General features: G+C 37.6%; 7 protein-coding genes and 1 long non-coding RNA gene across 9 annotated transcripts; 6 read left to right on the top strand and 2 right to left on the bottom strand.

The window, feature by feature from the left end:
* The first annotated feature begins 18082 nt into the window (after nucleotides 1-18082).
* On the top strand, nucleotides 18083-19071 carry LOC104239374 (uncharacterized). Its single transcript, XR_011404352.1, has 2 exons — nucleotides 18083-18208; nucleotides 18832-19071. It is a non-coding gene; the product is annotated as an uncharacterized lncRNA (long non-coding RNA).
* Nucleotides 19072-19673: 602 nt separating this feature from the next.
* LOC138868185 (uncharacterized) lies at nucleotides 19674-30228 on the top strand. Its single transcript, XM_070163365.1, has 3 exons — nucleotides 19674-20506; nucleotides 29925-30059; nucleotides 30180-30228. The coding sequence occupies exons 1-3, from the start codon at nucleotides 19674-19676 to the stop codon at nucleotides 30226-30228; spliced, it is 1017 nt and encodes a 338-aa protein (XP_070019466.1).
* Nucleotides 30229-34757: 4529 nt separating this feature from the next.
* On the top strand, nucleotides 34758-35321 carry LOC138882737 (uncharacterized). The gene has a single exon (XM_070163364.1). The coding sequence runs from the start codon at nucleotides 34758-34760 to the stop codon at nucleotides 35319-35321; it is 564 nt and encodes a 187-aa protein (XP_070019465.1).
* Nucleotides 35322-36928: 1607 nt separating this feature from the next.
* LOC138882736 (uncharacterized) lies at nucleotides 36929-39463 on the top strand. The gene has a single exon (XM_070163363.1). It carries the CDS (start codon nucleotides 36929-36931, stop codon nucleotides 39461-39463), a length of 2535 nt encoding a protein of 844 aa, XP_070019464.1.
* Nucleotides 39464-42144: 2681 nt separating this feature from the next.
* Nucleotides 42145-43116, top strand: LOC138882735 (uncharacterized). Its single transcript, XM_070163362.1, has 2 exons — nucleotides 42145-42433; nucleotides 42656-43116. The coding sequence occupies exons 1-2, from the start codon at nucleotides 42145-42147 to the stop codon at nucleotides 43114-43116; spliced, it is 750 nt and encodes a 249-aa protein (XP_070019463.1).
* Nucleotides 43117-54026: 10910 nt separating this feature from the next.
* Nucleotides 54027-54698, top strand: LOC104229118 (uncharacterized). The gene has a single exon (XM_009781699.1). The coding sequence runs from the start codon at nucleotides 54027-54029 to the stop codon at nucleotides 54696-54698; it is 672 nt and encodes a 223-aa protein (XP_009780001.1).
* Nucleotides 54699-59253: 4555 nt separating this feature from the next.
* Nucleotides 59254-63083, bottom strand: LOC104229117 (serine/arginine-rich splicing factor RSZ22A). Of its 2 annotated transcripts, none has more exons than XM_009781697.2 (6): nucleotides 63000-63083; nucleotides 61391-61493; nucleotides 60534-60622; nucleotides 60073-60298; nucleotides 59881-59991; nucleotides 59254-59548 (listed from the first exon to the last, which is right to left on the bottom strand). In XM_009781697.2, the coding sequence occupies exons 1-6, from the start codon at nucleotides 63028-63030 to the stop codon at nucleotides 59512-59514; spliced, it is 597 nt and encodes a 198-aa protein (XP_009779999.1). In that variant the 5' UTR covers nucleotides 63031-63083; the 3' UTR covers nucleotides 59254-59511. The 2 variants fall into 2 exon arrangements, with proteins under 2 accessions (XP_009779999.1, XP_009780000.1); XM_009781698.2 differs by lacking the exon at nucleotides 63000-63083 and adding an exon at nucleotides 62238-62334.
* A 3519-nt stretch (nucleotides 63084-66602) lies between these two features.
* Nucleotides 66603-68165, bottom strand: LOC104229116 (probable sarcosine oxidase). The gene has a single exon (XM_009781696.2). The coding sequence runs from the start codon at nucleotides 68055-68057 to the stop codon at nucleotides 66828-66830; it is 1230 nt and encodes a 409-aa protein (XP_009779998.1). The 5' UTR covers nucleotides 68058-68165; the 3' UTR covers nucleotides 66603-66827.
* Between the last annotated feature and the right edge of the window lie 3501 nt (nucleotides 68166-71666).

The raw sequence follows: 71666 nt of genomic DNA, 5'->3' as shown, positions 1-71666 counted from the left end.
TGGCTCTCTCGAATCTGACCTAAACTTTTGGGATTCTCCAAATAGTGATCTTTTCATTGCTCTGAAGGACAATCCCGTTGCTCATGGAAGGGTAGTCTACCTTGACGACATAGAAGCCCTAAATTGCAAGGTCAAAAGCCTCTTTGTTCATCAAGGGTGGGTTAAGTTCCTCTCTATTCCTCCGCCTAAGGTATATGAACCCCTGGTAAAGAGGTTTTATGCTAATCTCCATTCTAGTAAGCCTCACAGGTTGTAATCCTTAGTGTTAGGTAAGCGAATTATTCTTGATTGTGCCCTGTTTGATTCGCTTTTTCAGTGTTGATGTTCTGGTTTTCCTATGCTTTTCAAAAACACCTGGCCTGATGACTTTGAAATTTCTTTTGACCAAGCCAAACAGTGTATTGCTGAGTGTCCCTCTGACTCCCTTCCCAACCAGTTAGGTCTCAGTGATGTTAGTTTCGAAACTCGAGTTTTGGCCCACATTGTAGTAACTACTTTGCTTCCCACACTGGCTCCTTTTCAACCTTCTCTCAAAAAGACACTTTCTTAGTATACTGCCTTGTGACCAAACTCAAAATCAAGTTGTCCTCCTGGGTTATTAATTTCATGATTGACAGTGCTGAAGATCCCACCAGTCTACCCTATGGCGTGACAATCACTCACATTCTGGAAGCCCATCAAATTTCCCTGTCCAACTATCCCTTCATCACTGTTTCGAAGTCTTATAATTCTAGAGCCTTTGCTAGTATGAGATATGTGAGTGTGAAGAGCTCCTGGGTTAAGAAGCACGAAGGTGAAGCAAAGCATGCTCCTATAGAGCCTAAACCTAATCCCTATGTACCTCATCCCAGCCCTGGTGATCCTGATCTTGGTGACAAGCTTCGTGCTATTGACTCTCAATTCTCTGAAATAAAAAATCTTCTCACAGCCACTCAGTCTACTGTTGGCGACATTCATGCCATCTCCAAGGAAACAGGGTCTGATGTGTCCAAGATTAGAGTTGTTGTTCTCAGAGTTAGGGAGAATGTTGTCAAAGCCTTCACGGAAATTCATGACAGGTTGGATGGAGTGAGAATTTCAGCCAATGCTAGCTTTGAACAATTGAAGGAGGCCATCTGCAACACCCTTACTTATTTTCTGCACCGTTAATGTAGTTGTTTAAGATAATATTTTTTTGTTGTGCTATTTTTCGGTTGTTTTCCCAGCCATTGGATAATTTTTTTTTTTTTGGACTATAACTCTACTGTTTGATGCTATATATTCTATTTAGTTCTTGGTTTGTTCCCTCTTTGCTGATGCCAAAAAGGGGGAGAAGAGTATATGTTGTATGTGTACAAGTATAGTTGACCGTGGCAAAAGTACCGTCCTTTATGGTAGGAGTCAACTCTAACCATGGACTAGTCAACTGCATGAACTAAGGGGGATTACCATGGACTAGTGAATTGCATACATTGAAGGGGAGTAAAACACAAGGAAATCAACTAATGTTTACACCTATATATTATTTTGTCATCATAAAAAAGGGGGAGATTGTTAGATCTAGTTTTAATGATGCAAATAATATATCTGTACAGGAAATCAATTACAGAAGAACAAGGAATCAAAGAGCTACTACAAGATCGCTGAAGTCAATCTTGATGCTTAAGGAAAGAAATCAATCAGCAAAGATTACGAATCAATCATAAAATCTGGATGCCTAAGGAAAGAAATCTATTAGCAAATCAGTCAGCAAAGATTACGGACAGCTGCGATGGAAAGAATCAAGCAAGCCTAAACTTAAGGCATTAATCAAGGCCAACACATTCAAATCCGAAAGATCAAAGATTCTGTGAAGAGTTGCTGAGCGACTAATTTCGGAAGGACCAACAATCAAGGAATAAACCTTCATCATAAACAACTGTTGAAGGAAAGCTATCAAAGAAGAGAAATGACAAGCAATCTTAATCTTGGAAAGAATAAATCTCTTTCCAAGGATCAAATCTCTTGGATTGTCAAGCATCATCAACAAATGATCTTCACCAAAGTATTTATACCCAGCTTCAAGCTTTAGACAAACATACTTTGATCGAACCAAAAAACCCTCTCTTTGTTCTACTGCAAACAAACATTGTAGTTCTCTAAGACCTGTTGTGTAACAAGTCAAAGAAAAAAGGAGAGTACAACACTGGTGAGGTATTGTATCAAAAGAGACGAGTGTTATAGGAACTGAGTTATCAAGTCATTTCCATTGTACTTGGAGAAACGCATTTACTAAAGAGAACTCCCTTGCAACTCAAGATGACTGGACTAGGATTCACATTGAATCCGAACCAGTATAAAATTCCGGTGTCTTTAATTGCTACATTTACTTTCTGTGTTTTACTTTCTGCTATTATAATTGTTAGGTCATACATCTAGTCGACTAATTGACAAACTAGTCAACTAATAAAAGATTAAGTTTAAAAATATACAATTCCCCCCCCCCCCCCCCGTGTACTTTCAAAAGTCACTCAAGTTATTATACCTGCTATTAATATTAATATTCCTCCTAATTTAATTGATCAAGTGAAACCCCAACATAATACTACAACAACAACAAGCGGAGTTAAACCGCAGCATAATGCGTCTGCAAATCCCGCTTCAATTGCGAGCAAAGTTGATAATGCTTCAGGAAATTCACAAACTGTATCATGTGATGAACTCAAAGGCTTATTCCATGATGTACGTATATCAATATTTTTAATTTCTTTTCTTGGAATTAGTTACTATAATGAAGCTAGCGTTTGGACATAAATTGGGTTAAATCTTAAAAAAAAAAAGTTTTTGAAGTTTTGTTGACAAATAGTTTGGACATACATTTTACTTGAAAAGAATAAAAGTTCTGTGAATGGAAGAAAAAACTCACCCAAAAATTGGTCAACTTGGAAATTTTTCTTCAAAATATTTTTAATTATTTTTGTTGTTGAGAAAAAGTAAAAAAAAAAAAAAAGCCGTTGGTTTCAGTTGTATTGAAAAATAGTTTTTGATAGTTGAAGTTGTGTTTAAACATGCATTTTACTTAAAAAAAGTTAAAGTTTTGTTAGTGGAAGAAAACATTTCACCAAGCCAGTTTTTAGAACTTAAAAAAAAAAATCTTCAATTTTTTTTTTAAAAACTGATCAAATTCCATGAACAAAATTATGTTTTTAAAAAAAAAAGAAAAAAAAACTATGTTTTCAGTAAATTCTTGGTTAGAATAGTCCTTTCATCTTCCAACTAATAATTAAGGAGCCAAAACTCTCAAGACTTTTGTACAAGCTTGTCTTCTGTCTTCAATATCTTACTGTAATTTCAACTCACTTTCTAATAAATAGTCTAGGGCTAACCCTGATCTGTTTTTAAACAAGGTGAGTACCCAATGAGGACTCTTTTGTTCCAACAATTTTGAATTTGAAAACTAAAATTCCTGTTATAGTTATAATATTTCATTTTAATAATATGGTTAGTTATTTGAGAGAAAAAAACTTTATAAACATAAGAGAAAGAGAGAACTGTATCAAGATTTAGGGACCAGAATACATCACTTCAGGTTTACCATACAGTCCTGGGTATGGGTATGGAAAAATCTTTGGTAGCGTGCGGTTCCCCCCAAATAGGGTCCTACTCGCCGCTAATCCGGATATAATCGAGTTCCAACGCGGATACCGGACACCGGGTGGGAAACCAAAAAGGTTTACCATACATATTTGCTTTCTAGTTTTGAATGCTAGCTTTAATCAAATTTCACAAAGTTCAGAATCTTATTGTCACTATTTAACATACACAGAAGGGGAACTTTGGAGCAACGGTTTTGTTGTTTTCGTATAACCTATATATCAAAGGTTCAAGTCGTGAAACCAGCCACTGATGCTTGCATATTAGAGTAAGCTACGTACCCCTTGAGGTGCGGCCCTTCCCCGAATTCAAAGTAATCTATCGGAAAGAAGTCCAGCAGTCCAAAAGCAACTCATGATTTATTGATTAATGTTTATGATTTTCAGTAGTTTAATTACCCGCTAAGGTTTTTATATTATTGTCACGCTTTCAATTCTCTTATACTTTAGGATGTTCCAAAGTTATATAGTAATATAGTTTATGTATTTTTGTTTGCTTAATGCATACATATGATATTACCCCATAAACTTGACCAATAAAGAAAGCGCTTTAAACATTTAAATTTTTGTAGGTGTCCTAATACACCGTAAAAATGTATGAGTTTCAGTTATACACATCGTGTGGAAAAAAATTACATAATTAGATCACCTTTACCTTTTATTTGGTAATTCAAACTGGTAATCTTTTTATTTTTAAAATTATGAATTTCGCATCTAAGAAGACTTATAGCCTGTTTGGCCAAGCTTTTTTTTGGCCAAAAATGCTTGTTTTGGCTAAAAACACTTTTAGCAAAAAATTGAGGTGTTTGACCAAGCTTTTGGAAGGGAAAATGTGCTTTTGAGGAGAAGCAGAAACAATTTTGGAGAAGCAGAAAAAAGTAGCTTCTCTCCAAAAGCAATTTTCTAAGAAGTACTTTTGAGAAAAATATATTTAGAAACAGTTTTCAAAAGCTTGGTCAAACACTAATTACTGTTCAAAATTGTTTTTCAAATTAATTAGCCAAATACAAACTATTTCTCACCAAAAGCACTTTTTAAAAAGTATTTTTGAGAAAAACACTTCTCAAAATAAGGTGATTTTAGATGCTTGGCCAAACGGACTATTATAAATATAGTGTAAAAAACTCTTTACACCAACTTAAAGAATATGACCATTTGCGGAGTTGATTGCACAATATCTGTACCTGACATATGTAAAACTGTCACGTCCCAAAACTCGGTGGGATATGCGATGGCACTCATTCAGTACTAACCCGACAAGTGAACCCTCAGCTGACTAACTGAAAGTATGAACTGAACATAAATTTCGAGATTTAAATAAATATAAATACGTCTTAACATTATAATAGTCTGAAGAGTTGAATGCTAATAGCAACGTTAATAGCATGTCTGGAAACAAAACCTACTAGCAACCTCGACTTTGATCAGCCACTTGCTCTAAAATTTGAACAGAAAGTGCATAGCGCAGTATCAATATATCCGATCTCATGTACTGGTAAGCGTCAAGCCTAACATTTATGAGGCAGTGACGAGGCTACGGCGGGGCACACAACATATACAGTCTGCAATAGTTTATACAAAACAAAAAGGAAATACAGAAGGTAATAAAGCAATAACTGGCATTAAATAAGTTCGGAACCTAGTTGTGCTACTAGTATTCACCTATAGCCAATCCTTAGGGGTGTTTCAACATCACAGTAATGGACCTCAACAGAAATGAATACATAACAACAACTGATGCGGCGTGCATCCCGGTCCCATCATATAAACAACAACAATATCATTATTCACCCTTATTACTCCTTGTTACGGCGTACAAGTGTTTCAGAATTAGCTCAAATCTTCCGCAACACCTATTCTTCAGACCAACACAATGGAATATCACTACAAATATAAAACTTCACCAGTTTAACTATACAGCGAGACCAACCTAGGTGTATCATGAGGCACCAATAACCAACATAATCCAACAAGATAACAAAATGAAGCTAAGAAACAATTAATATTTCAATAGGAAAATCAACAGTTAACATGAAACAATTAGACATGGAAGCATCGATAAGCAAGTAGCAAGTAAATAGGAGGGCAAAATATAGGGAAACGGGGCAAGGAAACATGTTAAACAAGTAATTTGGCGACGTATAATTACTCGTCACCACACCTATACGCCACACACATGATTTCTCACATAGCAAGCAAGTCGGGGATCCTTAATCCCTCAAGTCAAGGTTAGACCAAATAATTACCTCAAGCCATCGGGTATTTCAAAGCTCAGCCACCGCTTTACCTCTCGATTCCACCATCAATTCACTCGTATCTAGCCATAATTAATTTAATAACATCAATAAATGCTAAAGAAATCAATTCCAAAGCAGAATTAAAGATTTCTCAACATTTTTTTTCAAAAAGTCAAAAATCGACCCCGGAACCGCTTGGTCAAAACTCGAAGTTCGGACAAAAATCTGATTACTGATTCAACCCCGAGCCCGAATATGCAATTGGTTTTGGAATTCGACCTCAATTTGAGGTCTAATTTCCCAAATTTCGAAATTCCCAAACTTCACCCAAAAACACCCAATTTCCCATAAAAATCCCTAGATTATGTAATGAAATCTTATAAAAATATGGAATAGATTGAAAGAAATGAGTTAGAAATCATTTACCTATGATTTGGGGAAGAACTCTTCTTTCAGAAATCGCCTATGAAAGCTTAAGATTTGAAAATTCGAGAAATGAGTTCAAAATCCCGTCAAAGTTGTGTTTTACACAGTTGCAGGTATCGCATTTGCGACTAAGGTTCGCAAATGCGACCAATACTTTGCAAATGCGAAGCTTGGCCTGACCTGTTGCCTTCGCAAATGCGAATATTTGTTCGCAAATGCGGGCACTGCTCAAGTCGCAATTGCGACAGTGAACTTCGCAAATACGAAGGTCCCCCTCCCTGCCTTCAAATCGCAAATGCGATGGAAATTCGCAAATGCGATGCTCGCATTTGCGAGCCAGACTTCGCAATTGCGAAGTCTGCAAATATGCAACACACCAGCAAATTTCATAAGTCTCAAAACACTCTGTAGCCTATCCAAAACTCACCCGAGCCCTCGGGGCTCCAAACCAAACATGTACACAAGTCTTAAAACATCATATGAACTTGCTCGCGCGATCAAATTGACAAAATAACATCTGGAACTATGAATTTAACGCCAAAACTCATGAAATTCTCAAAGTAGTTCAAAATTTTTATTTTCTCAACCAAGGGTCCGAATTACATCAAATCTCTTCCGTTTTTTACCAAATTTCACAAATAAAGTTTAAATACCATAACGGACCTATACCAAGCTCCGAAACTAAAATACGGTCCTGGTACCAACAAGATCAAATCTTATTAAGTTTTCAAAAACCATTATATTTTCAGTTAAACAATTTTCGTCAAAAATTCATTTCTCGGGCTAGGGACCTCGGATTTCGATTCCGAGCATACGCCCAAGTCCCATATTTTACTACGGACCCTCCGGACCATCAGAACATGCGTCCGGGTCCGTTTACCTAAAATATTGACCGAAGTCAACTAAAATCGTCTTTTTACGCCAAAAATCATTATTTCTTAAATTTTCCACACAAAAGCTTTCCAGTATCGCACCTGAACTGCGCACGCAAACCAAGGAGAGATAAATAGAGGTTTTCAAAGCCTCAGAACACGAAAACAGATTCTAAAACAAAATCACATTCTCCACTTCTAAAACAACCGTTCATCCTCGAACGGACATAGAAAAACACTTGAGTCGGTGAAAAGATGGGGATATCTGCTCTGCATATCTGACTCGGACTCCCAGGTAGTTGCCTCAACAGGTTGACCTCTCCACCGCACATGAACCGAAGGGTAACTCTTTGATCTCAATTGACGAACATGTCATTCTAGAATAGCTACCCGCTCCTCCTTGTAGGTCAAATCCTGGTCCAACTGGACAGTGCTGAAGTATAACACGTGAGATGGATCGCCGTGATACTTACGAAGCATGGACATATAAAATATTAGATGCACAACTGATAAACCCGGCGGCAACGCAAGTCTGTAGGCCACCTCTCCCACTCGGTCCAAGATCTCAAAAGGTCCGATGAATCTAGGGCTTAGCTTGCCCTTCTTCCCAAATCTCATCACGCCCTTCATAGGCGACACCCGAAGCAACACTCGCTCTCCGACCATGAATGCCACATCACGAACCTTAGGGTCGGCATAACTCTTTTGCCTGGCCTGAGCTGTACAGAGTCTATCCTGAATGATCTTAACCTTATCCAAGGCGTCCTGTACTAAATCTGTACCCAGCAATCGAGCCTCTCCCGACTCAAACCATCCAATTGGAGACCGACACCGTCTACTATATAATGCCTCATAGGGGGCCATCTGGATGCTCGACTGATAACTATTGTTGTAGGCAAACTCCGTCAACGGCAAGAACTAATCCCAAGAACCTCCAAAGTCAATAATACATATTCGAAGCATATCCTCCAAAATCTGAATAGTGCGCTCCGATTGTCCGTCCATCTGGGGATGAAATGTTGTGCTCAACTCGACCCACGTACCCAACTCACATTGCACTGCCCTCCAGAAATGCGAGGTAAACTGCGTACCATGGTCAGACATGATGGACACGAGCACACCATGAAGATGAATGATCTCATGGATATAGATCTCTGCCAACCACTCCGAAGAATAGGAAACGGCTACAGGAATGAAATGTGCTGACTTAGTTAGCCTATCCACAATAACCCATACCGCATCGAACTTCTTCTAAGTCCGCGGGAGCCCAACAACGAAGAAAACCACCAGGTCTCTGATGCTCGTACTTTACCTGCTGACAATTCAAACACCAAGCTATATACGCAACAATATCCTTCTTCATTCTCCTCCACCAATAATGCTACTGCAAGTCCTGATATATCTTAGCGGCACCCGGATGATTAGAATATCGGGAACTATGGGCCTCCTCTAGAATCAACTCACGAAGTCTATCCATATTAGGCACAGAAACATGACCCTGCATCCTCAAAACTCCATCATCTCCAACTGTAACCTGCTTGGCACCACCGTTCCGCACTGTGTCCCTAAGGACCAACAAATGAGGGTTATCATACTGCCGATCTCTGATACGCTCAAATAATGAAGACCGAGCGACTGTGCAAGTTAAAACACGGCTGGGCTCAGAAACATCTAACCTCACAAACTGATTGACCAAGGCCTGAACATCCAAAGCAAGCGACCTCTCACCGACTGGAATATACGCAAGGCTGCCCATACTGGCTGGCTTCATGCTCAAAGCATCGGCCACTACATTGGCCTTCCTGGGATGATACAAGATGGTGATATCATAGCCCTTCAGTAGCTCCAACCATCTTCTTTGCCTCAAATTTAGCTCCTTCTGCTTGAACAAGTATTGCAAACTCTTATGATCCGTGAACATCTCACACGACATGCCATATAAATAATGCCTCCAAATCTTCAACGCGTGAACAATGGCTGCTAGCTCCAATTTATGAACTGGGTAATTTTTCTCGTGAATCTTTAACTACCACGAAGCATATGCAATAACCTTGCCATTATACATCAACACCGTACCAAGTCCAATGTGAGATGTGTCGCAATACACTATATATGGCCTTGAATCTGTGGGCAACACCAACACCGGCGTCGTAGTCAAAGTTGTCTTGAGCTTCTAAAAGCTTGCCTCACACTCGTCCGACCATCTGAACTGGGCACCCTTCTGGGTCAACCTAGTCATCGGGGCTGCTATAGATGAAAATCGCTCTACAAACCGACAGTAATAACTCGCCAAACCCAAGAAACTTCGGATCTATGTAGCTGACATGGGTCTAGGCTAGTCCTTGACTGCCTCAATCTTCTTAGGATCCACCTGAATGCCCTCTGCTAATACCACGTGATATAGGAATGCAACTGAACTCAACTAAAACTCACACTTCGAAAACTTAGCATACAACTGGTTGCCTCTCAGAGTCTGAAGAACGACTCGAAGATGTTTCTCATGCTCATCTTGACTGCGGGAGTAGATCAGAATGTCGTCAATGAAGACAATCACAAAGAAATCCAGATAGGGATTGAACACCCGGTCTATCAAATCCATAAATGTTGTTAGGGAATTTGTAAACCCAAATGACACCACTAAGAACTCATAATGCCCATATCGAGTCCGAAAAACTGTCTTAGGGACATCAGATGCCCTAATCCTCAACTTATGGTAGCCAGATCTCAAATCAATCTTCGAAAATACCTTGGCACCCTAAAGCTAATTAAACAAATCATCAATCCTTGGAAATTGATACTTGTTCTTGATGGTGACTTTGTTCAACTGCCGGTAATCTATGCACATCCTCATCGATCCATCCTTCTTATTAATAAACAATATCATCTCACACCAGGGCGAGACACTAGGTTTACCAAAACCCTTATCAAGAAAATCTTGCGACTGATCCTTCAATTCTTTCAGCTCGGGTGAGGCCATGCGATATGGGGGGGATAGAAATGGGTTAGGTGCCCGAAGCCAAATCAATACAAAAGTCAATATCCCTGTCGGGTGGCATCCCCTGCAGGTCTGCAGGAAACACCTCCAAAAAATCCCGAACAACGGTCACAAAATCCATAGAAGGAACCTCGGCACTAGAACCACGAACATAAGCCAAATAGGCCAAACACCCCTTCTCGACCATACGCCGAGCCTTCATATAAGAGATAACCCTACTGGTAGAATGACCAAAATTCCCCCTCCACTCCAATCGAGGCAACCCCAGTAAAGTTAAGGTCACGGTCTTGGCGTGACAAACCAGTATAGCATGATAAGGTGACAACTAATCCATCCCCAAAATGACATCGAAATCCACCATATCGAGAAGTAGGAGATCTACACTAGTCTCAAGACCCCTAATAACAACCACACATGAACGATAGACACGATCTACCACAATAGAATCACCCATCACCGTGGACACATATACGGGAGCACTCAAAGAATCACGAGGCACAACCAAATAAGAAGCAAAATAATAAGACACATAGGAGTAGGTAGACCCTAGATCAAACAGAACTAAAGCATATCTACTACAAACCGAAACAATACCTGTGATAACAGCATCGGAGGACTCAGCCTCAGGCCTGACTGGGAAAGCATAACATCAGAGCTGGGCCCCACCACTCTGAACTATATCTCTGGGACGGCCTCCTGCTGGATGGCCTCCACCTCTAGCGGTCTGGCCTCCACCTCTAACGGCCTGACCTCCACCTCTAGCGGGCTGACCCCTACTTTGGGCTCCCTGACCCCTACTTCTAGCTGGCTGGGCGGGAAGTTCCGGAATCATTGCACGAGAACCCTGCTGCTGTGGATGAACACCCAATAATCTCGGACAGGCCCTCGGATATGCCTATACTTACCACACTCAAAGCACCCATCCTGATACTGTGGCTGAGAAAACTGAGACTGACCTTGACGGGCCGACTGGCCACGATAATAACTATAAAGAGGAGGTGCTCTGATAGGAGCTGGCAGTGCACTATAAGCTGGTTGTCCTACATGAGGTACATAAGGTCCACGACCCCCTGAAGCTCCATGAGATGTCTGAAGTGCTGAATAAAACGGCCAGGGAGGATGACCTCTACCAAAAGTACCTCGGCCTCCATATGAGGTCCCACTAAATCCACCGGAATAAGGCGGCCTCTTGTTAGACCCCTGACCACTCCCCTGTGATAGAACCATCTCAACTCGTCTGGCCACATTAGATGCCTCCTGAAAAGAAATCTCACTCCCTGTCTTCTTAGCCATCTGCAATATGATAGGCTGAGCAAGTCCCTTAATAAACTTCTTCACTCTCTCTCTCTCTCTCGGTGGTAAGTATAAGAAGAGCATGATGGGCCAAGTCAATAAATCTGGTCTCGTACTGAGTGAAGGCCAAAGAACCCTACTGGAGGTGCTCAAACTGTCTCCGATAGTCCTCTCTCTGAGTGATAGGGAGAAACTTCTCCACAAATAGATGAGAGAACTGGTCCCAAGTGAGAGCTGGTGACCCAGCTGGTTTGGCCAAACAATAATCTCTCCACCATTTCTTGGCGGAACCTGATAAGCGAAAAGTAGCAAAGTTGACCACATTCGTCTCCGCTATCCCCATGTTCCGTAGAACCACATGGTAATTGTCCAAATAATCTTGGGGATCCTCTGAAGATGTACCGCCATAGGCAGTAGTGAAAATCTTGGTGAACCTGTCTAACCTCCACAAAGCCTCCGAAGACATAGGTGATCCATCACCGGTCAGACTCTACCAAGCTTGTCCGTGAATTGTGAGACCTAAGCAACCTAGAGCTCTGATACCAACTTGTCACGACCCGAATTTTCCACCGTCGGGACCGTGATGGCGCCTAATATTGTACTCACTAGGCAAGCCAACGTTACATAGTATTTCACCCTTTTTCCTTTATCTTTTAATAATTAAAAGTTAACAAAAGTAAATCAGCGGAAATAAATGCAGAATAACACAATTTAAAAGATTATCTTTATACTAATAATGAAAACCGTAATAAATTCAACAAAAAATTGGAGTCACGACACACGAACCGTTTACGAATACTACAAATATTGGTTTGAAAGAAAAAAATATACATTTGTCTCGGAGGGAAAAGTAAAACAGAATGTAGTAAAGATAGAAGGGGACGCCAAGGCCTGCGAACGACTACAGGACTACCTTGGGTCTCATGTGGACTGAAGGCAGCAACCTCACATATGATCAACCACTAGCTCCGAAGTCTGCACAGGAAGTGCAGAGTGCAGTATCAGTACAACCGACCCCATGTACTAGTAAGTTTCGAGCCTAACCTCGATGAGGTAGTGACGAGGCTACGGCGGGGAACACAACATATACAACCTGCAACAAATTATACTAAACAGAAAGGAAGTACAGAAGGTAATAAAGTTATAACTGGCATTAAATAAGTTCAGAACCCAGTTGTGTTACTAGTATTCAGCTATAACCAATACTTAGGGGTGTTTCAACATCACAGTAATGGACCTCAATAGAAATGAATACATAATAACAACTGATGCAGCGGGCATCCTGATCCCATCATATAAACAACAACAGTATCATTATTCACCTTTATTACTCCTTGTTGTGGCGTACAACCCGATCCCACCAGTCCACCCTTATTACTCTTCAATATATCACCCTTATTCCTCCTATTGTGGCGCGCAACCCGATCCCACTTGTCCACCCTTATTACTCCTTGTTGCGGCGTGCAACCCGATCCCGCCAGACAATCACATTCACCCCTATTTCTCCTGTTGCGGCGTGCAACCCGATCCCAATATATATATATATATATATATATATATGCATAACAATACCAACCACAAGATAAAGACAAGTGTTTCAAAATCGGCTCAAATCCTCCACATCACCTATTCCTCAAACTAACACAATGGAATATCACTACAATTGTAAAATTTCACCAGTTTAACCATGCAGCGAGACCAACCTAGGTATACCATGAGGCACCAATAACCAACATAATCCAACAAGATAATAAAATGAAGCTAAGAAACAATTAATACTTCAATAGGATAATCAACAATTAACATGAAACAATTAGACATGAAGCATCGATAAGCAAGTAGCAAGTAAACAGGAAGGCAAAATATAGGGAAACGGGGCAAGGGAACATGTTAAACAAGTAATTTGGTGACGTATAAGTACTCGTCACCACACCTGTACGCCACACACATAATATCTCACATAGCAAGAAAGTCGGGGATCCCTAATCCCTCAAGTCAAGGTTAGACCAAACACTTACCTCAAACTAATGGGTATTTCAAAGCTCAGCCACCGCTTTACCTCTCGATTCCACCATCAATTCACTCGTATCTAGCCATAATTAACTTAATAATATCAATAAATTCTAAAGAAACCAATTCCAACGCATAACAAAGATTTCGCTACATATTTTCCAAAAAGTCAAAAATAGATCCCAGGCCCGCTTGGTCAAAACTCGAAGTTCGGACCAAAACTCGACCCATTCACCTTCGAGCCCGGATATGCAATTTGATTTGGAATTCGAGCTCAATTTGAGGTCTAATTCTCCAAATTTCGAAATTCCCAAACTTCACCCAAAACACCCAATTTTCCATGAAAATCTCTAGATTTTGTGATGAAAGATTGAAGGAAATGAGTAAGAAATCATTTACGTATGATTTGGATAAGAACATTTATTTGGAAAATCGCCTATGGAAGCTTAGGGTTTGAAAATTTGAGAAATGAGTTCAAAATCCCGTCTAAGTTGTGTTTTACACAGTTGCAGGTATCGCATTTGTGATCACAGGTTTGCAAATGTGAACTCGCAAATGCGACCAATACTTCGCGAATGCGAAGCTTGGCCTGACTTGTTGCCTTCGCAAATGTGAACATTTGTTCGCAAATGCGGCCACTACTCAAGTCGCAATTGCGACAATGAACTTCGCAAATGTGAATGTCCCTCTCCCTGCCCTCTAATTGCAAATGCGATGGAACTCCAGACTTCACAATCGCGAAGTCTGCAGATCTGCAACACACCAGCAAATTCCTTAAGTCTCAAAACGCTCTGTAGCCTATCCAAAACTCACCCGAGCCCTTGGGGCTCCAAACGAAACATGCACACAAGTCTTAAAACATCATATGAACTTGCTCGCGTGATCAAATCGCCAAAATAACATCTGGAACTATGAATTCAACGCCAAAACTCATGAAATTCACAAAGTAGTTCAAAATTTCTATTTTCTCAACCTAGGGTGCGAATTACATCAAATCTCTTTCGTTTTTTACCAAATTTCATAGATAAAGTCTAAATACCATAACAGACTTGTACTGAGCTCCGGAACCAAAATACGGGCCCGGTACCAACAAGATCAAATCTTATTAAATTTTCAAAAACCATTATATTTTTAGTTAAATAATTTTCTTCAAAAATTCATTTCTCGGGCTAGGGACCTCGAAATTCGATTTCGGGTACACGCCCAAGTCCTATATTTTACTACGGACCCCTCGGGATCGTCGAGATACGGGTCCGGGAGTCAACTAAAGTCATCTTTTTAGGCCAAAAATTATTATTTCTTAAATTTCCCACACAAAAGCTTTCGGGTATCGCGCCTGGACTACGCACACAAACCGAGGAGAGATAAAAGAAGGTTTTCAAGGCCTTAGAATACAAAAACAAATTCTAAAATAAAAGACGACCTTTTGGGTCACCACATTTTTGATATGGCATATGGAGCCGCTTCTTCCCTGTATGATTGTTCCACAAACCTACCGGTGTCTCCTTTTGGTAATAATTTGGGAGCACCTAGTATTTTTTCTACTCAAACCTGGTGCTCTTTTATTTTTTTTCTTGAGTTCATTGTTCTCGTTTTCCATTTATTCCATTCTTTTTAGCACGGCATCAAGGATGCTATCACCTGCACTGTCAGTAATCCTGTGAGTGTTACCTGAAGTCGTAGGGTTCGGTTGGTCGTCTTGTTCATTCCTGCGCTGTGCTGCATAGACTCTCATGGTTTCTGTGGTTTACTGATCACACTGACTGGAGTGTCAGTCAACCATGCTTCGAGGAGCTTTTTTACAGCGGGTGGTGCCCCTTCTCCCGTGGACGTAGAGGATTCTTTCCCATTTGGTCTAGTTGTGTTGCAGAAAGGTGTATGAGACTTTCCTCGTTTGGGGGAGGCCGTGGGAGTCACTTCCTCCTCTTGGGTGTCATACCCTTCGTTGATGGCACTCATGAAGTTAAGCGGGACATTGTCCGTCGTTTTCACTCCACTTCCTTGGTTACCTGTCATGGAGTTTTTTTTGTATACACAGAGAAAACGGATAATCTTTTGTGGTTTGTTAGATTAGCAAGTCACGTGAGTTATCGATCCAATAGAAACTAAAAACTTGACTGCAAAATCCTCACAGATGCCGCCAAACTGTATGAACTGAAATTTAGATCTAGGTTTATATAATTAGATTTGTATTGTAAAAGGAATCTTAGTCAATATTAATATCCAAAGGATAGACCAAGTGCATTTATGAAAAAAAATATATCGCGTGTTGTTGGATATCAATTCATAATAACAATAATAGTGTAATGAATGACTTAAGAATACGAAAGAGGGCAATAAGTAATAGTAAATGGTATTCAAGTAAATAAATGAGTAGGAGTCGCCCGACAAAGGTGAGATTCCCATAATTCCTCTAACAATGATAGATAATAATAAGCCTTTGAATATTCCTATCCTTCTTGGATCGGGGAAGAAACGATAGATAAATATGTAAAAGGTAAAATTTGTTTGTATATAATAAAGAGAATCTTCAGATAATGTCAATATGTTGTTCTTTACAAAAAATATTCAATCCTCTTCTATAAGGTACATGGGTCACAAAACCCTAGGTAGTACATTTGGGAGGAATGTTCACTGGAATATTCTCTAGAGAATAGTAATCTTCGAACTAGAGGTTGCTGCTAAAAGAAAAGGAGTGCTCGTCCTCGTCCTCGTCTTCTTTGGAGTCACTTCGACCTCGTCGACGACCCGTTATCTTCTCGTGATGTCGATCCTTTGAGGTTAGATTATTGTAATCTTTTGATGACACGTGGCAGCCTCTGAAGGCTTCCTTCATGTTGACTTGGTCAACATGTAACATGATGTTTTTCGCCCATACACCCATCATATTCTTCCCAAGTAAAACTTCTTAAACTTATTCATCATCCAAATATAGTTGGTATATTATATTATTTATGAGGAATGTAGTCTAAACCTTAAGCAAAGAACTTTATACAAATAAATTTTTTGCTCTAAGAGGTTTTAAGGGGCCGCTTAAGGGAGGTTACTAAAGCTTTTGCTTTAGGCTTTCAAAATTTTGAGGCCCCAAAAATTTTTAATAGTAAATTTAATGATTTTATTTTCGCTAAGACAATATTAAAATTTGTAGAAACAGGAAAAAATACAAAAATTTTATTAAAAAAAACAAAGGAAGAGTATCTAATTTTTAACAATAGAAATATTTTAGAATATTGAATTAAATTACACAAATTTTTATGTTAGTAAATAAAGTTTATACAATAACATTCAAGATAATGTATTATAAATACACTTCTAACATCTTATTAACTTGAATTAAGTCTTACCATTATAAATAAAATAAAATTACCATGTCAAGTTAACTGCTTTATTTCTTTTAAGGATATACAAGTATGGGGACAACAGACAAACACTAACATTTTGCATATTTGTGTGTGTATTAAAATTTGATTATTACAAAAGTTTAAGGCCCTTTATTAAAATTTAACTTTAGGCCATTAATTTTAGCAGCCTTAGAAGATATTATGCTATTCTCTTTAGAAGCTTGAATTTTTGTGATTTTTGTTATGAAAGTTATGTGTTACCTCTCAAGTGTCGCACATTTTATGTTTCGAATGTGTCATGACCCAAACTAATTAGGGTCACGTGAGAGGCACGTGCTTACTCTCATATATAGTATAAAACCGTAACAACTAACATGTAAGGGGGTATTATCTTTTGGTAAATATTCAGTACCTCTTCTTCCTCTTTTCTCTCTCTCTCTATGTAACTATGTTTCCCTCTCGTCTACTTCTCATCTCTCCTTCCTCTTCTTTTCTCATTCCTCTTTTTTCTTTTTCTTCTCCTTAATTCTTCTTATCCATTGAAATAGGTAGTTCAATTTAAAATTTTAAGTGTTGATTCCCAAGCTTGTAACCGATTGTACAAATTCGTTTGATCAATAAAACTTTTCAATTTAGTTTTAAGTCGTGAGTACATTACAAATGGTATCAGAGCCATATCTTGGCACCTTTGGGAGTTCTACAGCCATGGACTGTGTTTGGGGAATTTTCAAGGACAATTCAATCAGCTAGTGTTCGGATGGAGGCAAACTTTAATAATTTGAATAGGAAATTGGATAAACTGAAATGACAACTGAACAAAATCTTGGAATTAATTTAAAAGATAAAAGAAGTGCTTGTCATGTTCTTAAATAAGATAAAGAAAGTATAAGAAAGGATGTAGAAGGTGCGACAGTGGAATCTGGTGACATAGAGGTCTCATCAAGTGAAGGGTTCTTGAGAAAATCACCGGAGATGGATGTGCCTAATGAACTATGGTAGAATCATTGAAGCTTGAAGATGCCTCTGTCAAAAAATTCACATGACTGGAAATTAATAAAAATGGATTAATGTTCGATTTAAGATAACTAAACAAAAATAAATTAATTACTTTTCTCTCTCTTAGGGGATGCTATAAAATATAATAATGGCGTAAGTGTTTGTTTTTGTGCTTTCAACAATCTTGGGTTGTGCATACTTTACGCATAAACCATAACAACCAAACTGCCAATTTTCGAACCATTTAATATCAACAAACTTTATTCTTATAAATTCTTTCCCTCCCAAATTCCTCTTTTCCTTTTTTTTTCCCTTTCCTTTCCTTCCTTCTTTTTTCCTCCAAATCTTCAGTTTCTTTCCTCTATCAATTATCAGCTATTTTAATAATGAAGGCTTTCGCTCATTTTCTTTAATAAAAAAGAAGAAGGTGAATTTCCTCCTCTCCCCCCCCCCCCCCGGTTTGGATAATCTTTTATCAATTTGTATAGTTTTCTTTGATGATTTCAAGAAATATATGATATTAGCAATGGCGAAACCAAACTTTTCTTTAAGATTATTCAAAAAAAAAATATATATATATATATATATTTGGCATGCATATGAAGTATACGTTATTATATACATAATTCATTTTTTTGACAAATGGTGATCAATTGATGACCCTTCTATCTATGTGGTTCCCCACTGTCTATTGGTTATAATTAAAATTAATAGTTGAAGAAAGGAGAAATAATAATTTTTTGGCGGACAAATTAAAGTGCATGAAAAAATTGTATTTTCTTTCGGAAATTTATTATGAACTGAATGATTTACTCGTCTTTTGTTGAATTTAATAACATTTAGATTTATATGATTAAGTTTTTTGGAGAATTGTTATTTGAACATGTTAGATAGGTTAAACTTTTGTAGTTTAAAATTGACCATTTGTCTTGTGATTATTACAACTTATACAAAGGAGAAGTAAAACTTGAAATCCAATTAATTAGTCCAAATTGTAAATCTTAGGCTTGTTAAGTATTAACCTGTTTGTACATTTTGCAACAATTGCAGGTTCAAGATCTTGTCAAGAACTTAGAGGCAAAGGAATGGCAACAAGGACAAGGGACATTGCCCCTATAGTAAAGGGTAAAAGAAGCACCAACACATCTAAAACAAAGTCTCTTGTCCACACACATAATGCCATTATTCCAACTGCCTCAAATAAGAACATAATACCTAGCTATCTCAAATCCAAACCAGCTTCATCAAGTTATCCCAACATTCACCATAAACAAACTCCAAATCATAAAATATCGATCGATAAGCCTCCTTCTAGTCTTGATAATGTTCATGGCAAGAATGCAGCCTCGACGAGTGATGCCAATATTCACAATAAAGACACCCTAGCTCGTAGATCGTTGGATTATAAGGCTGCCCTATCTTCTAATCTTGATAATACTCGAGGCAAGAAGCTAGTAGCCTCATCATCAAGTGTTCCTCCCAACATTCATAATGCACAAACTCTAGCTCGAAGAAGGTTATCGTTGGATCATAGACCTTCCTTATCTTCTAGTCTTGATAATACTCGAGGCAAGAAGCTACCCTCATCAAGTAGTGATCCCAACATTCATAGTAAACAAAGTCCAGCTCGAAGAAGATTATCGTTCGATCATAGGCCTCCCCCACATTCTGTTCTTGATAATAGTCCTCAAGGTAAGAAGCTAACCCCATCAAGTAGTGATCCCAACATTCACAATAAACAAACTATAGCTCGAAGAAGATCCTTCGATCATAAGCCTCCCTTGTCTTCTCCCCTGCTAAAAAACAGAACAATATCCCCTAATCCAAGGGAAAGAATTCTCAAACCATCCTTGTCATTATCAAGTAAAATTTCCACTTCTCAAAAACCCCTTATGAATAAATTGTCCAAATCACCTCATACTAGTACTAAGGATGTTATTGGGAAAAAACATAATCCTGGCCTCTATGCTAGGGCAGTGAAGCAAGATAGTCCTGCTGGTTTAACATCAAAAACATTTATAACATCTAATTTGCCAGATATAGTTGAGCATATTGGATGTAAGGGTGAAGAATTAGAGCAAGAGGAACACCAAGAGGCAGTAAATATTGAAAGTAATTTAGTCATTGATGAAGATCATGAAGAGCTTAATGACAATATAAACATAGAAGAATACCTCAAGGCTGCTGAATCCTCATTATATGTTGTGGAAAATCAGGAAATCATTAAAATGGAAGTACAAGAAGAGAAACTACTAGTTGAAGAAACAAGAATCAACAACCATAAAGAAGTAGAAGAAATCAAGAATGAGCCTAGTAAACTTGATGTTGAAGAGATAGAAGAACAAGAAAGTGTGATAAAAGCAGTTAATGAGAATCAAGAAAAGAAAGAGGAGGTTCAAGAAAGTGAAGTATTATTAAAAGCATTGGATAATTGTCAACAAGAGAAAGTAGAAGGAGAAGAGAATGAGGAAAAAGAATTGGATTTGAATAATCAAGAAGAGAAAGAGGAAAGTGAAGGAAGAAACAAACGAAAAGAAGAGAATAAAGTTACAACTATGGGATTTGCAAAGCCTTATCTTCATTTGGTGAAAGGGAATAAGAAGGAAAGTGTAGTATCTAATGATGTGATTGAAGAGACTGCAAATAAACTTAGAGAGCAAAGGAAGAATAGAGTGAAAGCATTGGCTAGTGCTTTTGAAACTGTCATTTCCTTACAAGATTCAAGGTAAGTACATATACTTGTGTTGTTGTGTGTAAGGACCATTCATTATTGTAACTTATATGCTTATAATTCCCCCAAACAAGTGGATATTGTAACAAAAAAATTGCTTTTTTTTTTTGGAGAAATAAAAAGAATTCATACATTATGCGAAAAAGTGGGACATTGTTATTTTCCATTTCTAATATTTACCGTCATATATAACGATGACAAGATTGTTTAAATTTTCATATGGTAACTAGTCGAGCTCTGTTTGATCTCTCAAAGAAGAACCCGAATCAATTTCAGGTTATGATGTAGATTACATAATATATATGGTTTTTAATTTTTTTATCGCTCAATGAAGTTGATACAGAGGCATATTCAAGATATAGTATCAGAGGATTCATAATGATTTTATTCTATTTTGTATGTGCACGTGCATGTTCAATTGGATCCGCCATGTCCTGATACCATTGATTCCTTAAGAAACTTATAAGTCATAACAAAAGATATTAATGATTAAATTGATTTAGGTTATCAATTCCTCTTTTAATATTGTAGCATTAACCTATAAATACTACTCCGTCCACTTCAATTTAGTTATGTAGTTGGACTTGTCACAAAGTTCAAAAGAAAAAAAAAGACTTTTGAAATATGTACTAAAAGCTTAAGGGGCAAAATCTTAGTGAGACCATAATATTTGTGTGGCTATAAAAACTCCTCATTAAGGATGAAGAGGGTACAATGAAAAGTTTAAAGTTAAATTATTTTTAAATACAAAAATATGTCTTTTTTTTTAACGGACTAATAAGAAAAATGTGTCATCTAAATTGAAACAGATGGAGTAGTTAGCAGACTTACGGGTTTCTCTTTGCGGAAGCAAATCATCTGTAGCAACATGATTCGAATTACTGGTCATTGAGAATCCTCACAGGACGGATGAATCACCCTTGTTTTCACATATCTGTTATTATTGGTGAAGTCTTTAAGTACTAAGGTGGGACTTGAGGAACTATAGTAGTGAACATAAAATTGTTTTAGCTTAGAAATAAGAACCAAAGTTGACCATTTGGTGATATTAGTCAATCGAAAAATCATGTAAAGAATGATTTTTAGCAAAAATCATGTAAAGAAATTGATCTTGAGACAAACTCAAGGCAAGAATTGCCTTTAGACCACACAAAGAGACAACACCACGTTTTCTCAAGTAATATTCGGTAGATCAGCTTGTGACAAAGAAAATGAACCTTTCGCCTAACCCGACTCTAAATGTTAACTTATAGGATGAAAATTGTCCAAAGACCATATAAAGATACAAGGACTGATCATTCATTCGAATAATGTAGGACATTCTAACATGTAACGTGAGATCTTATTATTAATCCTAGGGGCAAAATATCACTTGGTATAGCTTTAAGCATGGTTTTGAAGTTACTAAACTTGGGTTCCAAGGACCAAACATTCACTTAGTCCAACTTCAGACAAGGAATTCGAAGGTTGGACATGGTCCATTGTCCCACAATAATAATATAGTAGTATAATTAAGCTATTAATCTTGGGCTCTAAGGACAAAGTTTTCACTTGGTCTAACTTCATAAAGGGGATTTAAAAAGGTTGAACCTAAGTCTACTTTCAGTCAATACATAATAGTGCATTAATATAATCATAAGCCAGAAAGAACACAGGTTTACTCGATCTAGAGAGAGTTGAATTCTTCTTTCTTTTCATTTCTTGGGTTAACCAAAGAGTAACAGTAATTCAGTACTAATAATGACAGTAATAATCATGAACATGACAATAACAAAGAATTTTTTTAATTAAATAGCAGTTTGTTCAATAAACTTAAGACCTTATATCAATATTTATTCTTTTGGCTGCAGAACTCATAAAGAAAGTGAAATTAAGCAAAATAAATAAATAACAAAAACTCTTAAACAGTCGATTACTTGCTAAACAAGAAATCTTCATGATCATGTGCAGTATCGAAGCTCCAAAGAAATTTGTCTTTCCAATCTAAGTTGTCTTCTAAAATTAGCAATAAACACCTCCGATCTTCGATCAATGTCATTTTTATCATCGTTATTCTCATTACTGACATTATCGCGAGCACCAGTACTTCTGATTCTTTGAATACAACGTATAGAAGGACCGTCATGTTGTTCAAATTCATCAATGTCGCGAATTACATCGTATAAGGAGCTGCTCTTCCACTTCTTGAATAACCTTATAGGATGCTTCCTTCGAAAACTAAGGATTTTTGAAGTTAATTTCCATTTATGCAAGTTAGAACTAAGTAGAAATGTTATCTTCTTGGCTGCATTTTTCATGAGTGTCTTTAATAATGACCAATTTTGTGTTTTCATGGCTAAGTTTGAGATGTTGTGTGTTAATGTGGGAAGGTAAGGGTGTCTTATATAGAAAGAGCTGAAAATTGTGAGAGAAGTTACACGGTTTGGCCAGACAAAGACAATAAAGAAAAGCTAAAATGTTATTCACACCATATATATATACTTGAACCTTAATTTGATCTTGCTATTTGGCACTAAAACTGTTTCTTTCTCGGTTGTCAATGACTCAAGCTAATACTCCCTCCGATCTATAATAAATAAGGATGGCAATGGGGCGAGGCGGGGTGGGGCGGGACGGGGCAGGTTAAACAATTTTAAAAAATTTTAAAGTGGGGTGGGGTGGGGCGGGTTGCGGGTTTCAATGCGGGTTTTAATGCGGGACAACGTTGAATTTTATCTTTTTTGAAACAAAGCAATCATTTTAACTAAAATTTCACATTCTTCTTCATTGGCACGAATACTATTTTGATTTATAATTAACCAATTTGCATAAAGTCTCACCAAAATGATATTACATAAGTAAAGATATCGTATTAGTAATAGGAAATGATAGTAACCCATTTATTTTGGAAGATCAACGTAATACCCTCTCAGTTTTATGTTTATGTGATTCTATTAAACTCTCCATTTTATAAAATAATAAAATGTCAAACTAGTTTGTTTTAGAAAAAATTAAAGAAAAAAGAAAAAATAGTGGGGCAGGGCACGAAAACTGAAAAAATAACTATGGGGGGTGGGGGGTTGAAATTTTTGTGTGTTTTGCCAAACCCGCCCCGCACCCGCCCCATTGTCATTCCTAACAATAAGTGACCAATTTGCTTTTTTATTTTGGCTGCAAAATAAATATCCATTTATATAATCAAGAAAAAATTTAATTTATTTTGCCAAAATAACCCTTATGTACGTATCCCTAAAAAGTCATTTACTCCTATCATTTGAGAAGAGAAGTAAGTGTTACTCCCTCCGTTCCAATTTATGTGAACTTGTTTGACTGGGCACAAAGTTTAAGAAAAAAAGGAAGACTTTTAGAATTTGTGGTCCTAAACAAGTCAAAAAGGGGCTCGTAGTATTTGTGAGGTTATAAAAGCTTTTCATTAAGGGTAGAATTGTAAGTTTAAGTTAAATTGTTTCCAAATTTAGAAATGGGTCATTCTTTTTGGAACGGACCAAAAAAGAAATAGGTTCACATAAACTAGAACGGAAGGAGCACTATAACTATGCTGTAATATTTAATTAAGGGTTGTTTAGTCACACTAACTATTTTTGTCTAGAATTTAGTATTTTTTCAATGGGTGTGCCCGATGAAAATTGATCACTTATTGTGGATAGGTGATTACTAATTGTGGGTGCATGTTATTTAATAAAAAATTTAATTGTTGAGGAGGGTGCATGTTCATTAATTATGCAAACAAAAAAAGGGCCAAATATGCCCTTCAACTATGACAAATTGAGCAGATATGCCTATTTCGTTAATAGGTAGGCTCATCCATGCCCTTACCGTCCATTACGTCCTTAATTTACTTTTCTAAATCAGCCAATTAACTTACTTTTTTGATTAATAAGCAAATTAGCACCAGATTGCAACACATGTCGTAATCTGGTATACACTTACCCGATTACAACTCCACTGACCCGAACCCCATTTCTCTTTCTTCTTCCCCTCCATTTTTTTTCTTTTTCTTCTTCCTTCTCCCTCCATTCGTCCAAAGAAGTTCAAGTGGAACCGTCAGGGCATATGTGGACCTTTCTGTTTATTATATAATTGAAATCTCCTTATATACATGCTTGATTCTTTTTCATGGGTCAAATGCAAGGCGGAGCCAGAATTTAAAGTTTATGGGTTCGGGATTCTAGTTCATTTATGTTATTAGGTTCTAAATTAACAATTTATACATATTTAATGATTTTTTTAAGACAAATACAGGTTTTGGACCAAAGTTACTGATTTGGCCGAACCCGCAAGTCCTATGCTAGCTCCGCACCTGGTCAAATGCTAAAAAAGTTATTTGATAATAGCCGGTGATGAAACTTGAACCAAGATCTAGTTGCTCTGTACCAAATTAAGAAAATAGACCTCAGCTTAACTCAAATCCAAAAGATAGCTCTTTTGAGATTGAGTTAAATATTTATTTTCTTTACGTGGTATCAAAACTAGACTCTTGATTAATTCAATATTGTACAGTGTCTTATGTTATCGAAGCTCCAATTAACCAGGCTGGATGTACCCATATGGACCATTGTGTTATGTTATTCACGTTCCAATTAATCAAGGTGGACGTTCTGCTCTTTGCTTTGAAATGGGAAGATTCTTAGTAAATAAACTCATTAATTAATTATATTTGCTAATATGTTGTGGAGCAATTTCCTACAAAGTACAATGTAACTGCTGTAACTTCGTTTCTTTTCTGTTTAGACTTAGCCGGTACATCATTGTAACAAAAACGCTGATTTGTTTATATTTGCACAAATAAGAGTAACGGATACAGGAATTATACAAATTAAGTTAATATATTTTTTAATGATAAATTAAATATAAATATGATTTTTGTATTAACTGTATAAACAATAATTAAGTAAAATAAAATTACACGCTTGGAAACAATTATGTAAAATAGAATTAAGTTAACTAAATAGGAAAAGAAACACACATAATTAAATCAAGAATTTAGCATTCCAATACTAGCATTAAGTGTTACACCAAACCATATGAACTTATCATAGTTAAGTGATTTAGTACAGTAAAATTATATATTAATTAATCATGGTTAAAGAATACAAGTCTATACGACAACAGTCATGCATCTATTGATTTGGTGTAAACTCATAAGATTTTACCATTCTTTAGTAAACATACATCATGCATCTATGTGAATTCTTTTTTCTTTTCATTTCTTGGGTTAACCAAAGAGAAACAGTAATTCGTACTTATAATAACAGTAATCATGATCATGACAATAACAAAGAAATTTTTTAATTATATAGCAGTTTGTTCAATAAACATAAAACCTACATTTATATCATCAATATTTATTCTTTTGGCTGAAGAACTCATAAAAAAGTGAAATTAAACAAAAATAAATAAATAACAACTTATATTCTCCAAAAATTCTTAAATAGTCGATTACTTGCTCAACAAGAAATCTTCCTGATCATGTACTGTATCGAAGCTCCAAAGAAATCTGTCTTTCCAATCTAAGTTGTCTTCTAAAATTAGCAATAAACAGCTCCGATCTTCGATCAATGTCATTTTCATCATCGTTATAATCATTACTGACATAATCCCGAGCACCAGTGCTTCTTATTCTTTGAATACAATGTATAGAAGGACCGTCTTGTTGTTCAAATTCATCAATTTCGCGAATTCCATCGTATAAGGAGCTGCTCTTACACTTATTGAATAATCTTATCGGATGCTTCCTTCGAAAGCTAAGGATTTTTGAAGTTAATTTCCATTTATGCATGTTAGATCTAAGTAGAAATGTTATCTTCTTGGCTGCATTGTTCATGAGTGTCTTTAATAGTGACCAATTTTCTGTTTTCATGGCTAAGTTTGAGAGTTGGATATTGTATGTTAATGTAAGAAGGGAAGGTAAGGGGTCTCTTATATAGAGAAGAGTTGAAAATTGTGAGAGAAGTTACTCGGTTTGGCCAGAAAAAGACATGTAAGAGAGCCAAAAGTACTGTACATACACACACTTGAACCTTGGTTTGATCTTTAGTCTACTGGTCCCTAAAACTGTTTGGTTTTCTGATTTCAATGACTCAAACTAATATTCAGAGTCTTATCTAAAAGTTTAGACCGTCAGAGAGAGTATAACTCTTTCCGTTTAGTTTCAAAAGAATGAATCTTTTACAATCAAACAAGATTTTGTTTGATCATATTTTTTGCAAATAATTTTTAAATATTTTAAATTATTAAATATTGTGACTTATAGTAATTTTTGTGTAATTTCTAAATATATAAATTTTATTTCACAAAATTTAAAGAATCTATGTCTGAATTCACATCGAAATTAGTTAGTTTAACCTTCGTACTCCAAAAAGCTTCAAACAAATTAAAACAGACGAAGTAATTAAAACACTCTCTCACATGCCTGCTTGATTTTTTTCATGGGCAAAGCACAGAAATTTCTTTTTTATAATAGGTGGCAATAAGACTTGGATCAGGACCGCTACTAGTTTTACTTCATGTTAAGAAAATAAAGTGTAGCCTTTATTCAACCTCAGCTATCTTTTAAAATTGATTTAGGACTGTGAGCACGTGATTTTTGTTTCCACGACAATTACTCCAAGAGAAATCGAAAAATGAAACAAATTGTCTTTGTGTACAATTTTTAGAATTTGCGTGGCATTTTTTGATAGTTATTTGTAGTTTTTGTCTGTGATTGTTTATTTTATTAATTAAAAAGAAATACAAAAAATATATGTTGCATGTAAATTTAGGACCTTATTCTACTATTAGGAATTAATTAAATCGTTATTTGGTTTTTAAATGAATGAAAATCACAAAAATATTATTTTTGGTAATTTTGTCATTTTATTATTTAATGGTTTGATTTTGTTTAATTGAGTTTTGATCTTATGTGAGTCAATTAATGTCTTTTTAATATAATTGTAGTTTTGCAACTTATTTTAGGATTTTTGGTAGATTTAGTATTTATTTTTTTTAAAATGAACCCGAAGGCCCTTTTATTAAAAACCAAAAAGGGGATGTACATGATCAGGCCCAAAAGTGGCCTGATCCAAATAAATCAAGTGGAAATAGAAACAACAAGAAAGAAAAATTTGAAAATTGTGGTAGATTTAGTATTTAGAAAGGGAATTAAAAGAAGAAAAGAAATGAGTTAAAATTGGACAAATCGGAATTGGGCCATTTAAATTGGACCCAAAATCAGGCCCAAAACACTGTTTTTGCCCGGTCCAGATCGGCCAATCTCAGAGACGTCCAAACGGCGTCGTTTTGATCATACTTGATCTGGGTCGTTGATCTCAGATTGATCAACGGCCAAGATCACGTCTCCATACCCACGCCTTAACCCGACCCGTCTCTGGGCCCCGCCGGTCTCACTTAACCCATACGGCGTCGTTTCCATTAAGTTGATCAATCCAGGCCATTGATTTTGAATGATCTAACGGCCAAGATCAAATTTTCCCCTAACTATATAACCCCAATCCCTTACCCCCACGCCCCCTAAGCCAGACCTCCCTCCCTCATCCTCGTCTCTCAGAGACTGAACCAAACACCCCATGAAACCCTAACGCCGCCACCTTACCCCATCGCTTGAAACCCGGCGGCATCGACGTCGTCGGTCACCAGATTAACACCCCTAAACCATCTGACCACCCCCGTTCAAAATATGTTACTCCCTTGTCTCGAATCATCCCCCACCGTCTCGAATCTTCGTTTGAAGATTCGATCGGAACCCTGAAACCACCCCAATTAACACCACACCACCACTAGGTTTCCCTCACCCCTAAACCATCAACAGATTCCCTCGGATCCCGTTGGATCTCCTCGAATCTTCGATCAAAATCTCCCTTCCAAGCCTTAGCTGTCCCCTTAACCCCAGACTAACACCCAATAATCCCCTTTACCTCCTCGTCCTTGACCCCTAGCCAAATTGGTTCGAACATGAGTAAAATCTGTCGAATGACGGATCTAGGGTTTTTAACAGTTCAAGACGTGTCAAAGTTTCAAGGTCGATTGGTTTCTGTTCAGTATTGTAGGCCTATTTCTCACGAAATAGACGTATAATACTGATTAGGACTCAAGTTCGAAAGAACATACTGTTTGAAATCTGAGAAAAGAACAGTAAGTTCTCCTTAATTCCTTTTGTTGCCTTCTATAGTTTTGTTTGTCTGTTTTAAATTGTATCTTTGTCTTGATTTGTTTCTTGTCTTTGGTTCAGTACTTCTCTTCTTCTCATCAGACCGTTTATTGGGTCCAGTTCCTCTGATTGTTTGTTGACATGTTGTAAATTGTTTGGTCAATTTATTGGCTCGTTATGTGTAAGTCAGTTTAACCTGATAGTTAGTTTTTATCCTGGATTTGGTTTCATAGTCCATTTCAGTATGTTTTTTTTGTGGTTTTGTTTAAATGATGTATGGCATTGGTTCAGTTTGTCCCCTATATGTGATGTGTGTTTTCTTTGTTCTTTGATATTCATCAATCTTCGTTGAGTTCAGTATATTCGCAGGATTTCTTTCACTCTATTTCAGCTTAATTTGGAATTATAAATCAATCATTCCCATAATGTGCAGTTGGTGATTTGGAAGTTTGACCTGGATAGTTTGTTAGGCTTGTGTTCTGATTCATGATAATGTTGTTATTGGGTTTTCTGTTAAGCATCGATGCATTTTGATTTCAGTTTCAGTTTCAGTTTCAATGTTATGCTAAGCTCTTTTGTTTGTTAATGTTGATTTTGTTTTGAAGTTTCAATTTAGATTTTAGGTGTTTGAATTGGTTATAGCTACAATTAATATAGATTTCAGAGTTTAGTTTGACTTGATATAGAATTACTGGCTCTGTTTATTCATTTGAGATTTTGGACAGTATGTGCATTGTAGTCCTTTAATGAATTAAAGTTAACTTGACAGCATGTGCTGTCAGGACATATTCATGCTACCCATACTTGTTTAGTTTAATAAAAGGGAAATCATTTTAATAATGAAAAGAGGGTTGTCAGGGGAATCTCATGGAGAATACTTTTCTTTTGAGTTTTGAGTGGAAAAACAGAGGGGAGCACATGGGGAGAAAGTCAGTTTTCTAATGGACTAAGTGCTCCAAGAGCTAAAGGGGGAGGTCTGTGTTGATATATATAGAGAGGAGGAGACTGAAGTGAGGCGGGTTTTTGAGAGAGCAAAAGAAAAAAACACTGCTTGATTGTTTTCTCTTCTTTGAATTTGTTTTCAATCTCCCATTGGGAGTTTAGCTCCTATATCTCTTTTGAAAGACCAGAACATAGTTTCTTTTGTTTTCGAATGAGAAACCCTGTCCAGTACTAGAAGTTTGGAGTCATTGGACTCATTCGAACCTTAGTAGGGAGTCATTCTATTTGTTTCTGTTTCATTTGAGTTTGTTTTGTGGGTGCTAGATTCATTTTGTTGAGCATATTGGTTTGTTTGGAGTCATCTCTGCAACCTTATTTGGTTCTTGAAACCATTCTGAAATTTGGTTTGGCTCGCCTCTGCTGCTTGGAATTTCTGTCATTGATCTCGATTGATTCAGAGTATTCTGTTGGGGTCATACTTCGATTTCCTAGGATTTCACTGTGTTGCTGAACCTGTTGTCGCTATACTACTGTTGCTTCTACTGATCTTCATCTTCTTTCCTTGTTTTCCAATATCAGGTACACAACTGATCCACTGGTTCAATGTAAGCTGAAATTTGAAGCATGAATGAAAAATGAAGAGTTGAAGTTGTTTTGAATATCTTTTAGTTGTATATTGAACACTAAGCGGTATACATATAATAGTTCATGTCTTCTACTAAAATCATGTAGGTATGGGCTATGTATAACTGAACAATGTTTTGTAGTAGTTTAGTTGTAAACTTCCTCCCTTGTGCGCTTAGTTAAAAATGGGTTGATGTTGTAGAAAACATGTTATGTTGTTTCAGTATTATTTGTTAAATAGTATATCTCAAAAAAAAATGTGTTAGGCCTCTTAGACTATTTCTAAAATACTTAATAGTTACCTCATGGAACAAAAAGCTTGTTTTGAAACTTACAGGAACATTGTTTAATTAGATAGCACGGGTTCACATTTCAGCCCCTTTGTAAATATCAAACATATATAAAATAAGTCAACTAGGCCCAATTGGAATAAGGATGGCCCAGGCCCAGTTTCACGCCATGCACATTAGGCCTGGGCCCATAATTGTCAAACGGACTGCTCTTACTGCGTTCATTTTAGATTTAACGAATCATGTTTGAAACTTAACTATAATAACTCGTAAGTATGTAAATAAAGTAGGACCTTTTCTTCATTTATTTTAGAGACAAACGAAATAGAAAACATAGTCATTATAGAACGACCTTTAAAAATAAAATGAGGTGCGCCTCGCCAAATAAATTACAAATCGTGGGGCCCTCAATAAACAGATACAATAATTGGTTAGACTTCGGAGTTGGCCGTTTAGCGAATTTTCACGGCCTCTTCCTAAAATAACAATACGTTAGTCTCTTTAGGACGCGCCTTAATTTATCTTACCTTCTTAAATACGGGTGTGCATTTATGTGACCCAAATCCAAATCTCAACGGGGTCGGAACGTATTAACAACCACGGGTGCATTGATTGTGACGTGGTTCGAGATGCATTTTCATGACGTTGCAATTCTATTAAAAAATAATAATAAAAACGGTTTAAACTTAATAAAAGCACACAAGTCATAACATGTATAAAAATCAGATATTTAGTCATTACAATAATTTATGCGATCGTGTTAGGACCACGGGATTCGGGGGTGCCTAACACCTTCCCTCGGGTCAACAAAATTCCTTACTTAAAATTTCTGGTTCGCAGAATTCATTTGGAAAGTCGAATATTTTCCTCGAATTGGGATTCAAGATAAACCGGTGACTTGGGACACCAAAAGCCAAACCTTTCCCAAGTGGCGACTCTGAAATAAATAAATAATCTCATTTCGAATATTGTCACTTAAATTGGAAAAACTCCCTCACGCATTTATCCTTCGTGGTAGGCGCGCAAAAAGGAGGTGTGACAGCTCTGGCGACTCTGCTGAGGGATAAGAACCTAGAACGTTTGTTCAGGGTTCAGAATTCGAGCTTAGAAAAATTGTTGTGTTTGGCTTTATTATCTGATCTTTATTACATGTTTTTGCATAACGTGCTAAATGTTGTCTTTTACCGCTTTGATATTATCTGAACTGTATATAAACTGTGCCGAAACCCTTCTTTTCTTACCTCCGGGGAGAAGCTCGCTGGTCGAGACTCCCTATTCTGTTAGTGTCAATACTTGAAATAAGAAAGAGGTCGGACAAGTTACAAAGCCGGACGATCTCGCGGGTCCCCGGTACGTAGCCCCCTCCTCGACTCGAGTTGTCCGCTCGGGTACACAGTCTAGGACAAATACCCAGGTTATGAACCTAGAATAACTTGACTTCATGCCGGATCCCTAGTAGGAACGTTTATTTGCATCATGTTGCATCTGACTTAGGGGACTCAACACAGGGGTTGGGTCCGTCTAGGACAAGCAACCTGAAATGGAAAAGACCATCCTGCTGCATCCTGTTTGTTTTGCGCATTTATTTGCTTCAGATCTGCATGCTGACCGGTTTCTGAATTCGGGAATTTTTTTTTTGAAAAAAATTGTGAAAAAGAGGAAAAGAGAAAAATAGCAGTGTAGGGAGATAACTACTTATTTTTAGAAAAATAAAGCCAATGTCCATGTAGTGTCAAAACCCTGCCGAAAAAAATGAAACAAAATTTGTCTTTTAACTTGATTTATTTGAAAAAAAACAAATATATATAATACAAAAATATTTCCTTTTAATCGCTCTCAAAATCCAAAAAATATATATTTGTTTAAAAAAAATTTAAAGAAAATTCAAAATTCAAAAATATTTTTTCTTTTCTTTTGTAGTATCTCTTTCATAAATTCAGACTAATAGTCCAAAATATTTCCTTAGAAGATTTTTCGAAATTTCAAAAAAAAAGGGAAAAAAGAAGTTAAAATTCAAAAAATATATATTTCTTTAGTCGTCGTTTCTTTTCAAAAATAATAAAAAATAAAAAAATAAAAAAAATCAAAATCAAAATCCAAAAAAATATTTCCTTTTTTTTCTTTGTAGGTATTTTATTCAAAAACAAAAAAGCTAGTTTATTTCATTTATTCCTGATCGGCCGAACTATGCCGGTTTGATTCTCACAAGGTGTGAGATACGTAGGCAACCCCCATCGGGTCCAACCTCCCCTTTTGCAAATTAGCCAAAAAATATTAAATTTTAATTGCCAACATAAATTAGTCGGGTGATGCCGTTTTTGCAAGAATAGCCGAATGTTCCCGAAAGGGACGCCGGAAGGCTGACTTTGCATAAATAGCCACGTTGGTCATTTTTGAGTTTTGACCAATTTGCCCAACAGCCTTAGAATACTCATCCCCGAGGCTCTGTGAGGCCGTGTTCCCAATGTCGGGCCACTATTTTGAAAAAGAGAGAGTCATAAATAAATCAAGTGATGCTATTTTTGTCAAGAATAGCCAAATGTTCCCGAAAGGGACGGCGGAAGGCTAACTTTGCATAAACGGCCGCTTTCGATCATCCTTTAGAGTTTGGATCGATTGAACCTCACAGCCTTAAAATCTTCATCCCCGAAGTGCTAAAAGGCCGTGTTCGAAAATCGGATCTCTCTTTTCTAAAATATAGTCAAATCATTTTCGAGTCAAATCATTTTTGCTTAAATCACCTTAATAAATGTGCAGGATGAGCACAGTGCAAAATGAACACTTTTTGATAATGACTAAAATCTCTGTCAAGTTGCGGCTATGGTGGAATGATCTAGGTGGTGAAGGGCAAGATGAGGTTAAGAAATATCTGAAAGGTCTCACGGGTTTATCAGAAATCCAGCCTCGGGGAGATATCATAAGAGCTTTGGTCACCTACTGGGACCCAGCACACAATATCTTCCACTTCTCCGATTTTGAACTCACCCCGACTCTGGAGGAAATAGCCGGGTACATCGGAAATGCTGAAGTTCCATTAAGGCAAAAATACCTGGTTGCCCCAAGAGCTGTCACTGTGCATCATTTTCTAGATTCATTAAAGATACCCAGGACAGTCCATAACCCAGATTTGGCCGCAGGTTTCTGTATTCCGCGCTTCATATACAACAGATATGGTCATGTATGAGGGTTCAACAATCTGGTTAACAAGCTATGCAGCAAAGGTAACCGTCAGAAGTGGGATGAGCATAGACGAGTGGCTTTCATGATAACATTTTTGGGCCTTTTGGTGTTTCCGAGAAAAGACGGAAACATTGATATGAAAATATCCGGGGTCGTCAGTACTTTGCTCACTCAAAATGAAAGCACTCTCGCGCCTATGGTAGTATCTGATATCTTTTGAGCTCTCACATCCTGCAAAGCCAGAGGGAATTTTTTCGATGGGTGTAATTTGCTGCTACAAATATGGATGACTGAACATCTCTGCCACCGTTCCGAGCTTTTGAGTTATGTTTCCTCAAAGAAGACTTGCATAGAAGAGTTTTAAACAAGAATCAAGGGGGTCAGTCTGCCCGGGGGAGTTACGGCATGGACGTCATTCTTTCGAATCCTCACCGCCAGCCAAATACAATGGACACTGGGATGGTTGTCTGTCGATGAGGTCATATATATGTCGACCGCTAGGACCCACTTTCTATTGATGGGACTTAAGAGCATTCAGCCTTATGCGCCCTATCGAGTTTTGAGACAACTCGGGAGATGCCAGATAGTGCTACACGAGGAAGATCTTAGTGCTCAAGCAATTGAGATTAGCCCTAACGGACAATTTCCTGAAACAAAAGTCTGCCAGATCTGGAATGAATGCTAATGTTTGAAAGCAGATACTTGTGTGCAGGATCGGGCCAAAAGTGAAGTAGCACCAGGGTACCTTGCATGGTACAGAAAAGAACTTGAGCACAAAAGGCCGGCTAAAAGACCCCATATCCTGAATTTTGCCGAGTCATCACATGAGCAATGGGATTGGTTAGCAAAAGAAAAAGGCTATCGGTTTGAAATCAGCAAGCTGAAACAACAAATTGAAGGTCTAAAATATGAGCACAACGTGCAAGTTGCTACTGATCTGGGAGAAAAGAACAGGTTGACCCAGGAAAACGAAATACTCAGGGCCCAAATCTAGCAGATAAGGATAGCCGCTGATAACCAACAAAGGAGCCAGTCGAATGAGCGACTGATAAAAGGTTTAAAAATGGAAATTGGTGAGTGCCGGAGTGAGTCGGAGAATCTTGAGAATACCATAGCAGGACTCGAGACACACTGGGCAAAAAGAACAGAAGAGCGCAACCGGTACCTGCAGCAGTTGAAAAGAGACCACAAGCAAACCATTACCAATTTGAAGAGAAAGGTGGCCACTCTTGAGGACAGAGCGTTTGAGCAAGCCCGAACCTTTGAAGCTGAAAATAGACGTTGCTATGATTTACTGGCCCAAATGGAAGTAGAAATTCAGCAGTGGCAGAATCAACATCTCCAGGATTCTCGGGTTTTGAAGGCCCGTAATGATCAAATAGAGCGCCTACACATAGAAAAGAGGCAAACCAGGGATAAGATTAAGACCATTGCCCATGCCATCATTAGGAGGTGTCTACAATGCGAAGATATGACCCGTACTACCTTCTTCTCAGCAGTGATGATTTATGTCAAGCAAACCATGTATGAGCTGGAACAACTTGAAAGGGACCTCGCGTCTAAGCCTGCGGCGAGGCCGAACGATGCCCCGCGGGCGCCAATTTTTAAGGTTTTAATTTATTTATAGGTCGAGTCTGTATTTTCCATCTTGGCGTCTTTTTTCTATCTTTTCGCATCAGGGTGTATCAGTAGTTGTTGAGTTTGTATTTATTTCAAGTCTGTTTTCTCCCTTTTTCAAAAATGTTAGTTTGTAATGGATTGTTTTAGTAATAAAAAAATGTTTCTTTATTTTTACACTTGTTTGTCTTGAACTACGTAATGATCTGATTCACGCGGCATCGTGATACGTAGGCAATCCTCATCGGATCCGGTCACGTTTTTAACTTCAAATAATAAAAAAATATATAATAATAAAAAAAAATAAAAAAATAAAGGGGAGCATAAAGAGAAGCCGGAATGACGCATGTCATCGATGCAAATATGTAGAAATTTACATAACTGTATAGGTGCATCACACCCCAACGTGAGATTACCTGTCTGTTATTTGTTTCAAACTAACCGTTTGCTTGCTGCTAAGTCTAGGTTTTTAGAAAGGTGGTTTGGTTTGGTGGAGGTTTGGCCTCACATTCATACTTTACGAGGTCGAAAGGAAGTGTTCAGCTGCCCGTCACTAAGTCAAGAGAAAATGTTCATACCCACTTCACGAGATCAAAGGGAAGTGTAGAGATGTCTTCAGAAATTCCTTTGCCAACAATTCATGTCTTCGAAGAGAGTTCGATCTCGGCCATCCCAACTTCCGAATCAACAATTGCTGAAGAAAACAGAATCTTGCGGCTTCGCATGTTGGAAATGTTGGATGATTGGAACAATGGAAAAGAACCGCCGAGTGTAATCCCTGGATTCCCCGAGCTATTCTCTAGGACAAGTGGGACTTCCAACGTCCCCATAAGTTATCCAACTACCTCATTCGGGTACCCTACCATTTCAGCCCACTCTGCTGGATCACCCTCTGATTCTTATCCCCGGATGTCAACGACAGATGTGGCTACAAACATATTCACTGCACCGCCCTGTCCAATCGTGGCACAACCCGCTACACACAGGCCTAATTTTGACTCTTCCTCATTCACATTTCAAGCACCATCCTTCTCGATGGAACCAACTAGGCTTACCACCAGCATTCACCCTCAGCAGCCTCAATACGAGCTTACGCCTGGGCAAGACTAAAATCCCAAAGCTTTTGAACAAGATGAAATGGCAAAAAGAATGAGGAGCCTCGAGCAGAGTTTAAAAAATATGCAAGGTTTAAGCGGGCAGAAGAGTGTTTCCTATACTGATCTGTGCATGTTCCCTCACGTGCACCTGCCCGTAGGGTTCAAAACACCGAAGTTTGAGAAATATGATGGGCATGGAGATCCCATTGCTCACCTTAAAAAGTATTGCAACCAATTGCGTGGGGCTGGCGGCAAAGAAGAATTGTTGATGGCATACTTTGGAGAAAGCTTGGTGGGCATAGCCTCAGAATGGTATATGGATCAGGACATATCTCGATGGCACATTTAGGACGATCTTGCCAGAGATTTTGTAAGGCAGTTTTAGTATAATATTAACATCGCGCCAGACATGAATTCTTTGTCAAACTTGAAGAAGAAACCCTCAGAAAGCTTCAGAGAATACGCTATTAAATGGCGCGAGCAGGCATCAAGAGTAAAACCTCCCATGGATGAAATAGAAATGGTCACTACTTTCCTCCAAGCTCAAGAATCAGATTACTTCCAAAACATGATGTCGGCCATGGGGAAACCTTTCGCAGAAGCAATTAAGATCGGAGAAATGGTAGAAAATGGGCTAAAAACGGGTCGAATTCTAAGCCAATCTGCTATCAGAGCTACCTCCCAAGCCATTCAGGGTGGGTCTGGAGGAATAGCAAAGGGAAAGAAAAGGGAAGAAACGTTCATGGCATCGTCGGTAACAAGGAGAAACTATACTCCCGGACCCTTTTTCTCAGAGAGGACCCCGCAGCACTATTACCCTCACCAAGATCTGGCCTATACTCCTCAGCCATACTCGGTCATGAATACTCAACCTTATGTCCGGCCACCGCAACAAGCCAATCGGAGCCAAGCTCCACCTCCCAGAAATCAGCCTCCTTACCGAAACCACTATAATCCACAACTACCCCAAAATAATTTCCGTCCTCAAGAACCACCCAGAAGACAAACTTTCACACCCATTGGTGAACCGTATTCTACCTTATTCCCAAAACTAGTCCAGATGGGTTTCCTGCAACCAGTCCCTCAGACAAGGCACAATCCAGCATCACCGGCTTACAAAGCCGGTGTCAGGTGTGCTTATCATTCGGGAGCAGAAGGGCATGATACCAATGATTGTTGGACTTTAAGAAGGGTGGTAGAGAACTTAATAGAACAGGGAAATATAGTATTAAGGGACGAGGAGGTCCCAAATGTGACCAACAATCCGTTGCCCGCTCACAATAATGGGTCGTTAATTGGGATGATCTGTGAGGACAAGGAGTTTGATCCTGCCCTGAAAGCTATAATCGCCATTGTCGATGCAGAGAGAAAGCCTAAAGCAGCCCCGAAGCAAGAGAAAGGGGAAAAGAAGACTGATACTGTCAAGACTGAACTCGAAAAGAAGGCAGAGACAAAGACAGAAAAGATGGTGCCTTCGAAGAATGAGGTTCTCTATATTCCACGAGGTCGATTAGAGAAGCCACAGAGATTCGAAATAAAAAAGGCAATACCGATGTACGTATCGAAAGGGGCCTATGTGGTCCGGGGGACGATTAAACCGCCTTGGCTGAATGAGCCAGTGGTTATCGGACGCGTGCCACTGAAGCCAATGACAGACCCATCTACGGTACCGTGGAATTATCAACAAACATTGGTTACATACAAAGGGAAAGAAATCACTGGGGAATTTCCAGAAAATACTTCTGCTGGAAAATATTCAGACATTCGAGAAGTGAACAATGCCACACGGAAGCGCTTCCCACCCAAGAAGACTGTAAGCGCTAAAGAAGCAGAGGCTTTCTTCCAGAAGATGAATATGCTTGACTATGAAGTGGTGGATCAGTTGCGCAAATACCCTGAACAAGTGTCTATGCTATCTTTGCTAATGAGGTCCGCCGAACATCAGAAGATCCTGCTCAAAACCTTGAATGAAGCGTATATGCCGGCTGAGACTTCAGTTAAACAACTTGAGAGAATGACGGAAAGGTTCTTTGCAGTTAATAAAGTTTCTTTTAGCAAGAACGATTTGCCTCCGGAGGGAGCAGCTCACAACAAGGCTTTACATCTGACAGTCAAGTGTGAAGACTACTACGTCAAGCGAGTAATGTTGGATGGGGGCTCGGGTGTTGACATTTGCCCGCTCTCCACACTGCAAAGAATGGAAATTGGGACTGAAAGGATTCGACCCAATAATGTTTGTGTAAGAGCTTTTGATGGTATCAAGAGGGACACCCTCAGAGAAATAGACCTGATATTGACTATCGGGCCGGTGGAGTTCGAAGTAACCTTCCAGGTACTGGATATGGACACATCTTACAATTTTCTCCTCGGAAGGCCTTGGATTCATGCTGCAAGGGCTGTACCCTCCATTCTCTACCAAATGGTGAAGTTTGAATATGAAGACCGGGAAATTGTGGTCCACGGAGAAGACGAACAATCTATTTATCGGGATCCATCCATCCCATATCTTGAAGCAAGGGAAGGGAGTGAGCACACAGTTTATCAGGCTTTTGAAGTTGTGCTGGCAGAGCAATATGAAGAAGGAAAACCTTGTCCCCAACCTTTCTTATCCAACGCTTCAATCATGGTTGCTAAAGAAATGATCCGACATGGATTCAAACCAGGAGAAGGACTTGGAAAATCGTTGCAAGGAATAACTAAACCTATCACTTTGCCTTCCACTAAGAAACTCTTTGGGATAGGCTTCCACCCTACTCCAAAAGATGAAGATTGGGCGAAGAAGAGAAAAAATGAGGGATGGAAGTTGCCTCGACCATTTTCACATTTGTACGAAACTTTCGTCAGACCAAAGTACATTGAAGAAGAAGATAACGAGGCCTTCACGGCCGAAGAGATTGAAGAAATATGTGGGGCAATGAGAGAAATGCTTTACGAAACTCACATGGTTCAACTGGGAGAAGGCACAAGCACCGCTGAGGTGCTATACATGGGGCCAAATGTTAAGCTTCAAAATTGGGAGGCCACACCGTTCCCAGTTAGGCAGGAGTCCGGGTAGACCTGTCCTGCCACCTTTCCTGCATCACGAGTTATCTCATGGTATAACTCGGATGTTTTTCTTTAGTTTCCTGTTTTAACTTCCTGAATTATAAACCCTGTTATCTTCCTAATTCCAAGGAATAAAATCAGTATTTCATCATTTTTCCTTTATTCTTTCTGATTTTTGCTATTTTTCTTTTATCTTTTCCTTTCAGTTATAATAATGCGGCTTTAAATAATATGACATGCTTGCAGACTTCACGCCCAGATCCAAACGAGCTGTTTAACTGTGAAATAATGAACCAAGAATCGGAATATGACAAAGAAGAGGCTTTTAGGGAAATAAATCGAGAACTGGAACACTTTGAGAATAAACCTAAGCCGAATTTGAATAACACCGAACCGGTTAACTTGGGAACTATTGAAGAAGTCCGAGAAACCAAAATAAGCATTCATACAGATGAGAAAACGCGAGATGCAATAATTCAACTCCTCTTTGAATTTAAAGATGTGTTTGCTTGGTCATACGATGACATGCCAGGATTAGGTGTTGATCTAGTGGTGCATAAATTGCCAATTTACCCTGATTGTCCTCCAGTTCAACAGAAGCAGAGGAAGTTCAAGACTGATACCAGTGATAAGATCAAAGAAGAAATCACAAAGCAGTTGAAAACAAGAGTAATTCGGGTAGTCCAGTATACTACGTGGCTGGCTAATGTAGTTCTGGTACCGAAGAAAGATGGGAAGACTCGGGTGTGTGTGGATTATCGAGATTTGAATAGGGCAAGTCCCAAAGACAATTTCCCGTTGCCCAACATCCACATCCTTGTTGATAACTGTTCCAAACATAAGATACAATCTTTCGTAGATTGTTACGCTGGATATCATCAGGTGTTGATGGATGAAGAAGATGCTGAGAAAACCGCCTTCACTACACCTTGGGGTACTTACTGTTATCGGGTTATGCCGTTCGGTTTAAAGAATGTCGGGGCAACTTACATGAGATCCATGACCGCCATTTTTCATGATATGATGCATCAAGAGATAGAGGTATATGTAGACGATGTGATAGTCAAGTCCAGGACTCAGGACGATCATGTCCGAGACTTGAAGAAATTCTTTGAGAGCCTGAGAAGGTACGACCTGAAGTTGAATCTGGCCAAGTGCGCCTTCAGAGTCCCAACGGGCAAGCTTTTGGGTTTCATAGTAAGCAGGAGAGGTATCGAGTTAGATCCAACAAAGATAAAGTCTATCCGAGATATACCTCCTCCAAGAACGAAGAAAGACGTGATGAGTCTATTGGGCAGGTTAAACTATATCAGTCGATTCATTGCCCAACTGACTAGCACATGTGAGCCTATATTCAAGCTATTGAGGAAGGATGCAGCAATCAAATGGACGACTGAGTGTCAAGAGGCTTTTGACAAGATCAAAGAATATCTTTCAAATCCTCCAATCCTGGTCCCGCCAGAGCCATAGAGACCCCTGTTCTTATATCTAACGGTCTTGGAAAATTCCTTCAGTTGCTTCCTCGGACAACATGACATAACTGGAAAGAAAGAGCAGGTGATCTATTACTTAAGCAAGAAGTTCACCGGTTATGAAGTCAAATACACTTTGTTGGAAAGAACGTGTTGTGCTTTGACATGGGTTGCTCAGAAATTGAGACATTATCTCCAAGCTCATACTACTTACCTCATAACCAGGTTGGATCCTTTGAAGTATATATTCCAGAAACCGATGCCTACTGGGAGATTAGCAAAGTGGCAAATCTTGCTTACTGAATTCGACATAGTCTATGTTACTCGCACGACAATGAAAGCTCAGGTGCTAGCAGATCATTTGGCTGAGAACCCGGTTGATGAGGAATACCAACCATTGAGTACTTATTTTCCAGATGAAGAAATAAATAGCATAGAAGTAGTCTCGGAAGACGCTCATGCTTGGAAGATGTTCTTTGATGGGGCCGTAAACGCCAAAGGTGCAGGAATTGGGGCAATCTTGATCTCACCCACTGGTCAACACTATCCGGCTACAGCTAGGCTTCGTTTCTTTTGCATGAACAATACAGCTGAATATGAAGCCTGCATCATGGGCATGAATATGGCGATCGATCAAGATGTTGAAGATTTGTTGATTATGGGGGATTTTGATTTGATTATCCGACAAGCCCAGGGTGAATGGGAAACTCGAGATGTCAAGCTTATTCCTTACCGGCAGCACGTGGAGGATCTCAGCAAGCGATTCAAATCAATAGATTTCAGGTATATCCCGCGGTGTCACAATGAACTAGCCGATGCACTTGCCACCTTAGCTTAAATGTTACCTTACCCAGGCAATGCCAGCATCGATCCTTTGGAAATCCAAATCAGGGAAGGAAACGGTTACTGTAATGTAATCGAGGCAGGACCAAATACCCAGCCATGGTACCATGATGTTAAGAGGTTCTTGAAGACACAAGAATACCCCGAACATACTACTGGAGATCAAAAGAGAACTATTAGGCGGCATGCGAGTGGATTCTTTTTGAGAGGCGAGGTATTGTATAAAAGAACCCCGGATCTCAACTTGTTAAGGTGTGTTGACGCCGAAGAAGCAGAAAAAATCATGCATGAAGTACACGCAGGAGTGTGTGGACCTCATATGAATGGGTATGTCCTGGCGAAGAAAATCCTTCGAGCTGGGTATTATTGGATAACCATGGAGAAAGACTATTTCAGTTTCGCCCGGAAATGTCATCAGTACCAAGTACATGGAGATCTGATTCATGCACCTCTAACAGAGCTACATCCTATGTCGGCACCGTGGCCTTTTGTCGCCTGGGGTATGGACGTCATTGGTCCAATTGAGCCGAAAGCCTCAAATGGGTACAGATTCATATTTGTCGCTATTGATTACTTCACAAAATGGGTCGAAACTGTCACTCTCAAAGCAGTCACTAAGAAAGTCGTGGTGGATTTTGTACATTCAAATCTTATCTGTCGTTTCGGTATTCCTGCAACTATCATCACAGATAACGCGGCAAACCTGAATAGTCACTTGATGGAGGATGTATGCGAACAGTTCAAAATAACGCATAGGAACTCCACTCCTTATCGGCCCAAGGCCAATGGCGCTGTTGAAGCGGCAAACAAAAACATCAAGAAGATTTTGAGAAAGACAATCCAGAGTTCCAGACAGTGGCATGAACAACTACCTTTTGGCTTGCTAGGATATCGCACTACAGTGCGCACATTAGTAGGCGCAACCCCATACATGTTGGTTTATGGGACCGAAGCTGTGATACCGGCAGAGGTAGAAATTCCTTCGCTCCGGATCATTGTCGAAGCAGAGATTGAAGATAACGAGTGGGTTAAGACTCGATTGGAGGAGTTGACCTTGATTGACGAAAAACGAATGGTTGCGGTCTGTCACAGGCAGTTGTACCAACAAAGAATGGCCCGTGCTTACAACAAGAAAGTGCGACCTAGGAATTTTGAAGTAGGTCAATTGGTATTAAGGCACATTCTTCCACATCACCAGGAAGCGAAAGGAAAATTTGCTCCTAATTGGAAAGGTTTGTACATCATCAGGAAGATATTACCAAGAGGAGCGTTATATCTGGGTGATATTGAAGGAAATGATCCTGACACAGCTGTGAATGCGGATGCAGTCAAAAGGTACTATGTCTGAGTTACTTCGTTGATATCTTGGCATCTTTGAGATGATGAAGGCTTTTTATTTCCGCTACCCAAACACTATCAAATCTTTTACAAACCTTTGAGTCGGTTACATTTCCTTGGCTACTCTCTTTGGAATCCAAAAGCACCAAAACACAAAAAAAAATGATTGGCCTGAACTACGTCTGACTTGATTCTGAAAGGATACGTAGGCAGCCTCTCTCTGGGCTTCAGTCACACCAAAATAAAAATCCAAATTCCCTCAAAATGAAACTAGGGCAGATGTTATAATGGTCCCGCGGTAATCCCGTTTTGAATAGTTCCAAAGTTGTGAGGCCAGAAAAGGTTACAGCTACTTGGATCCGAGGTAAGAAAATGAGAGAAATAAAACGAGAGAGTATTATTGGTGAAAACCCACACGGACACTGTAAGGCAATGGCAAGCAGAGAAATCGAAAATGAGAGAGCTTGTTTAGTAAAAACTCGCAAAGAGTGCTATCAGGCGACGGTGAGAAGAGAAATGAGAGAGGTCGACTAGCGAAAACCCGCAAAGGGCGTTGTCGGCCGAAAAGATGATTTCACCACAGAAAAATTCTGGCAAGGTTCCCTGGTTGGGAAACATAGATCCGTTTTGGTTCATGAGGAAATGCAAGTTCGTGAGGTTCGGGCATCCCGTCCAAAAAGCACGTCATGTCAGTTTGAAGCCAGCATGCACCTCAGATAAGTCCTTCTTTTCCCCCGAAAGGGACGCTTCTCTTTTAAATTCATTTCTCCGCTCTTTGATTACCTTTCCTTGAATCCCTTTCGTTTTAACCCTAAATTCCAAAATGCGTTAGAAAGAAAAGGTGGCAGGACCGGTTTCACAGAGCTCCGTCTAGCAAGAAGTAAAGAAAATACCCAGCCTCAGTGGTGCGTCAGCCCAATCCCGACTGATCATGATGTTGATTGCCTCCAAAGTAAAAAAAAAATCCCCAATGAGTCTGCCCCAGTAAAAATCCCCAAGCAGAATGAGATGGAAGAACCAAAGCCTTACACGGGCGAGTCATCATGAAATCTGGAAATCCGAGTCTGATCAGTTTTAAAGGGGGTCGCCATTGAAGCCAATCAATGGCGAAGTTTCTCAACAGAAATGAGGTCGGGACCAAGCAATTGGAATGATCAAGGCCACCGAACCAACCACCGTTTTCAAACTGACATTGTTCTTTGTTTGGAGAATTGAAACAGGTGCAATCCAAAGCAACCGTGCAAGAAGCAGGTGCAACCAAAAGGAAAAAGAAATGCACAAGTGCAAGAAACAGCTTTGCAGCAAGGAATCAACCCAAAAGGGAAGTTTCCTCCAAATTCTTTCCTGCATTTTACTGAACAGAAATAATTTTAAAAAAAACGAAAAAGAAATAAGAAGAAAATTCCAAAAAAAGGGTTAGTTTAGAATCCCAGTATCAACATATTTTTCGCCAACATTAGGGCTCCAATCCCTAAGTTTAGATTTTAGACATAAGGTCTCCATTCCCTAGTCGCATTTATCAATATTAGGGCTCCAATCCCTAAGTTGAAATTTTTAGACATAAGGCCTCCATTCCCTAGTCGCCTTTATCAATATTAGGGCTCCAATCCCTAAGTTGAAATTTTTAGACATAGGGCCTCCATTCCCTAGTTGTCTTTTGCCAACATTAGGGCTCCAATCCCTAAGTTGAAATTTTTAGACATAGGGCCTCCATTCCCTAGTCGCCTTTTGCCAACATTAGGGCTCCAATCCCTCAGTTGAAATTTTTAGACATAGGGCCTCCATTCCCTAGTCGCCTTTAGCCGACATTAGGGCTCCAATCCCTAAGTTGAGCGATTTTTCTTTTAGCCGACATTAGGGCTCCAATCCCTGAGTTGAGCAGATTTTCCTTTAGCCGACATTAGGGCTCCATTCCCTGAGTTGAGCAATTTTCTTTTAGCCGACATTAGGGCTCCAATCTCTGAGTTGAGCGATTTTCCTTTAGCCGACATTAGGGCTCCAATCTTTGAGTTGAGCGATTTTCTTTTAGCCGACATTAGGGCTCCAATCCCTGAGTTGAGCGATTTTCTTTTAGCCGACATTAGGGCTCCAATCCCTGAGTTGAGCAATTTTCTTTTAGCCGGCATTAAGGCTCCAATCCCTGAGTTGAGCGATTTTCTTTTAGCCGACATTAGGGCTTCAATCCCTGAGTTGAGTGATTTTCTTTTAGCCGACATTAGGGCTCCAATCCCTGAGTTGAGCGATTTTTCTTTTAGCCGACATTAGGACTCCAATCCCTGAGTAGAGCGATTTCCTTTTAGCCGACATTAGGTCTCAAATCCCTGAGTTGAGCGATTTTTCTTTTGCCAACATTAGGGCTCCAATCCCTAAGTTGAAATTTTTAGACATAGGGCCTTCATTCCCTAGTCGCATTTTGCCAACATTAGGGCTCCAATCCCTAAGTTGAAATTTTTAGACATAGGGCCTCCATTCCCTAGTCGCCTTTAGCCGACATTAGGGCTCCAATCTCTGAGTTGTGCAGATTTTTCTTTAGCCGACATTAGAGATCCAATCCCTGAGTTGAGCGGTTTTCCTTTAGCCGACATTAGGGCTCCAATCCCTGAGTTGAGCAATTTTCTTTAGCCGACATTAGGGCTCCAATCCCTGAATTGAGCAAATTTTCTTTAGCCTACATTAGGGCTCCAATCCCTGAGTTTAGGGATTTTCCTTTAGCCTACATTAGGGCTCCAATCCCTGAGTTGAGCAATTTTCTTTAGCCGACATTAGGGCTCCAATCTCTGAGTTGAGCAATTTTCCTTTAGCCAACATTAGGGCTCCAATCCCTGAGTTGAGCGATTTTCTTTTAGCTGGCATTAGGGCTCCAATCCCTGAGTTGAACGATTTTCCTTTAGTCGACATTAGGGCTCCAATCCCTGAGTTGAGCGATTTCTTTTAGCCAACATTAGGGCTCTAATCCCTGAGTTGAGCGATTTTCCTTTAGCCGACATTAGGGCTCCAATCCCTGAGTTGAGCAAATTTTCTTTAGCCGACATTAGGGCTCCAATCCCTGAGTTGAGCGATTTTCCTTTAGCCGACATTAGGGCTCCAATCCCTGAGTTGAGCAATTTGCTTTAGCCGACATTAGGGCTCCAATCCCTGAGTTGAGCGATTTTCCTTTTAGCCGGCATTAGGGCTCCAATCCCTGAGATGAGCAATTTTCTTTTAGCCGACATTAGGGCTCCAATCCCTGAGTTGAGCAATTTTCTTTTAGCCGACATTAGGACTCCAATCCCTGAGTCGAGCGGTTTTCCCTTTTAGCCAATGTTAGGGCTCCAATCCCTGAGTTGAGCGTTTTGCCTTTTGCAAACATTAGGGCTCCAATCCCTGAGTTGCGCCTTTAGACTTGAGGTTTCCAATCCCCTCATCAATTCTGTAGATTTTTATGGCAGTTAACTCACGAAATTTTCCTAGTGAAACTGGGGCAGAAAAATTTCGTTCGTTTGTTTGTGTCGTTGTCTGAGCAGGTTTGACCTTGAGGCACATGGATCGAGATGGCCTATGGAGTGAGTCTCAATCCAGAATAAAGAAAGGAAGAAAAGAACAAAAAAGAAGATGTTCCAAAATATTGGAGGAAACAAAGTGCAGATCGCTCAAAATCTGATTGAAGTCACGAGCTCCACCAATCCCGCTTTACTCAATGCCGCAGAAATAAACAAGTGCCTACAACTTGCGAGCATCAAGATTCAGATCGAAGTCTACAAGCAGAATCAGCTACGACTCAAGATCAAGTTGCAAAAGAATTATAGATAGGAATCTTGTAACTAGTTGGTTGACAGGCATAGGTAGCTAGTTTAGTTTCAACTTTCCTTGGATGTAATAAGGAGGTCGGTAAAGCAGTAGTAACAGCATGCAATAACAGTAACAGCAGCATTGCAGCCCCATGGTAGTCCCAGCTACCAAAACTTCCCGAACTATATTGACCTGATTCCTGTTTAGCCAAGGATATGTAGGAAACCTTTGAAGCAAAGGTTCGGTCAAATCTTTCAAAATAAAATGCTTCACACGGAATAGTCAAACAGACAAAAATCACTCGTATCCGCTCACTTTATCTTTGCACGAAAACCCTTCGTGTTTTCGAACAAAGAGGGGCAGCTGTGAGCACGTGATTTTTGTTTCCACGACAATTACTCCAAAAGAAATCGAAAAATGAAACAAATTGTCTTTGTGTACAATTTTTAGAATTTGCGTGGCATTTTTTGATAGTTATTTGTAGTTTTTGTCTGTGGTTGTTTATTTTATTAATTAATAAAAATACAAAAAATATATGTTGCGTGTAAATTTAGGACCTTATTCTACTATTAGGAATTAATTAAATCGTTATTTGGTTTTTAAATGAATGAAAATCACAAAAATATTATTTTTGGTAATTTAGTCATTTTATTGTTTAATGGTTTGATTTTGTTTAATTGAGTTTTGATCTTGTGTGAGTCAATTAATGTCTTTTTAATATAATTATAGTTTTGCAACTTATTTTAGGATTTTTGGTAGATTTAGTATTTAGAAAAGGAATTAGAAGAAGAAAAGAAATGAGTTAAAATTGGACAAATCGGAATTGGGCCATTTAAATTGGACCCAAAATCAGGCCCAAAACACTGTTTTTGCCCTGTCCAGATCGGCCAATCTCAGAGACGTCCAAACGGCGTCGTTTTGATCATACTTGATCTGGACCGTTGATCTCAGATTGATCAACGGCCAAGATCACATCTTCATACCCACGCCTTAACCCGACCCGTCTCACCCAGAGACCCGCCGGTCTCACTTAACCCATACGGCGTCGTTTCCATTAAGTTGATCAATCCAGGCCATTGATTTTGAATGATCTAACGGCCCAGATCAAATTTCCCCTAATTATATAACCCCAATCCCTTACCCCCATGCCCCCCTAAGCCATACCCCCCTCCCTCATCCTCGTCTCTCAGAGACTGAACCAAACACCCCATGAACCCTAGCACCGCCACCTTACCCCATTGCTTGAAACCCGGCGGCAACGACGCCGCCGGTTACCAGATTAACACCCCTAAACCATCTGACCACCCCCGTTCCAAATATGTTACTCCCTTGTCTCGAATCATCCCCCACCGTCTCGAATCTTCGTTTGAAGATTCGATCAGAACCCTGAAACCACCCTAATCAACCCCCAATTAACACCACACCACCACTAGGTTTCCCTCACCCCTAAACCATCAACAGATTCCCTCGGATCCTGTTGGATCTCCTCGAATCTTCGATCAAAATCTCCCTTCCAAGCCCTAGTTGTCCCCTTGACCCTAGACTAACACTCAATAATCCCCTTTACCTCCTCGTCCTTGATCCCTAGCCAAATTGGTTCGAACATGGTAAAATCTGTCGAATGACAAATCTAGGGTTTTCAACAGTTCAAGACATGTCAAAGTTTCAAGGTCGATAGGTTTTTGTTCAGTATTGTAGGCCTATTTCTCACGAAATAGACGTATAATACTGATTAGGACTCAAGTTCGAAAGAACATACTGTTTGAAATCTGAGAAAAGAACAGTAAGTTCTCTTTAATTCCTTTTGTTGCCTTCTATAGTTTTGTTTGTTTGTTTTAAATTGTATATTTGTCTTGATTTGTTTCTTATCTTTGGTTCAGTACTTCTCTTTTCCTCATCAGACCGTTTATTGGGTCCAGTTCCTCTGATTGTTTGTTAACATGTTGTAAATTGTTTGGTCAATTTATTGGCTCGTTATGTGTAAGTCAGTTTAACCTGATAGTTAGTTTTAATCATGGCTTTGGTTTCATAGTCCATTTTAGTACGTTTTTTTTTTGTGGTTTTGTTTAAATGATGTATGGCATTGGTTCAGTTTGTCCCCTATATGTGATGTGTGTTTTCTTTGTTCTTTGATATTCATCAATCTTCGTTGAGTTCAGTATATTCGCAGGATTTCTTTCACTCTATTTCAGCTTAATTTGGAATTATAAATCAATCATTCCCATAATGTGCAGTTGGTGATTTAGAAGTTTGACCTGGATAGTTTGTTAGGCTTGTGTTCTGATTCATGGTAATGTTGTTATTGGGTTTTCTGTTAAGCATCGATGCATTTTGATTTCAGTTTCAGTTTCAGCTTGAATGTTCTGCTAAGCTCTTTCGATTGTTAATGTTGATTTTGTTTTGAAGTTTCAATTTAGATTTTAGGTGTTTGAATTGGTTATAGCTACAATTAATATAGATTTCAGAGTTTAGTTTGACTTGATATAGAATTACTGGCCTTGTTTATTCATTTGAGATTTTGGACAGCATGTGCATTGTAGTCCTTTAATGAATTAAAGTTAACTTGACAGCATGTGCTGTCAGGACATATTCATGCTGCCCATACTTGTTTAGTTTAATAAAAGGGAAAACCATTTTAATAATGAAAAGAGGGCTATCAGGGGAATCTCATGGGGAATACTTTTCTTTTGAGTTTTGAGTGGAAAAACAGAGGGGAGCACATGGGGAGAAAGTCAGTTTTCTAATGGACTAAGTGCTCCAAGAGCTAAAGAGGGAGGTCTGTGTTGATATATATAGAGAGGAGGAGACTGAAGTGAGGCGGGTTTTTGGGAGAGCAAAAGAAAAAAACACTGCTTGATTGCTTTCTCTTCTTTGAATTTGTTTTCAATCTCCCATTGGGAGTTTAGCTCCTATATCTCTTTTAAAAGACCAGAACATAGTTTCTTTTGTTTTCGAAGGAGAAACCCTGTCCAGTACTAGAAGTTTGGAGTCATTGGACTCATTAGAACCTTAGTAGCGAGTCATTCTATTTGTTTCTGTTTCATTTGAGTTTGTTTTGTGGGTGCTGGATTCATTTTGTTGAGCATATTGGTTTGTTTGGAGTCATCTTTGCAACCTTATTTGGTTCTCGAAACCATTCTGAAATTTGGTTTGGCTCGCCTCTGCTGCTTGGAATTTCTGTCATTGATCTCGATTGATTCAGAGTATTCTGTTGGGGTCATACTTCGATTTCCTAGGATTTCACGGTGTTGCTGAACTTGTTGTCGCTATACTACTACTGCTTCTACTGATCTTCATCTTCTTTACTTGCTTTCCAATATCAGGTACACAACTGATCTACTGGTTCAATGTAAGCTGAAATTTGAAGCATGAATGAAAAATGAAGAGTTGAAGTTGTTTTGAATATCTTTTAGTTGTATATTGAACACTAAGCTGTATACATATAATAGTTCATGTCTTCTACTAGAATCATGTAGGTATGGGCTATGTATAACTGAACAATGTTTTGTAGTAGTTTAGTTGTAAACTTCCTCCCTTGTGCGCTTAGTTAAAAATGGGTTGATATAGTAGAAAACATGTTCTGTTGTTTCAGTATTATTTGTTAAATAGTATATCTCAAAAAAAAAGGCCTGTTAGGCCTCTTAGACTATTTCTAAAATACTTAATAGTTACCGCATGGAACAAAAGGCTTGTTTTGAAACTTACAGGAACATTGTTTAATTAGATAGCACGGGTTCACATTTCAGCCCCTTTGTAAATATCAAACATATATAAAATAAGTCAACTAGGCCCAATTGGAATAAGGATGGCCCAGGCCCAGTTTCACGCCATGCACATTAGGCCTGGGCCCATAACTGTCAAACGGACTGCTCTTACTGCGTTCATTTTAGATTTAACGAATCATGTTCGAAACTTAACTATAATAACTCGTAAGTATGTAAATAAAGTATGACATTTTCTTCATTTATTTTAGAGACAAACGAAATAGAAAACATAGTCATCATAGGACGACCTTTAAAAATAAAATAAGGCGCGCCTCGCCAAATAAATTACAAATCGTGGGGCCCTCAATAAACGGATACAATAATTGGTTAGACTTCGGAGTTGGCCGTTTAGCGAATTTTCATGGCCTCTTCCTAAAATAACAATATGTTAGCCTCTTTAGGACGCGCCTTAATTTATCTTACCTTCTTAAATACGGGTGTGCATTTATGTGACCCAAATCCAAATCTCAACGGGGTCGGAACGTATTAACAACCACGGGTGCATTGATTGTGACGTGGTTCGAGATGCATTTTCATGACGTTGCAATTCTATTAAAAATAATAATAAAAGCGGTTTAAACTTAATAAAAGCACACAAGTCATAACATGTATAAAAATCAGATATTTAGCCATTACAACAATTTAAGCGACCGTGCTAGGACCACGGGATTCGGGGGTGCCTAACACCTTCCCTCGGGTCAACAGAATTCCTTACTTAGAATTTCTAGTTCGCAGACTTCATTTGGAAAGTCGAATATTTTCCTCAAATTGGGATTCAAGATAAACCGGTGACTTGGGACACCAAAAGCCAAACCTTTCCCAAGTGGCGACTCTGAAATAAATAAATAATCTCATTTCGAATATTGTCACTTAAATTGGAAAAACTCCCTCACGCATTTATCCTTCGGGGTAGGCGCGCAAAAAGGAGGTGTGATAAGGACCAAATAATATATTCATCATATGGTATCAGAATTAGACTCGCCCCTATTTTTGATTCATTCAATGTTGGGTTACTATGTTATATTATCCACGTTCCAATTAACCAAGTTGGGCATGAGACTCATCCTTATTCTTAGTTTATCAAATGTGGGGCCATTGTGTTATGTTATTTTTGCTCCAATTGACCAGATTGGGCATAAGGCAGTGTTAATTTTCTTTTTATATGATTTTGAAACTCTTATCTTAAATGAATTAGCTTTTGGATTGAATTATTATGCTTAAATTTCTATTTTCTTTCCTTAATTAAACCCTTGACTCTCAAGAGTCTGTTCTCTCTCGGCGCATGTTAAGCAAGGACTGCTAACTTACGCTGGTAAGGATGGCTAGACAGAAGAAGAGGAACTCCATAGCTAAGGTGAAGAACACGGATGAAGATGAGAAGGCAGAAGAAGAATATGGTAGGCTGGTTATACCAGAAACAGGGATTCCCCAAACCCTTGGGTCGGTGCAACTATTCCATTGGATGAAAGGCATGGGTAGCACACCAACGGTTCTGCATGGACAGGAAAAGAAGGAATTGACGGAGCCTGTGAAAAATCAAGCTTCGGTAGCTCAAATGAAAGAGTCACCTGCAGATCCAGCACTCAATGAGGCTGATATAGCGACGGCAGCAAGGAAGCTAAACTTCTCGACAAGCCTAGGGGTTTCAAAACCAACGCTAGCTGAGGTAGTCCAAGGTAATAGATTTATGTAGCAAGGGCTAAAATAGAATTACTATCCCCATGTTATCAAGGATGGAAGAAAAATTGTTAGATTAAACCACATAAAAGTGGAAGAACAGAATAGAAGATGGAGAACAAGCTTAATTGGCTATATCATAGGTGGATCCCCTCAGTTCCAGGAGATGCTGAAATTTGTTTATGGGGTATGTCAGTTTGTTACGACCCCACAGGTACTACTTCATGACGAAGGTTATTTCATCTTCAAATTTGAATCTGATGATGATAGAGATGCAATACTTCAAAATGGGTCATACACCTTCAACAATACACTAATGATTTTGAAGAAATGGGATCTAGATTTCCAAATGAGCAAGGAGAATACAAATAATATCCAAGTATGGGTTAATTTCCCTGGATTACCTATACAATACTGGACAATGGAGAATTTAGGAAGAATTATGAACTCGATTGGGAATCCTATTTTATACTGACAAATTAACAGCTCAGGAAGCAAGGATATCTTATGCTCGCATGTTAATTGAAATGGATGTGTCTCAACCATTGCCTGAGACAATACTGATAGAAATTGCTGAGGGCAAAAATAGGGAGCAAAAATTGAGTTATGATTGGTAGCATACATTCTGTCTAGAATGCCTAGTGATTGGTCATGAGACATGTAGAGCTCCAGCAGAAGGGATGAAGCAGCCTGGTCCTATCCCTAAAAGTCAAGTAGGAAACCAACAAAGAAGGGGAAGGAAACTACTCACTAAGTGGATTGCCAAGCCAAAGATAGTTCTGAAAATACAGGACCAAGAAGTTAGAGCTTAACCAAGCAAAGAAAAAGTGACTACACCAGCAGACACAAGGCAAGAAGTAGTTACCATAGGGCGTGAGCATAAAGAAGATGATGAGTTCCAGGTAGCAAAATCAAAAGGGAAACAGGTGTAGTGTCCCAAGGTGAAAACATCAATAAGGAATTGTATGTCTGAGGAGACCATTGAAAATATACTATATCAAAACAGATTTAAGGCTCTGAGAATTCAGGAAGGGGAGGATGCTAGCCTGACATCTAAAGAAGGAAGAGTACCTCTTGCTTATCCACCATGATTATTAGCTCCTGGAATATTAGAGGTTTTAATAAGCCCTATAAGCAGAAAGAACTCAAGGCCTTTTTGCTGAAAAATAAAATAACTGTCTTAGGATGCCTTGAGACAAAAGTAAAAATAAAGAATGAAAAAAAGGTTAGAAGGAAGTTTGGGGAATGGGAAGTATTTTCAAACTATTCATATGACCCTAAGGGGAGAATATGGATATTGTGGAAGGCACAACAAGTAGACATTACCATAATTCAATCTGGAGATCAAATGGTGCACTGTGAAGTCAGAGACAAGAACTCAACATTCCACTTTTGGTTAACTTTTATTTATGGATATAATACTATTGCAGAAAGGCAGGAAATATAGAAGCAGCTGAGACAGATTAACAGTACTATGGAGGAGGCTTGGCTTTTGCTAGGAGATTTTAATACTATGTTGTCTATAAATGATAGAATTAATGGAAACCCTGTCAGCCAAAGTGAGGTGGTAGACTTTCAAACTTGGGTTGAGGATACAAATCTGGGACTACTGAATAAAAAGGGGTGACAATGGTCATGGTGCAATAAAAGGGATGCTACTGATAGAATCTATAGTAATATTGATTGGGCCCTAGGGAATCCCTACTGGTTCATGAAGTATAACAACCTAGAGGCAATATATGAGAATTATGGGGTCTCTGATCACTCACCCATACTATTGAGTACTGAGGTCACAAGAAACTCTTTGCCTAAACCATTTAGGCTTCTTACTGTGCTTATGCATGAGGATGAATTCAGCAAGATGGTTCAAGAGGTGTGGAGCAAAAAAATCACTGGATATGCTATGTATTCAGACTGGCAAAAGCTGCAGATCCTAGGGAGCGAAGCAAAAGGAATGAATCAAGCTTTCAACTCAGTGGATAAAAGACTTGAGAGCCTAAAGGATCAGGTGCAAAAAGTACAAAAGGAGATAGATGATGACTTATTCAATAGCCCATTGATCCTGAAGGAGAAAGAGTTATTACTGCAAATAGAAAAATGGGAAGGTATTCAAGAAAAGGTGTATAAGCAGAAATCAAGGGCAATGTGGATCTCAGCAGGAGACTCTAATACAAGGTTTTTCTATGCTCATTTAAAAGCAAGGCAGGCTAGGAATAGAGTCTCTACCATCTGTAATGCTCTTGGGCATAGGCTAACTGACCCCCTATTGGTAGAACAAGAGTTAATATCATTCTTTGAAGGCTTACTGGGAACAAGGGCTGCTGAATTACCCTGTCTTGATGTGAATATTGCTAGGAATGGACCTTGTTTGGATAGAGAATAACAACAACATCTTGTTAAGAGTGTTTATAAAATAGAGATTTTGCAAGAACTTAAAGGTATGCCAAATGATAAAGCACCTGGCATTGATGGATTTCCAGTTGAGTTTTTTAAGAAATACTGGCACATAGTGGGAGAGGATGTTATAAAGGCAATCAAGGAATTCTTTGAATCAGGGAAACTATTGAAGAATATCAGCAGTACTACTATTACATTGGTGCCAAAGGTGTCCAGCCCTTCATTTGTCAAGGAATTTCGACCTATTGCATGCTGCACTACTATCTATAAGCTCATTGCCAGAATCCTTACATCAAGACAGAAAACAGTGGTGGACTTTATAGTTGGACCTGCTTAGTCAGCTTTCATAGAAGGGAGAAGTATTCTGGATAATGTGATTATTGCTCATGAATTGGTTAAGGGGTATAACAAAAAATGAGTCTCACCCAGGTGCATTATAAAAGTGGACATAAGGAAGGCCTATGATTCAGTTGAATGGCTATTCTTACAAATGGTATTACAGGAATATGGGTTACCAAATAAGATGGTAAGGTGGATTATGGAGTGTGTAACTAATGTGAACTACTCTATACTGATAAATGGTGGGCTTACCAAAAGATTTCAAGCAAGGAAAGGACTGAGACAAGGGGACTCCATGTCCCCATACATGTTTGTCCTAGTGATGGAGTACCTGAGTAGAACATTGAAGACTCTCAAAGACATCCCAGAATTCAACTTCCACCCAAGATGTGCCAAATTAAATCTGACTTATATCTATTTTGCAGATGATCTGATTATGTGTTGTACAGCTGATAAAATCTTTATCCAACTACTTCTGGACAAATTCAATCATTTCTCAAAGGTGACAGAACTCATGGCTAACTTAGAAAAAAGTTCTATCTATGTAGCTGGAGTTACTCAGGATTTCAAAGATATGATCAGTACTGACTATCAATTCAAGCTGGAAGCTCTACCATTCAAATACCTTGGAGTTCCTTTATCTTCAAGGAAGCTATCAATACAGCAAACATACTGGGGACAACTGATAAAAAATGTGTTATTTGAGATGCAAACATACTGGGGACAGGTATTCCTGCTACCAAAGAAGATTATACAATTGGTGAATGTTGTATGCAGATCATTTCTATGGACAGGTAGCCAAATTCCTTTAAAGAGAGCTTTGATATCTTGGGATAGTATTTGTATGCCAACTTCAGCTGGTGGTCTAAATGTCATGGATTTTGTATGGTGGAATAAAGTAGCAATATACAAGCAAATGTGGGCGATACATACAAAAAATGATGCCCTTTGGATCAAATGAATCTACTGTATATACATCAAAAAGCAGGATTTCCATACAATAAGTACTCCTAATCAAGCCTGTTGGCTGGTAAGAAAGGTGTTTGACATCAGAGAGTGGTACCTGACTATTGATTCCTTTGCCAATATAAACAACTTTTGCAGAAAGGGGCAATTCAATATTCAGAAGATGTACACCTTATCGAGACCTCAGTTTCCAAAGGTTCGTTGGAAAGCTTAATATTAGGCACCACTATACCTAGACACAACTTCATTTTATGGCTAGCACTTCACCACAGACTGGTCACAGTGGATAGGTTGACAGCTTGGGGAATACAGGTCGATATGGGATGTGTATTATGCAGTAGTGGAAAAGCAGAAACAATGACTCACTTATTCTTTGAATGTCAATATTCAAGAAATATGTGGAGCACACTGCTTAACTGGATGGGAGAAAGACATCAAATTGGTGCATGGGAAGATGAAGTCTTATGGTTGATAAAAAGAACAAAAAATGGTAGACCCCATAATAGCATCTTGGCGTTTCTGTTTGCAGCAGTGATATACCATACATGGATAGAAAGAAACATGCGCAGATTTCAGGGGAAACAGACGGATACAAAAAAGATATATGTGACATTGTCCTTCAACTGCATATCAAAGGACAACAGAGGCTAAAATGGAAGAAGATCTTAGAAGGAGTGGATAGTATTCCTCTATGAAATGTAGAAGTAGAGGAATTATTAATATGTAAATGATATTTGTCTTTTTTCTGATAGTTTTTCTTTGATGTTAATTTGAGTCTAACTCCTAAGTCCAAAGGAGTTAAAGGTGCTGTAAATATTTTTACTAGTTAAATAAAGTTTTGATATTTGACCAAAAAAAAAATTCATTTTCTTAACATTACTTAATAGGAATGTATTCACATAAATACGTATGTGTTTCTTTGTTATAATTAAGATTAACCTCCAATTATTCCATTTTCAATTTTCTCATGTTAGCAATGTAGTAAGGCTCTGGCTAAGAGAATATTGCAATTTAAACCCAACCCCACTCCCCGCCCCCCAAACAACAAAAAAATGGTATTGAATTTGTTCCTCTGCTTAGAAGTTCATGATTCACAAGCTAAACCCACAGGGTTTGAAATATGGGTCAACTCATTTAACTAATATAATATAAACCCAAAATATTTCAACTTTTTTCAATAAATTTACATATTCAGAACTGTATAAAAAATGTTACAAAATGGCAATATATTTATATTTGAAGTATTAAATATGGCCATAAGCAATAGTATTTTCCGGCTGAATTTGCCATATAAAATGGAATAAAGGGTACAGTAATAATTAATAGTAAAAACTTAGCGATGTTTTTCAGTGAAGAAAGTAACTTGCCGTAAAAACATAAAATATTAAGAGAAAATAAAATTATATAGCCGCTCTCAAAATAGTAGTTGAATACACACACATCTTGTATGTCATATACAAACATTATACAAATTTTGCATACTTTTTCGGCTACCAATATAATTAGTTTCGGGCGTGGGATAAAAGTGATAATATCCCAAATATTAATTAACATTACAAAATTTAAAAACCCTGGAGCGCTATACAGTTTAATCTCATCAAATGAACGTCTAATCTATTGCATGGCTTTCCTTGGAAACAAAAAAGACAATTTAGGCGTAGGCAGAAAACATCCAATGAGATGCTAAAGATGAAAGGCAACATAATACTGAAACTCGAGCAATTCGAGAAAAGAAATTTAAAGAGATAACGCTACTGAACAGAGATACACCCCAAGTCCATAACTAGCATGCAAATATCTATGCGTAGTTTAGCAACAAAAATCTTATAGTAAAATCTTCAAAAGAGGGCAAAATCATCAAAATAAAGGGGGCTAAGCCTATTCCCCTCTTTATTATCAAGACCTGAATCTCTCACAGATTGAAAATACATGTGACGTAGACGTGCATAAACTGAAGATTGTTACGGCTAGCACAATATAACAATTTAGGCAACTGGTGAAAAACCTTAAAGTTTCAAACTGTACAAATACAAAATAGACCTTAGTACGATGCTTCAACGCTGCTCAAGCAGGCAATTTGGGAAAGGCAAGGGGCAAAGAGACAAGGTTTAGTGACTTGAATTTCTACCAATAGCTAGCAAAATCAAGCAGCCAGTCCTCTGGAAGGGCAAAAACCAGTACGAAGAGAGTAAGGACTGAAGTAGGGAAGCTCTATCGGGGTTGAAAATCTCAGTCAGCTCAATGATGTATACCAGGGGGTCAAAGCAGGCAATAAAAAAATCCACACTATAGGAATCAAATGAAGATTGATGTAATCACTTCCAAGTAATTCACTCTCTCTTCTAAATTTTTAAAAGACTAAGGGCTTTAAGCAAAATGAAAACTTCATCAGAACTTGTTGGGAAGAAAAGATGATTAAAACCAAAAGAGAAAAACAGAAACTTACAGCATACAAAAGCAAAGTGTACCACAGGTCTGTCTTGGTTTATGCAAACTCTGGATGCCATATCTTTCTAAACTCTGAAGTAGGTTATAAGGCCACTTATAAAAAAGAAAACTCTTATGTGAATTTGTGCGGAGAAGTTCACATCTTGAAAATTAGTCAAACTGAATAGCAATATTATGGTAAAAATTTGTTCCTTTCTCCCCATCAACACAGAGAGATAATGACGAGGAAAAAAGGAAGCTTTTGATAAAGAAAAAGATGAAAAGAAAAAGAACACAAAATAGTTTAAATCAAAATAAAGAGAAGCAGATTTTTATTTTTTTAAAAGGGAAAAAAATAAAGAGGAAAGCAGCAGCATAAAAAGCAAAGAGAATCACAGGCCCATAGGTTGACACAATCTTTGATGCCAGGAACTTCCATGAGTAAGCTTTCATAACTCTCAGATACCCAGCACCACGACCTTGCTGAAGTGGCGATCAATTGTTTAACGAGAATGTGAGTTCCTCAAACCACTCTGTAACAGATTAGGTACCTGCCATTTGACTGTGATGCCATTCATCGTCCTTAATATCTACTTAAATTACCACTACACTTTGAGGTGAGGCGTGTCATAGCCGCAGAGATTCAATCAAACAGAAGCATAGTGATGTAGTAGCTAGCTGGGATCCACAATCTTTGAAATTGAAGATCCCACAGCAGGGCAGTGAAGAACGAAACCACAGAGTGTGGGAGCAGAAAACCAACGAAGCAGTAGCAGAAGACACCTCAACACAAAGAAAACAAAAATAAATTTTTAGCAGCATTCATAAGACGTTTTCATTCTCTAAAAGTAATAGATGCCATAAAATACATAAGGTCTAAGTCCCTAAGATAATGGTTCTTAAAATGGGAAAAGTTTAAGAAAATAAAAAACACACTTATAATATAAAACGAAATTGAAACCCGTTTAAGTTGAGGGCATGGCCTCACTTACACAGCTGCGACTAACTCAAGCATAGTAACACATATCCAAAAACTCCTGATCGAGACAAGTAATCATCTCTTCCATTCAGCTCCTGCTTCTGATTCGGTCCCTGAGGCCATTTCTGCATACAAAGCAGAAGAGAAGCTAAGGAAAAAAGATAACATTCTTTATCAATACGAAAGAATAAATAAAAAAACATGTTTGTATTGCATGAGAGCGAACATCCCGATTCAAAACCAAAAATGAGGTAGCAACACTGTCAATACCAATGCTACACGAACTAAGGCATGGTGCACCAGATGGATACGAAATAATTCAAGAGACAAATCCTAATACATATACATGCACAAGTATCTAAATACCAAACTTTAACCACATTTACACACTATTAAGAAAAGAATATCCAATAAAGAGAGGTGACACAATAAAAGATTCCCAAGTTAGTAAGTTCACCCATTGGAATAAGGAACTTCATCTCGTCCACGGTAAGGAGATCGGCTATAGCTACGACCACGAGGCGATGGGCTTCGGCGTCTGGGTGAACGTCCACGAGGACTATAACTCCTGTTTCAAAAAGGAAATCAGGAGGGGGGAAAGCGAATTTGCATGTCCTGCTGTATATTTTAAATGAAGTTTTCTTCTGACCTGCGACCATAACTTGGACTCCTCCGATATCTAGGAGGGCTGCGACTTCTACGTTTTCCAGGCACTCCACGCCCTCTGCACTCACGAGCAAAATGACCAGCCTCACCGCACTCGTAGCACTTCAAATCAGAGCCTCCAGAGCGACCGCGACCACCTCCACGGCCTCCTCCTCCTCCTCCTCCTCCTCTAGAATTGTGCGAGAGCTCCACCCTCCATCCATTCTTCCCTGTTTAATGTATAAGGAAGAGAACACCATCAAATGCATCAGTTCCCGACATATTTGCTGAACACTACAGAATATATAGTATAAAGCGACAGCATAAAAATAGAAGTGATTGTCAACCTACAATATATATTAAAAGGGATTGAACATCGGAAAAGGCTAAAAATTGCATGGCCATAAATAAGATAAATAAACCCATTCAGAAGGTTGAACAATATGCAGGAGTAAGGGACCATACCATCAATTTCCCTGATTGCGTCCCGTGCATCTCTTTGGTCATCAAAGTCAATAAAAGCATAACCAGGTGGGCGTCTTGCAACCCAAACACTGCAAGCATTTATATTTTTGGCATTGCTAATCAGAAAGCATTATAGCAAGAAGAACGATCGGAAAAAAAAAAGTCGTCAAATTCCATAAATGAAATAACCTCTAGTGATACTGAAGTGCAACCAATGCTCTTAATATCTAGAATTTATAACCCAAATCCCTTTGGTTTAAATCTCAATATGTCGCTTTCTTTGACATCCAATAATCAGTGTTTTTTATTCAGAAGAGTACATAGCACAGACTCAACAGATCAAATAGCAACAAAAGCATGAAGATTTTATACGACATCCCATTTCATTAGAAACTTCCTTCATAAATTATTTATGAATATTAGGGAATAATGTACTTGCGAAGTATTTTACACTCATTTCTTATAAAATTAGCAAAATACAACCTCCATACATATAAATACTGTTTCAGGGAAACAGGTATACTCAGCACGCTAGGATACTAGACTAATATTATATCCTTTTAGTTGATCACAAAATAAGACTTTAATGCTCCTCCATGTTAGATTATTAGTGCAAACAATCCAAGCAATGAAGAAAGAATAACTAGCAATCACTTATAATAGGTAGTATTTGTAAGCTAAATATTTAGTTGTTCTACTGTATAGGCAGTATTCAAAAGCCAATAACAAATTAAAATTGCACAAAAAAATCCTATACATAAGAGGTAGTTACTCTCTTCAATTCAACTATCTTGGAGAATATGCAAAAAAAATTCAACGCATTACAAATGCTGAATTCAGTGTATAATTTGCTTTACCTCCTTATAACTCCAAAGACACGGAATTCATCTTCTAGTTCTCTTTCAGTGACCCTAGGATCAAGATTTCCAACATACACTCTTGACATCTCGGAATAGTAACCTATCAAAGAAAAACCCATTTCAGGCAACGTGAATAAAACCTCAAATTAATCAGGCAATTAAGAAATTGAATACTGTCAGAAATTTGCCAAAATCAAACAAATAGGTATTATCAACTCTATTTTCTTGGTAGTACTGTAGTATGCTTATACGGATTTAAGTTGTATACACTGGTTAAGTAATACCTGTAGAAATCTGGTTATCCTGCTATATCATGTCACAGTGCTCACCAGATCAATTTTACTAAAAGGTTTTAACTTATATACAGAAATTTTATACTATCAGGTCATTTTTATCTTTTGTAAGGTAACCTATTTGGGTGAATAGTATAGGATTTTCTTTACACCTGTAAATATCCTTTTGGGTGACCTGATAGTATAGGAATTTCTTTACACGGTGTATACAAATTAAGCTCTTAATAGAAACAGTTACCTATAAAACTGCTTAAACTATACACAGATTTTAAATTAATCACAATAAGAGACATCAATTGAAGAGTTCAATGAAACACTATATTTTCATACACAAATCATAAAATACTATCCTGAATATCCGTAACATAATCAAATTAAATGAAACTAAAACCTTTTTTTTCAATTCTGCGAAATTTCTAATAAAATTATGATTCGCGGAACCACAGAATTAAAGATCTAAAGATAGGAGAAGAAGTAATAACTTCGATATTAAATAACAGATCAAAGTATACAGACCTACAGGTGAAGAATGAGAAAGGAGAGAGAGGAACCTGAAACCCTAGTGAAGAACTGCAACAAAAAGAAACCCTAGGCCACCACGATTTGCTGAGAAAGTGAGGAATATGAATAGGGAATGTACAGAGAGAGATATTTTAGGGTCAATAATTGGATGACTAATGGATATGAAATGGGCTTGAAAGCTGGACTTACTCAGTTAGCCCAAGAAAGCAGATCCCCAAATTTGGGCCTAGGACATAAAGTTTGCAAAATAGAGGAAATGACCACAAAGTATATAAATAGCCATTTTTAGGGCTTCTATTTAGAGATTAGCAAATATTTATTTGGCCCTGAAAATTTGAACTAAAATCTAAACTTCAAGACTTTGTATCCTGAAAATTTGAACTGAAAAACTAAAATTTAGAATACACTAGCTAATTTTTAAATAGCAACCCTCTGGAATTGTTACCTGGTGTCATTTCTACCAAATATTTGTTGTATTTTATTTATAGATAGCTTAAGAGTGTTATTTTATTAGTATCTTATAAAGAACTCTAATAACTAAAATTACATTTGCAAAATCATATCTTATACTCTTATAGTTCACTTCTAGTCTGTGAATACCAGGGATCATATGGTTCACGTATTAGTTATGCGAGGAATATAATGAAAGGATTGTTTATATATAATTAATATGAATGATTTTAATTGAAGAGAAATATAAACACTAGTTGCGGGAAAACTTTAACCGTAAAACTGATTGACATAATTTTGTAAATCTAAGAAGGTAAAAGAAGTGAAAAATTGGGACTGACCTTTTTCCGTGAAGCTCATGCACATACCCATGATCGACCTTTGCCAATATGAACTATAGCTAAATTTCTCAAAGTGTATAACGAAAGAGAAAAAAGACCAGTGAAGTGGATTTGATTTGATCCTATCTTGATTGTTGCAATGAATTCTAGCATCTGATTCCAGACTTAACCACTAAGCTTTAGTTACAACTGGAATCTACAGCATTTTGGCTCCACGTAATGTTAGAAGTTTGTCGAGGTCTTCAGGATTTAAGCTATATGAGTTGAACCTTTAAAATATTTAGTATTGAACTCATTGAATTTTTATGATTTTGGGATTATATATGCTTTTTGTTGCAACTTTAATAATTTTTTACTCGTAATTTTATGTTCTGCGCTAAAAATATTGTGTTCTGATAAACGCGGGTCGCAATTTTATGTGAATATTTACACATTCCATATCAGCATTAATTTAGTTCAAGTGGAAAACCATCTCATCCAACACTTATTTTACATTTGAAAATTTAATATCAGTTGTCAAACACAACTAATTATAGTGAAAACTACTTACTTTAAGCTCTTTGTTGGCTGAATCTGATCCTAATTTTGCAATAAACTAATTGTATTCCTCTTTGATTGTAAAGGAAAATGGTAATGATTTATGGATTAAAGAGGATCTTTCATCTATTATATCACCTTTTTTTCTTTTTGGTTTGAGCTCTCCTATTTACAATTATTGATATAAGAGTTAAGTTGATCAACACATACGTGACACGAAATAGTGACCTGAAACCAGAAAAGGTTGCCTATTGTAAATAATTGAGCCAAAAAAAGAACGAAATACGAGTGATAAAAATATTGTATATTATATTTTGTATAAAGTTTTTGCCAAAAGAGTGATACCAGCTAGGACCAACAAAGTCATCGGTTTCAAGCGGAAAATGAACTTCTCATCTATTAATAAGTAAATCTTTTGCACTCGCATTATAGCATGTTTGGCCAAGTTATTTTTTGGCCAAAAATATTTTTTGAGCCAAAAGTTTTTTTAAAAAAAAGTTAAGATATTTGGCCAAGCTTTTAGCGGAAAAAGTACTTTTACTAGAAGAGAACAAAGTCCTTTTTTCCCAAAAGCACTTTTTAGAAGCTTCTTCAAACAGTAATACTTTTCAAAGTATTTTTCAAATTAATTAATCAAACACAAATTTATTCTGTCCAAAGCACTTTTGAAAAAAAAACATTGTTCATCAAAAAATAGGGTGCTTTAACATTATTTTTTAGATAATCTTATCTGATATTTTAATTTTTTTTATTATAAATAGGAAAATGGGGGTCTATTTTGTTACATGCTTGGTAGAATCCACTTTTTTATTTCACTCACTTTTTATAATGAATGGTGGTCCTATGTTGACTTGGTACCATTAATTGAGAAAATATTATTTTGTGTCTCATACAACTGACACTAGTTGTATGAGGTAACTTTTTTGTCTCACAGTTTTATGGACCCAGATTTCTCTGAACCCAAAAGTGTAAGATTGGGGTCCACAAATTTGTGAGACAAAAACGAGCCTCATACAACTAGTGTCAGTTGTATGAGATACAAAATAAAACTTCTCAATTAATTGTATCTCCCTATTCACATGTTTGCAGCATTGAAATTGACTGAATGACTGCCAATTCCGATTGACTATCCAAAGTCATTCTAAATTATTGAAAAGACTTAAGATTTTCAAAGAATTAATTTTCTTCTTCTCAGTGAGGTACGAAATTTGTTATATATTCATCACCGTGAAAAAGATATTGAGATTGGATATTTGAATGAGAATTTTTCATAAAGCATCATCTTTTAAGTCTAATTAGTCATTTATAGATACCCTTTGTTATATTACGTGTTATAGATACATTTTATGTTTTTATACAATGTATTTAATGTATTTAAGCTGTTGTATTCATTAATACAACCAAAAAAATAGGCGTATAAACTGTAATTCCAGCTAAGTTTGACATGTATTTAGTTGTATTCAAGCGGCATTAACGTTAAATACAGAAGGTTAAACTGGTTAAAAACGGAAGGAAATCAAATCACATGATATTCTCCTAATTTAACTCCACGAACTAAGGAAATCAAATCACATGATATTCTCCTAATTTAACTCAACGAACTAAAACGATCCCTCATTAATCTGTATTTGAAAGATACATAATAAAGATTATAGCTGAATAAAGAGAAATACATATGAATAATACAGTTGAATAAAGAGAAATACATATGAATAATACAGTTGAGTAGAACTGTATACAGTTGAATACAAAATAGAACTTAATTCATCTGAATAAAATACTTGAATACAACAAAATACAACTGAATACAACTGAATAAAATTCTTTAATGCAACAAAATACAACTAACTTCTGCTGAATAAAATAGTTAAATACAACTGATTAAAACTGAATACAAGAGAATACGCATAACTTTTTAATACATCTAAAATATATAAATTAATGCTACTGAATACATGTGAATACAGCTGAAATATACATTCGAATACAACTGAATACAAATAGGCGATTTGGGCGATCTAGAGAAAGAAGCAGCCTGATGGCTTCGCCGGCCAGCGGCCAGCCATTAATTCCGGCTGGTCAGCCCCTTAACACATCTGCCCAACCTCCTACAGCAACTACAAACAATCCCCAGCCCTCAAATCCCACAAACGAAGCCATGAATTACGCAAAAGTTGTGAACCTTACTTCAACGACCACTGCCAAGCAGAATCGAGTCGCTACAGTTGAACCAATTGCTTCAACAAATTAAACTTACCCTAGGCGATTGTAATGGAGTGATAATGGAGGAGAACTAGAGAATTTGGGTGGGAGGAGAGGTATGAATCGTGGGTTGAGGGAGAAAGAGTAAAGTATATGCAAAAAGAGAGAGAACGTGGTTAGTCAATTTTATTGTGATTATGTGAGAGAAAAGACTAAAAAGGAGAGAGAAAAATATTATTTAGCATATATGGTGCCTTAAATGTAGGATGTAACTATAATTAGATATTTGGCTATAAAGTATAAAAGATATCTATAGGATGTAATATTTTAAAATGGTATTTATTTAAAATAAATAGGGTACTAAGGTTTTCTATAGGGTGTAAAAATTTCTATTTGAATTAGTGCATCTAATTTGTGGTATTATCAATACTTTGAATGAAATTTCTATATTTAGAAAGCAAGGAAATGAGTTACAAGACTGTTCTATCTCGACACGCTAGGGTGGCCGAGTTGGTTGAGCAGGAGATCCCCAAATGGAAGATCCCCCGAAACCCTCCGCATACTTTTCGGTCGAGCTCGTCGTATGACGCTTGTCTAGTGCATTTTACCTTTCCAGTACAGTTTGCGAGCTATTGTACTGGAACGAAATTTACCCATAGCACACTCAAAGAGTAGCGGCTACAGGTTCCCTAGTTTAGGTGGGAGGAAATAAACCATTCCTGCCATCAAGCACTATGACTCGTGCGAATCACAATGACCATAACTAAAAATGGAGAAAGACTAGAAATGGAGTCTTAGTATTCAATTGGTTCATCTGATTGGTGAGGGTTCGATAACTAATAAGCTTACGAGGGATGAAATAGATTAGAAAAACAAATTGCGCACCAGCTGCTCAATCAAATGCTAAGCAGAAGCACTCTTTTTATTAATACTATAGATAATTTTTGAGTCACATCTCAAACCTATATTTCACTTTACATTTCCCAAACATAAAAGATCAAGACAGACCATCACTTGATATAAGAAACCACATAGGCACAATAGCCACAATACCAATGGAAAAGACAAAAAAATTAACATATGCTACACTTAAGATAGTGAATGAGCTGAACTCACTTGATCATCAAATTCCTTCAAATTTCCTTTAGGATTCTTCTCAAATCTCTTAATCCCAAAATGCATTAACTCCACATCTTTTGCTTCTCCAACCATAACAAGATCAGCTAATATTTTCCCAATAATTGGTCCCATTTTAAAACCATGCCCTGAAAATCCACCACCAATCACTACATCCTCCCCAAATTCCCCACCAAGAAAATCAATCACAAAATCCTCATCTGGTGTCACAGAATACATACACGACTGCGTTATGATCGATTTTGTAGAGTCGACAAGACCTCCAAATCTTTCCTGAATCCACCGTTTTAGTGGATCCAGAACCAATGTAGGCGCCCATATTCGATCTGTTGGCTCACACGGGCGCCCACCATGCACCGGGATTTTAATCAATCCCGGAAACTCAAGTGACGGAGTTCCATATATGTATGGCTCTCCGTAACTCGCAAAAGTTGGAAAACCATTTTCAATAGTGAATTTTGACTCAAACCCTTCTTTAATCTTCCAATACATAACTGTTGTTTCCAAAGGTTGAATTGGAAGTACAATTCCTGTTACACTTTTAACTAACTTTTTCATCCATGGTCCAACTGTCACCACACATTTTTTACCCCAAAACACCTCACCACTTTTAACTTTAACCAAAACACCCCCTTCAACTTTCTTGATTTCAACTACTTCCATATTATCTTTCACAAAAGCTCCATTCTTAACAGCAAGTGTTTGAAACATAGACACAGCTTTTGTAGGTTTAATAACACCACCATATTCTGTAACAACACCAACCCAATTTTCTGGCAGCTGAATCAATCCACCATATTCGTCAAACACTTGTTTATTATCAAGAACGCGAACGGGGATTGAATTTTTCTCACAGCTAGAGATAACTGATTGAAGAGCTTTGTTATCAGAAGGACCTAAGTCAAACTGTGATGTCTTGAAATAGACTTTGTACCCGATTTCGGATTCGGCTTCTCTCCAGAGGGTTTCGGATTTTAAAACCATTTTCGGGTAGTAATCTTCGGGGTAAGTGGCACGTATTGTTCTTGATTCGCCATGTGAAGAACCGCGATGGTGCAAGAAATCGAATTGCTCTAAAAGAAGTGTTTTTTGGCTGAGTTTTGATGTTTGATATGCTGTGCAGCTGCCCATTATGCCTGCTCCTATTACTATTACATCAAAAATTTCTACGGAATTCTCCATTTTTGTGTGTTTGTTTGCTCTGGTTTGTGTTTGTTGGAGAGTGAGAAGGGAGAGTTTATGAGTTGTAAAGTAAGCTAGGAGAATGATGTTTCTGAAGGATTAAATATTTACGCATATAGCATATCAAATACTGGAAAATTTTGGAAAAAATAATGTTGTATGGTCGCTGTAAAAATAATAATAGCCGAAAAAATGTATAAAATTAATATATTTTTGTATATATATATATATATATATATATGTTATATATAAAAATTATATAAATTTTATACATATTTTCAACTACGAGATATAAATAGTTTCTGGCGCGGGTTAAAAGTGATAATACCCCAAAAATTTTTAAAATTTATGTAAAATATATATATATATATATATATATATATATATATATATATATATATATTTCTTCCTTTGTTTTTTTTTTCTTTTTTCAATCAATGTTCCACCGGGTAAGTCATGCTTCCTTGTATCTTTCGCTACTTTCGTTTTAATTTATATGAACCTATTTGACTCGACGTAGAATTTATGAAAAAAATAAAGATTTTTGAAATTTATAATCCAAAATAAGCTACATATTTTGTGTGGATATTTAAAATTTATGGTATTAAACATGTTGTAGTATCCATGTGACTTAAAAGTTTGTCTTTAGGGGTAAAATAAGAAATTTAAGTTAAATTATTTTCAAATTTAAAAAGGGGTCTTTCTTTTAAGGGACTAAAAAAAGAAATTTACATAAACTAGAAAGGATGAAATATATTTTTTCGTGTTTTGTTAAATGGTATATGCCTGGTGCTAGAGAAATACCTAATTAAGGGCTTAGCGCTCTCGCAGATATTTGCCCCACCATCGCACAAGAACTTAATCTATTTTAAATTTAGGCGTGTGATTTCTAAGTTGTGTCATTTTTATGCATCCTTATATATCATACATCACTATCGTATTTTAACAAATATGAGAATTGCCTAAGATGTTACATGAAAACCTAACACATAAAATTTTCTATTTGAAATTGATGAGAACTCACTATACTCATTTGATGTATTGACATATAAAACAAATGATTTTTAAAATATAGAAAAAGCGCTATATATGTACTTAAGCTGTGTCATTATATGTTAATATTAATTTCTTAATTAAAGACTTGAAGAAAAGGATAGATACTAAACTTATTTAACAAATACAACTTGCAATAAGATATCAACCAAATTCGAGTTCATATTGTTATCAATCATCATGTACACTTTAATCCAAAATATTTTAGATATTTTATTTCAAATCATGGGATAAAGATCGAATTCATTTTAAAATTAAAAAAACGCCAAATTAAGTACATACTTTGCTTTTGCTATATAACTTGTTTGAATTTATCTACTGCATAATGGTTTATCAATGTTCATAAATCACAACCCAAGACTGTTGCCTATCCAACTGAAAAATGATCAAAATTAAATGCTCGTTCTAGTTTTTGTCTTGGAATAATTTAGGATTAAGACATTATAATAAATTATGCGATGTTTAAATTTGACTTTTCATGCTCTGGATAAGTTTCCTATCGGGTAAATTTGACTTTTCATGCTCTAGACATATTGTTAAATATTAATATTTTCAATCTGATTTTAAAAGATTTTTTTTGGAACCGAAGAATAAACCTTTTTATCTACTTTATATTTAACATGACGTTAGCTCGATTTTCCATAAAGAAATGTGTACAAATTAAGAATAACATTTTATATAATATTTTCTAATTGCAACTCCTTCACTGTAATGGCAATCCTATTATTATATTTTAAAAAGAACCACCTAAATATTAGAATACGCATTACCCATTATAAAAGACCTTACAACAACTTCTCAGTAAAAATCTCGCATAGTGGGGTCTGGGGAGGGTAATATGTATGCGGATTTTACCCCTGCCCCGATAGGGCAGAGAGACTATCTCCGATAGACCCTCGGCTCAGAAGAAAAAAAAGAAAAAAGAATTCATTAGTAACTCCAGTAGAAGTCGTAATAGTTAAAGAAGCATAAAAACCAAAAGATGAATGACATGCAATAACAGTAACCAGAGTCTAAGGCCCAGGGCTAAGATAAACAGCAAGAAAAGTGTGGGTTCAACATGAACTGCAAGCCATCTAAGATCAACTCTAATCCAACCCCGCCTCACCCCCGGTATGAAGTAAGGAAAGTTCTACTACCCCTATCCTACAACTCTAATGCTTGACCTCCAGGCCTTTCTATCAAGGGTCATGTCCTCGAAACTCTGCAGTCGAATCATGTCCTGTCTGATCACCTCTCCCCAATACTTCTTAGGTCTCTCTCTACCTCTTTTCGTACCCACCACGGCCAACCGTTCACACCTCCTCACCGGTACATCAAGGTTTTTCCTCTGCACGTGCCCGAACCATCTGAACATCGCTCCCCGCATCTTGTCATCCACGGGGCGACACCCACATATCTCCATTATAAAAGACCTTCTTAGTTAAATATTATCCCATCGTCCGAGTCATGAAAACGTGGCAATGATTAGTTAGATATGCACAAAGACAAAAGAAAAAGAAAATCAGCCATTTTTGTTGATGCTACAGAAATTGGATTGGAATCTTTAGTTTGATTCCAGCCAAAATGGTTCAAGACGTATCGTTTGTGTTTTCTTTGTTTAACCTTATTTGACAGAACACGTGAAACAAGGATTTTCCTGTCTTTCACATGAATCACGAGTACATCCTTTTCCTTTTCCGGTTTGTTACAATAGTGGATTCTGTTTTCTTGTTTGGTTTTATGTCCTTTTTTTTTTTTTTTTTTTTGCAATTAGGTTACTATTTCAATGAATGTACTCTTTTGACTTCAATTTCTTTGCTTAAACCAATATATACATTCAGTACAACTATATCGAGAACCAAGATGATACACTATAGCAATAATATTTACGTTTTTTGTAACAAAAATAAGAGAAAATGGGTCGGATCATAGTGGTCGAGCCACGGTTTAAATGGTGTTTTTGATTCTTTAGATAATTGAGTTAAAAAGAAATATAAAAAAATAATATTTAATATGCCCTAAAAGTGTTGAGTGACTTTTGAGTTACAATACCCAAAGTATGATGAATAAACAGTTTCCGTTAATTCAGTGATCTTTTGAGAAATGAACTCCAATGTTCAAAGTCAATGAAATTGGTAAACTCTAAATCAAGATCAATCCCTTTCCAAGTTTTATGTCGTTATAGTGAAGTAGACAATACCTATCCCAGTTTATACGTTGAAGATACATTTTTCTGATTGAACCGGACGAATCTTTCAATTTTTTATCCAGCTCTATTCACAAGTTGAGCTCCATCATTCATTTATCAATGCATTTTTTTTGTTCATGTAAAGGGGGGTGCTTAAATCTGATAAACTTTATAACGTATTTACACGCCACTAATTGGTGCCCATTAACAACTTATAACATTCACCTGTAGGGAGATTATTAACATAGAAGTTGAAATAAGTACACACTCTGCTCTAGTGGAATGGATGAGATTCTTCCATCTTTAATCAAAGATCTCGAGTTCGAACCCTGAAAATTGAGAAACCCTAATAGATAACTCTTACCCCTTTATATGAGCATGCGAAT

This window comes from Nicotiana sylvestris, chromosome 12 (genome assembly GCF_000393655.2).
Source record: "Nicotiana sylvestris chromosome 12, ASM39365v2, whole genome shotgun sequence".
NCBI lineage: Eukaryota > Viridiplantae > Streptophyta > Magnoliopsida > Solanales > Solanaceae > Nicotiana > Nicotiana sylvestris.
Note: the sequence above shows the minus strand (reverse complement) of the source record. Positions and strands in the feature narration are given on the sequence as shown.

Excerpts from the sequence above, each read along its gene's own strand:
- LOC138882736 (XM_070163363.1), top strand. The coding sequence starts at position 36,929 with ATGGTCACTACTTTCCTCCAAGCTCAAGAATCAGATTACTTCCAAAAC.
- LOC104229116 (XM_009781696.2), bottom strand. The coding sequence starts at position 68,057 with ATGGAGAATTCCGTAGAAATTTTTGATGTAATAGTAATAGGAGCAGGC.
- LOC138882737 (XM_070163364.1), top strand. The coding sequence starts at position 34,758 with ATGGAAATTGGTGAGTGCCGGAGTGAGTCGGAGAATCTTGAGAATACC.
- LOC104229117 (XM_009781697.2), bottom strand. The coding sequence starts at position 63,030 with ATGGGTATGTGCATGAGCTTCACGGAAAAAG. Across the intron at positions 60,623-61,390 it reads GTCTTTGGAGTTATAAGGAG|TGTTTGGGTTGCAAGACGCC; the intron begins GTAAAGCAAATT and ends AAATGCTTGCAG. Across the intron at positions 59,549-59,880 it reads GAAGTTCCTTATTCCAATGG|AAATGGCCTCAGGGACCGAA; the intron begins GTGAACTTACTA and ends CTTTGTATGCAG.
- LOC138882735 (XM_070163362.1), top strand. The coding sequence starts at position 42,145 with ATGGAGAAAGACTATTTCAGTTTCGCCCGGAAATGTCATCAGTACCAA. Across the intron at positions 42,434-42,655 it reads AAATCTTATCTGTCGTTTCG|GATATCGCACTACAGTGCGC; the intron begins GTATTCCTGCAA and ends TTGGCTTGCTAG.
- LOC104229118 (XM_009781699.1), top strand. The coding sequence starts at position 54,027 with ATGAAGTATAACAACCTAGAGGCAATATATGAGAATTATGGGGTCTCT.
- LOC138868185 (XM_070163365.1), top strand. The coding sequence starts at position 19,674 with ATGAATAAATTGTCCAAATCACCTCATACTAGTACTAAGGATGTTATT. Across the intron at positions 20,507-29,924 it reads ATTTCCTTACAAGATTCAAG|ATTCATTTTGTTGAGCATAT; the intron begins GTAAGTACATAT and ends TGTGGGTGCTAG. Across the intron at positions 30,060-30,179 it reads TTGATCTCGATTGATTCAGA|GTACACAACTGATCCACTGG; the intron begins GTATTCTGTTGG and ends TTCCAATATCAG.